Source organism: Oryctolagus cuniculus, chromosome 12 (assembly GCF_051225735.1).
Source record: "Oryctolagus cuniculus isolate XC-2025 breed Fujian yellow rabbit chromosome 12, ASM5122573v1, whole genome shotgun sequence".
In the NCBI taxonomy this organism is placed as follows: Eukaryota; Metazoa; Chordata; class Mammalia; order Lagomorpha; family Leporidae; genus Oryctolagus; species Oryctolagus cuniculus.
Genome location: NC_142878.1, coordinates 108,836,229 through 108,892,230, shown reverse-complemented (window position 1 = coordinate 108,892,230; position 56,002 = coordinate 108,836,229). Strand labels below are relative to the sequence as shown.

Genomic DNA, 56,002 nt, shown 5'->3' with positions numbered 1-56,002 from the left:
GGTGCACCTGCCGAGGGACCCCCCCCCCCCCAGGACCAGCCATGTGGCCCAGGGCCAACCACGCCTCCTCAGAATCCACACCCTTACCGCTTCCCCATCAGGGGCCCTGGGAGACCCGCCAGCACCGTGGGGGGTGCCCTCAGCCTTTGTCCTGCGGGAACCTGAACCCCAACAGTGGCTGATCCCCAGCTCTGCCTTCGCTTCACTTCCCTGTTCACACCGGCCTCTTCCTCCTTTGAAACTGGACCCTGGGTTGTTGGGAGAGGGGTCAAGCCTCCTGCTGTGAGCCCCAGGCAGGGCGGAGGGGGGAGCACCCAAGGACACGCCACCCACCGGGGCCGGCGTTTGGCGCCCTAAGCCCGTGTCCCTTCAGAACAGCATCCAGGACATCACGGGCGCCCTCTTCAAGCACAGCGAAAAGAACTCCAAGGCCAACGGCGGCCTCATCCCCCAGGAGAAGATCGTCAACCTCGTCAACGACATCTTTGGAGCTGGTAGGGGCGGGACCCTGCCCCTCCACCCCCACCCGGTGCCTGCTGGGCACCCACACCCTCGTTCAGCCCCAGGGCCCATCAGACGGCCTCCCAGCCTCACACCGGCTAGCACAGGACACAGGAACCTGGCCCGAGCTGTGCCACCAACTCCCACTGGAAACTCTGCTCCAAGTCCCTCTCCCCCTGCACACCTCAGCTTCCCCACGGAGCGATAAAGAACCCTCTGACCTCTAAGCCTAGCCCCTGTCATGCCGGCAGCTGATGACCAATGTCCCAAGTCCACGCCAAGAAGCCCAGCCCTGCCCCCAGGAAGCTCAGGGGCTGGGGTCAGAGGAAGATACGGCTTGGTCCCTCCCTGGCAGGTGCTTGTTTAACGCAGGTCTCCGTGGTCCTTCCGTCCTTCCTTCCTATCCCCCCCAGGGTTTGACACCATCACCACAGCACTCTCATGGAGCCTCATGTACCTGGTGACCAACCCCAGGAGACAGAGAAAGATCCAGGAGGAGCTGGGTAGGTGGTGCCCTTGACCCTGTGGCTGGGCTTGATCCATCTACAGATGCCTGCTACGCACCTGCTCTGTGAAAGCCCGGATGGACAGTGATGCCCACCCTTGCCCCAAAAATGCTGGGGAGCAGTGGGGCCCCGTGTAGAGTGACACAGGTGCCGAGTGCCACAGTAGCCCTGAGCTCCGTCCGTCGCCCACCCCTGGTGTTCTGCAGACGCTGTGGTTGGCAGGGCGCGGCAGCCCCGCCTCTCCGACAGACCCCAGCTGCCCTACCTGGAGGCCTTCATCCTGGAGCTCTTCCGACACACCTCTTTCGTCCCCTTCACCATCCCCCACAGGTGAGGCGGCCATCTTGCCCGCCCCAGGCCTTGCCAGGAGAAAGCCACACCCAGATCACAGCGCTCCCTCCGCTCTGCCCCCATCCCCTCCCTGCCAGCACCCTCGCCCCAGCCCAGCAGCCTCCAACGGTGCTGGTGTAGGACCCGGAGTGACCCCCACCCTCTCCTCGGCTCCTACAGCCCTACCTCTGCCCCGCAGCCAATCCCGACACAAACCTGCCCTCCGGGAGTATCTTGCACTCACCTGGCGGGTCCAGCCTCTCTGCTGTCTGCCAGGACCTAACAGCCGCCGAGCCTTGATTACGTCCTGAAATTGAACGAAATCAAGGGAGTTAGTGAACGCTGACTTCAGCAGCAAGCAAGAGGCTGTTGTGGTGCAGCAGGCTAAGCTGTGACTTGCAATGTCAGCGTCCCATATCAATGCCTGGTTCAAGTCCCGGCTGCTCCACTTTTTTCTTGAAAAAAAATTTTTTAAGATTTTATTTATTTTATTTGAGAGTTAGAGTTACAGACAGTGAGAGGGAGAGACCAAGAGAAAGGTCTTCCGTCCATTGGTTTATTTATTTATTTATTTGAGAGGTAGAGTTACAGACAGAGAGAGGGAGAGACAGACAGAGAGGTCTTCCATCTGCTGGTTCACTCTGCAAATGGCCACAACAGCCAGAGCTGAGCCAATTTGATCTGATCCGAAGCCAGGAGCTAGGAGCCTCCTCCAGATCTCCCAGGTGTGCAGGGGACCAAGCCCTTGGGCCACCCTCTACTGCTTTCCTAGGCGATAGCAGAGAGCTAGACTGGAAGAGGAACAGCCGGGACTAGAACCAGCGCCCATATGGGATGCCAGCGTTGCAGGTGGAGGCTTAGCCCACTATGAGATAGAGCCAGCCCTGGCTGCTCCACTTCTGATCCAGCTCCCTACTAATGTGCCTGGGAAGGCAGCGGATGGTGGTCCAACTCCTTGGGCCCCTACTATCTATATGATCTTCCATCTGTTAGTTCACCTCCAAACAACCACAATAGCCTGGGGCTGGGTCCTGCCAAAGCCAGGAGCCAGGAGCTTCATCCTGGTCTCCCACATGGGTGTAGGGCCCCAAGCACCTGGGCCATCACCTGCTGCCTTCCCAGGTACATTTGCAGGGAACTGGATCAGAAGTGGAGCAGCAGAATCTCAACTGGCTGCACCACAATGCCGGCTCCAGGAAGGGCCAAATGCGTGCTGAGCGCAGAGTTCAGCAAACTCGCTTTGAAGACAGGAGCTGGGGGAAGGGGAGGCAATTTCATCCCGCCTGCCAGGGTGGGGCCCGTGACTACATGGTGGGGGCGCTGGGACACAGTGGGCACGGGAGTGAGACTGCCCCAGCCCGGAGCCGGACGGAGCCCTCTTCCCTCCACAGCACCACCAGGGACACCACACTGAACGGCTTCCACATTCCCAAGGAATGCTGCATTTTCATAAACCAGTGGCAAATCAACCACGACCCGTGAGTACGCGTCCCTCGTGGAAAGACAAGCACAGCTTCGGTAGTCGGGAGGCTGTTTTGCCTGCTCAGAGCAGGTACGGGGAAGGAAGGAGGCGGCACCTGCTACGTAGCCTGTCCAGATGGCCAAGCTCGGTCCATGTTTCTCAGACGTTAGTGCACGCAAGAGTCGGCCAGTGGGCCAAGTGTCTAGCCTGGTGGTTAGGACGCCTGCGTAGCTGAGTTTGATTTCTGGATCCAGCTCCTGGCTCCAGCTTCTCACTAGTGCAGACCCTGGGAGGCAGTGGAGATGGATCAAGTGGTTGGGTTCCTGCCACCTGCGTGGGGGACCTGGAGGAGGCTCCTGGCTCCTGGCTGTGGCCCAGCCCAGCCCTGGGCATTGCAGCCTTTTGGGGAGTGAACAAACAGATGGAAGCGCTCTCTCACTCTTTCTCTCTCTTGCTCCCTACCTTTCTTTGTGCAACTCTGACTTTCAAATGAATAAGTCTTTTTTCAAAATAGAGCTGGGCGGGAAGCTTGCTCCATATTCTGGCCCCAGCCCCCAGAGCACATCTCACAGGTAAGGCGGAGCCCCTTCTGGTGTGAATGGGCCTCCTCCTCTCCTGGGGATGCCCCACTGAGTCCATGGGCAGAGGACTTGTAACTTACCAGCCAACCTGGGACACTCTTGCGATGGAAGGTGCTATCAATATTGTGCTATTAACGACTACTCTGAAATAAGGGCATGAACCCAGTCACACTGCTGAGTCCCCTCGCCAGAGGCGTGGAGTTAAACACATTTTAATTTACTTTAAATAAAGCAAAAAAAATTGATATTAAAAAGCACTATCTTCAAGGCTATTTTTTTAACGTTTATTTTTGTCTACTTGATAGAGCAACACAGAGAGAGAGAGAGAGAGAGCGCGTGCGCAAGGGAGCGAGGAAGGCGGATCTTCCATCTGCTGGCTCACTCCCTAAACGCCAGCAACAGCCTGGGCCGGGGGCGGGCCAAGTCAGGAGCCTGGAGCCCCATCCTGGTCTCCCGTTTGTGTAGCGTTGTCGCCGTCTTCCAGAGCACACTAGCAGGAAGTTGGATGCGACGTGGAGGAGTGGGAACTCGACCCACAACTAAGCCGTCTGTGCCACAACGCCCAGCCCCAGGATAATCGTGTGAAAGAAAGCTTTATAAAAGAAAGAAACGTCAGAGTTCAGTTTGGGGGCAGGATTTGGTACAATGCTTAAGACAGGAACGCCGCATCCCATATCCGTCCCATACTGGAGTGCCTGGGTTCAAGGCCTAGTTCCAGCTTCCTGCTACCGGGCACCCTGGGAGGCAGCGGGTGATGGCTCAAGTCCTTTGATCTCTGCCACCCACGTGGGAGATCTGGGTGGCGTTCTGAGCTCCTGGCTTCAGCCTGGCCCAGCCTCGGCTATTGCAGACAATTCGGGGAGTGAACCAGGGTCAGCTCTCCTGCCTTCCTCTCGCAGGCAGCTGTGGGGGGACCCGGAGGAGTTCCGGCCCGAGCGATTCCTCACGGCGGACGGCGCGGCCATCAACAAGCCCCTGAGTGAGAAGGTCACGCTCTTCGGCCTCGGCAAGCGCAGGTGCATCGGGGAGACCCTGGCCAGGTGGGAAGTCTTCCTCTTCCTGGCCATCCTGCTCCAGCGGCTGGAGTTCAGCGTGCCACCCGGCGTGCCCGTGGACCTGACCCCCATCTACGGGCTGACCATGAAGCACCCGCGCTGTGAGCATGTCCAGGCTCGCCCACGCTTCTCCGACCAGTGAGGGCGGCCGGGGGCGGGGCTGCGGCGGTCGCTCTGGGGGCTCGGCCGCCCTCTCCTGCTCTTCTTCACAGTAACTTCCTCCGCAATGCCCCGCCCCGTCCCCAGAACCCCACCCTCCCCTGCCGCCCAGCCCTGGGCAGCGGCGGCTCTACTTTCTGCCTGCAGCTTCCTTGCCCTGCGCCCACCCTGTCAATGGTCTTGTGGCTGGCTACTTTCCCAGAGCGCAAAGCTCCCCAGGCCCGGGGCTACATCCCAGGCTCAGTGGCCAGCTCCTCTCTGCTCTGGCTCAAGTCTTGAACACGTGAAGCGCCTGGGGAGGAAGGGGCCCAACCCAGATGAAGCTCCTGGCTTCTGCCCTGCCCGGCCCTGGCTGTTACGTCCATTTGGGGAGTGAACCAGCAGATGGAAGATCTCTCTCTCTCTCTCTCTCTCTGCCTCTGCTTCTCTGTAACTCTGCCTTTCAAATAAATAAATATTAAAAAAAAATCAGTATCAAGTGTGAAAGTCAACCCAGAGAGCGAGAGAAAAGGTTTACAGAGTATGCACCTGATAAGAAACCGATATCCAGACCGTGAAGAATTGCCACATCTTAGCAATGAGAAATCGACCAACCAAACTCAAAAATGGGGCGGGGGTTGAGGTAGAGCCGTTAAGTCACAGCGTGGGACACCCGCACCCCACGCTGGAGTGCTTGGTTCAGGTCCTGGCTGCTCCACTTCCCGCCCAGACCCCTGCTAACGCGGACGCTGGCAGGCAGCAGCCATGGCTCGAGTAACTGGGTCCCTGAACCACGTGGGAGGCCCGCAGGGAGTTCTAAGTTTCTGGCTTCCCCCGGCCTCAGCCCCGGCACCAACCGATGGCAGGGATTTTAGGGAGAGAATGAGTGGATGAGAACTCTCTCCTTCTGCCTCACAAGTAAATCAATAAAATCCCTTTAAAGGTTAAACACAGAACTGCCGCGGGATTCAGGTATTCCACCCCGAGGTGCGTACTCAGAAGAACTGAAAATAGGAGCTCAGACAGAAACTCGGTCCCAGACGACACCCCAACCGCCCATCGCGAGATGAGTGACCCACAAAACGGGGTCTACACATCCCACCTGTGTGACGGGACCTCAGGAAGCGTGTGGGAGATGGAATTAAAAAGAGAAGTTTGTTTTGATACAAAAGCTTTTGGGAGCCAGGCAAAGCTGGGTGTGTGTGTGTGTGTGTGTGTGTAGGTGGGAGGGCTGAGTGTGTGTGTGTGAGCTGAGTGTGTGTGTGTAGGTGGGGGCTGGGTGTGAGGGGGGCTGGGTGTGTGTGTGTGTGTGTGGGCTGAGTGGGGGGGGGGCTGGGTGTGGGGGGGCTGAGTGTGTGTGTATGTGTGTGGGGGCTGGGTGTGTGGGTGCGGGTGGGGGCTGTGTGTGTGTGTGAGCTGAGTGTGTGTGTGTATGTGTGTGTGGGCTGAGTGGGGGGGGCTGGGTGTGGGGGGGCTGAATGTGTGTGGGGGGCTGTGTGTGTGTGTGTATGTGTGGGCTGGGTGGGGGGGCTGAGTGTGTGCGTATGTGTGGGGGGGGCTGGGTGTGTGGGTGTGGGTGTGGGCTGGGTGTGTGTGCTGAGTGTGTGTGTGGGGGCTGGGTGTGTGTGGGTATGTGTGTGGGCTGAGTGTGTGTGTATGTGTGTGTGTGGGCTGGGTATGTGGGGGGCTGAGTGGGGGGGCTGGGTGTGGGGGGGCTGAGTGTGTGTGTGTGAGCTGAGTGTGTGTGTGTGGACTGAGGGTGTGTATGTGTGTGTGTGGGCTGTGGGGGGGTACTGAGTGTGTGTGTATGTGTGTGGGGGCTGGGTATGGGGGGCTGGGTGTGTGTGTATGTGGGGGGGGGTTGGGGGGCTGAGTGTGAGTGTGTGTGTGTGACCTTGCTGAAGACTCTGGGCCCTGTGCAGTCCTGTTCCTGGCACGGGCAGCCACACAGGTCACCCTGGAACCAGGCACCAGTGAAGGGAGCAGGTGCAACAGAGACGATGCAGCAGGAGCACGCGTCCAGGCAGGACGTGGGGCACGCAGAGACGCAGAGGCCGTGGGGGCCGAGAGGGGCAGGATGGGCGTGGTCTGCTGGGCACCACAGGGGCGATGGCTGCATAACACCGTGAGTGTCATTGACACCGCTGAGCTGTGCACTTCCAATACTTATAACGGTAAAATGTGTGTGTTCTCCCACAATTCGTAAACGTTTTATTTGAAAGGCAGAGAAAGTGAGAGAGAGAGAGAGAGAGAGAGAGAGAGAGAGGTCTTCCATCTGCTGGTTCACTCCCCAAATGGCAGCAACAGCCAGGGCTGGGCCAGGCAGAAGCCAGGAGCCAGGAGCTTCTTCCAGCTCTCCCACGTGGGTGCAGGGCCCAAGCACCTGAGCCGCCACCTGCTGCCTCTCAGGCACATTAGCAGGAAGCTGGATCAGCAGAGCAGCTGGGCTGTGAACAGGCACTCGGGTACGGGATGGGAGCACGGCAGGCTGCAGCGTAACTGTGCCACAACACCAGCCCTAACCACGATTCTTTTTGAAAGGCAAGTGGGGCTGGCGCTGTGGCGTAGCAGGCAGAGCCACCGCCTGCAGTGTAGGCATCCCTTATGGGCACCAGTTCTAGTCCCGGCTGCTCCACTTCAGATCCAGCTCTCTGCTATGCCCTGGGAAAGCAGTGGAGATGGCCCAAGTCCTTGGGCCCCTGCACCTGCATGGGAGACCTTGAAGAAGTCCTGGCTCCTGGCTTCAGGTCAGCCCAGCTCTGGCCATTGCAGCCGTTTGGGGAGGGAACCAGCGGATTGAAAACCTCTCTCTCTCTGCCTCTGCCTCTCTGTAACTTGGCCTCTCAAATAGATAAATAAATCTTAAAAAAAAAAAAAAAAGAAAGAAAGAAAGAAAAGAACACAATCAAACACTGGGTGCGATAAAAAGCTCTCGTAGCCATGAGAAGTCGTGAGGCTGACGAAAGAAGCCAGTGGGAGGGGGGGGGGCACTGAGGCAGTGAGATTCCTGGCCTTTGACACCCCGGAAAAGGCAAAGCGATGGAGACGGCAGAAGCACCAGTGGGCGTCAGGAGCGCAGGGTAAGGGGATGAAGAGCAGCGGAGGGCCCGCGTCCTGTGGGCCTCCAACACAGAGGACGGATGGCAGCAGGACCCCCAGCATCTGCTGCAGGCTTTCATCAGAAAACTGCAACAGTACCTCCTAAGCACCCCGCGCTACCAACTGCACAACCAGAGAAGCTGCACACTGTCTTTAAAGAAATAGGGGGTGGGGTGGCTAGACTGAGGCGCAGCGGGTGCAACCTGCAGTGCCCGCATCCCATGTGGGCAACAGTTTGGGAGCCGGCTGCTCCACTTCCGATCCAGCTCCCTGATGGTGGCCTGTGAAAAGCGGCAGAAGATGCCCAAATGTCTGGGCCTCTGCACCCATGCAGGAGACCTGGAGGAGGCTCCTAATGCTGGCTTCAGCCTGGCCAATGTGGCCATTCGTGGAGTGAACCAGTAGATGAAAGATCTCTCTCTCTCTCTCTCTCTCTCTCTCTGTGTAATTCCACCTTTCAAATAAAAATCTTTTAAAAATAAAACAACATATTTTTAAAGATTTATTTATTTATTTATTTGGAAGGCAGAGGCAGAGAGAGAGAGAGGTCTTCCATCTGCTGGTTCACTTCCCAGTTGGCTGCAACGGCTGGAGCTGAGCTGATCTGAAGCCAGGAGCCAGGAGCTTCTTCCAGGTCTCCCACGTGGGTGCAGAGGCCCAAGCACTTGGGCCATCTTCCACTGCTTTCCCAGGCCACTGCAGCACAGCACCACAGTGCTGGCCCCAAAATAAATTTTAAAAATCACTCTTGGCGGGCCAGCACCGTGGCATAGCAGGTAAAACTCTGGCGGTTGCTGCTATCCGGGGAGTGAACAGTGGATGGAAGATGTCTCTTTTTCTCTGTCCCTCCCTCTCTATTTGTAACTCTGCCTCTCAAATAAATAAATCTTTATAAAAAATTTTAAATCAGTGTTGGCTCATCAGTTACAATAAGTGGAGCTATTTTTGCAAGATGATAAATATGAGGGGAACTGAGCAGGTAACGGAAACTATTGGCTTCCCTCTCCTTTTCTTTTTCTGGCTTTTCTTTTAAAGATGTGTTTATTTATCTGAAAGGCAGAGAGAGAGAGAACAAAAGGAGAGAGATGTCTTCCAATCTCTGGTTCACTCCCCAAATGGCCACATTAGCCAGGTCTGGGGTTACACCGAAGTCAGGAGCCAGGAACTCCATCTGGGTCCTCCGTGTGGGGGGGGCAGGGTCCAAGCACTTGGGCCGTCCTCATCACCCGGGAGCTGGATTGGAAGTGGAGCAGCCGGAACTCTCGGGAGGCAGCGGCCCGGCCTCCCTGGAGGCCTCCTGTGGCCCCGTCTGCGGCTCTGCGTGCCCAGCGGTGCTCTGGGGGAACCGCGGTGACACCTGACAGCTTGCCAGCCCACCCTTCACCTGGGCAGCCCCACTCCCTGCTGGGCAGTGCTGACCGCCAAGTCCAGTCCCCAGCAGATGTGCTGAAGTGAGAGGGGACCGGCAGATCCCAGAGCCAGGTCCAACACTACTAAGCAGGGGCTGGTTACATAATCTCTCTACGTCCAGCAGTTGGGCGGATGATCCTACCCTGCAAGTCTGGTAGGAGGCTTAGTGAGCTCGTATGACGTGCCAGGTACCCATCAGTGCGTGCACACGCACACGCGCACACACACACACCAGGAATGCTGGTCTCCAGGCTGGTGCGTGTGGCGCACGTGCAGCTGTGAGCGCACCAGCCGTCCACGCGGGAGGCAGCACTCCTGGGAGCCTGCGCCCTCTCCCTGGGGCCCTGCCAGGCCCCACTTCCTTCCACCGCTCCCCCCTCCCCCAGAAGCTGGGGAGGGCTGGGGGTGCTGGCGTGCCAGGGAACAATGGGCCCCCAACCCTTTCCGGCCCATTGCGTGAGAAGGAGCTGCAGGAGGAAGCTCACCTCCCATAGGGACAGGCCCCCGCCCTTGCTGCCTGCCCCCAGGGAGGCCCAGGACACGGCCACCTGCACCGGCTCCCCGAGCCTGTCTTCTGGAGGGGCCGCCCCATCCAGGCATCCTGACCCCCATCTGTGGAGCTGCCAGGTGCCCCCAGCTCCCCGAGTGTGGTCCAGCCCACAGCAGTCTCCATGGGTGCTGACCACCGAGTGAGTGGCCGTGTCCCGTGAAGGAAGCCGGGGGCCCAGGGGCTGAGCAGCAAAGACGAGTGGATAGGATGCACCTCGGGGCAGCCGGGCACCCGCAGCCCGGGCAAAAATCCCCGCAGGGCAGCCAGCGCGCACACAGATCCCCGCCGCCGCTCAGCTCTGCACCAAACCCGCTCCCCCTCTCCCGCTCCCGCACACCCAGCCACGCCGGGTCTCCCGGGCTCTAGGTGGGTTCTGTGCCTCTACTGTCACCTTAGGGGGACTCTGGGGCAGGGCTGGGAGCTGCTTGGTCCACGCCCAGCACAGAGCCCAGCACGCCCTCGGCTGGCGGGTGGCTGGCCAGAACTTTGGAGCCGTCGACTATGTGTTGAGTGGCAAGGACTGGACAGGTTGGTCCCTTAAGCTTCCTGGCCTGGGTGCACAGAGGAAGCTCCAGCACACAGCAGGGCCATCCGTGGGGCTGGGCGCCGACATCCACCTGCCTACGTTTTGCTCCTCATTCTCCCACAACAGCCCCCTGCAGCTCTGTGCACGATCTCTACTCCCTTGTCCACAGAGACGGCGTCACCAGGTCCAGGCCTCCCTGAGCTCAGGTGTAACCATGGCCAGGGAGAAGGAGGCGCAGAAACCTGCCCGGCTACCCTGCCAGCTGCCCCCAACCCCACCCCTAGGAAGGCTGATCGTGGACTGCCTCCACCCCAAGGGCACGGGAGGGAGGGGGCGGCACACCTGCAGACACACGCCCAGGTGAGAGCACGCACGTACCTGGCTGCACAAACCTGGCGGACTCACGCACAGGGGACACCTCACCACCCAGGTCCACGCTCCCCCGGGCACGTGCGTCTGTGCCCATCGCAGCCGGTGCTCCTGGCTGGGAGACCCCTGGAGCTACTTCCTCTTGCAGCCTCCAAGGGGACGGCCGGCGGGTGGAGGGGCTTTGAGAGGGGCCCTCAGGGTGGTACACAGCTGTGGGGTGGGCGACAGCAAGACCAAAGCTCACCCGTTCAGCCGTGTCCGTTGTTACTGAAACACACGTCTGATTCCTGGTGGAAAGACTTGTGGGTGGACGAGCTCTCTGGGGCCCACAGCCCCACCCCCGCCGCCCAACACCAAAGACCTCAGCGTGGAAACCAACACCATGGGGCCCGGGAAGCACCTGGAGTTGCGGGAGCGACGGCTGGGAAAAGCCTTGAGTGTGACACGGACCCAAGAGCTGTAATGCAGAAGCCGGATTCTGCCCTCCCCCCCCCCCCTCGCCACGTGAACGCATCCTGCCTTCCAGAGAATCATGGGTAGGCAAGGGTGTGCGCTGTCAGCTCCCACCCCTGCCCCGGCTCAGGAAGCCTACCTGCCCTTGGCCCTAAGGGACCATGGGGACTCCAGTTCCCGCCCTGGGCCTCCTCCCTCTGCTCCCTGCCTGCCCCCAGCTAAGTAACCCCACCCCACCCCACCCCCATATGCCACCTGCAGATTCCGCTGACTTGAGCTGGGCCCTGGACGGATACAGATAAACGGGTAATGTCCTCAACGGGCAAAGAGTCCCTACAAAAAACAACTGAATAAAAAAGGCGCAAACAACATGAACCATTCACAGAAGAGGAGAATACAAGTGAATTTTTTAAAGATTTATTTGCAAGAGTTACGGCATGGAGGGAGGGAGAGAGAGAGAGAGAGAGAGAGAGAGAGAGAGAGAAGAGAATCTTCCATCCACTGGTTCACTCCCCATATGGCCATAATGGTCAGGGCTGGGCCAGGCCGAAGCCAGGAGCCAGGAGTTTTATCCAGGTCCCCAGTGTGGGCCCCTGCACCCACGTGGGAGACCTGGAAGAAGCTCCTGGCTCCCAGTTTCAGATCGGTGCAGCTCCGGCCGTTATGGCCAAATGGGGAGTGAACCAGTGGATGGAGGACCTCTCTCTCTTTCTGCCTCTCCTTCTCTGTGTAACCCCAACTTTCAAGTAAATAAATCTTTAAAAAAAAAAACAGAGGGGCAGGCGTAGTGGCAGTGTGGGCTCTGCTGCTGCTGGCGACATCAGCATCCAGTGCCAGAGCCGGCTTGAGTCCTGGTTTCTCCGCTTCTCACCCAACACGTTGAATGGCATTGATTCTGACCATAGGAAAAACGACTAAACAGATCACCTGAAGGGCCGTTACAGGGAGAGGAAGAGATAGCAAGAGAGGCAGAGAGAGATCTCCCATGCACTGCTTCACACCACCAACAGGTCTTCCACGCGGGTGCAGAGGCCCAAGGACTTGGGCCATCGTCTGCTGCTTTCCCAGGCCATAGCAGAGAGCTGGATCGGAAGTGGAGCAGCCGGGACTAGAACCGGCGCCCAGATGGGATGCTGGCCTTGCAGGCAGCAGCTCTACCCACTGCACCCCGGAAGTCACCGTTTTTGAACTCCCGGGCTTTGCGGCCTGGGTGCAGACGTCCTCCTCCATACACACGAGGTCTCTGACGACGCTGGGCGGAGCTGCCCGGGGGATGCGGCACTGAGAGCCGGCGGGCTTTGCTCTGCTCTCAGAAGCCCACAGTCCAGTCCAGGGGAGAGGGACACTAACAGCTCCCAAACTAACGCCTGGCGTCAAGCTGCCGGGAAGACACAGACAGAGACAGGGTGTGTGGGGGAGGGGGCGGGGCAGGCCCCCCAGAGGAGGTGGAATCCAGGGCGACCGACAGGCACAGGCTCTGAGGCAGGAACCTCTGTTAAGACAGGAGAGGCCAGAGGCTTCCCCAGGAGAAGGCAAAGCCAGAGCTCAAGCCCGCATCTTTCGGCCCCGTGAACTTGGAGCTGTTCCGTCTGTGCGCTCGGGGACCTGCTGCAGGCGGTGAGCAAGAGTCGGCCTCCCCACCCGCCCCGCCCCGCCCCACCCATCCCAGGAGCTGGGGGGGGGGCTGTGTGCACCTGTGCCTCCCACAGCGGAGTCGTCTCCTTTGCCCCAGCCCTTGCACAGTGCCTCCCTTCAAATGCAGCTTTGTGAGTGTGCAAACCCGAGTGTGTGCGAGCGAGAGCGTATGTCTTGTGTACCTGCAAGCTCTCGGGCAGGCAGGGCCCCGGGGCATCTGGCCTCCCTCAGCTGAGCCCCCTTGGCCTCTGCATCCCCGGCGTGGAGCCAAGGGGTTCCTGGCCCTCTCTGCCTGTATCTCAGGGCTGCACCTGTTACGTTTGTCAAGGGACTGGTTCTGCCCACCCCCGACTCCTCACCCAGTGAGGGCCTGGGGCAGCACCCCTCCTCAGCCAGCCCCAGGGCTCACCGGTAAGGCAGTGAGCCAGCGGCCTTCTGGGAAGACATAGCACAGCCAGCACCATCACGCTGCCAGCCAGGGCGTGACAGCGCGGCTCAGAGCAGTCCCCAGCCACCACCGGTGCTTCTCACTGGGGTCAGCACTGCCCCAGACCTCCTCTGCAGCCACACTCTCACGATCTCCCGGATGAGCCAGAAAGCTACACCTGGAAGTCTTCCAGCTCTGCCAACCTGTTCCAGGAACCGGACCCCCGCCCCCCCCCCACCTTGAAAGGAAAGCTCCCCACCTTGCCCGCCCTCCTTTTAGGAGTCAAGCTTGTGAGGTGTGGGGCGGAGCGGCCCTTCCTCCCCAGCCCAGCCCCCTCCGCCTCTTTCCTATCCCCGTGCCCCATTCTAAGGCCAGGACCTGCCCCCAACACTGCAAGCCCGGAGTTGGAGCCGTGAGAACGCAGTCTTGACTGCCCCCTCGTGGCCACTTGCAGTAATGCGCGCTTCCCCTAGTCGCTGTCCTGGGGATGCCTCCACTCCCCAAATAAGTAGACAACCTAAGGAAAAACGAGTCTGTTTTGCAAATGCAGTGTGCAGGCAAGGCTCAGCTCCTTCCTACGCAGCAATTCTGCAGAAGCCACTAGGCGCGGCCAGAAGGGTTCCCCTCACCTGCTCCCCATCACTGCTTGGCCGCCTCCCCACAGACTCACCCCAAGCAGGAAGTCCTTGTCCAGGGCGTCCGGGGGCGGGCGTTTGGTGCAACAATTAAGAAGCCACATGAGACCCCCGTGGCCCCCTCGGCCCTGGCTGTTGCAGCCGTCTGGGGAGTAAACAAGTGGATGGAAGATCTTTGTCTCTCTGCCTTTCAAGTAAAATGAAAATACATCTAAATTTTTTATAAAAAAAGTTCAGCTCCTGTTATGCTCCCAGGGACAGAGAGCTCACCGCCCCCGAGCCTGGGCACGCTGGGGAACACTGACGTGCAGGCCCAGCCCTCACCTCTGCACTCTCGCTGCTCACTTACCTGGCAACAGGTGCACCCAGCGCACGGAGATGGGAGCAGCCAGTTTCACAAGGAGCCACGACCCTGCCCCCCCCCCCCTCGGGCTGCCCTCTCGAGTCCACACCAGCATCTACTGAGGGCCCTGACACCCGCTCTGTGGCAGGCCCTCCTGGGCTTCTGCCCCCACGGGGCCAGCACAGCACTCGGGGGTGGGGGGGACAGGAGGGGACAGAGGTGCAGACATGGAGGTCGCTGCCCGGGATGACGCCTCTGGTCACTTGCAGAGCTGGCTCTGACCCCAGGCTGGCTGGTGGTGGCTCTTGCAGCTCCTACAGAATTGCCTGCCCCCCCAACTACTGGACACCCCAACTTAGCACCAGCGCCCCGTGCTGCCCCCTCAAAGAGCCTGCTGTCTGGCCCCAGCCTGCTTCCCATGTGGAACCCGGGACGGGTGCACCCAGGCCCTCCTGCCCCTCACCAGCGGCTCCGGTGGCTTAGCTGGAGGCAAACATCTGGCCCAGCTCACAGCCCCCTTTGCTGCCAGGCAAACCCGGGGACCCCAGGAGGGGGCAGGAGAGAGGGAGCCTGCAGGGCTTGGGCTGCGCCTCTGAGGGTCCCCCTTGTCCTGCAGATTAGATCTGGGATGAGGAGCAGAGGAGCAAAGATGCAGGCACGGTGGGCGGGCCACCAGGCGTGGCCCTCGTGACTCAGGACCAGTGCAGCAGCCCCAGGGGCCAGCGTGGTGGCGGCCTTGGAAGCAGGAAGCGGCCCAAGGCAGGGGACCTGGGCAGTCCTGCAGCCACGTGCCGGTCTGGCCGTCCCGTTCCAAGCCAGACAGGGGCCCGTGGCGCGCTTTCTGGAAGGGCTGGGTCCTGCAGCGCGGTCAGCAGCTGGCCGCTCGCCCGTGCTCTCGGGAAGCTGCCGTATCTCCTTCCCTTCCGGCTGCCCTGGTTTCTCTGCCTCAGCCCGTCTGGATGGCAGGGAACAGTCAGCCCTGGCCCTGGCCCTGGCCGAGCCTGGGCCTCCTAACAATCCAAACAGCTCAGGGCCTGCGGGCCAGGCCAGCGTGAGCCACCCCACAACCAGGTATTTCCCCTGCCGCTGCCCCCGGATCTGCACTCTGGCCACCAGGGGGCGCTGCTCCCCCTCAGACCAGCCCAGGCCACCTCATCTCAAAAAAAAAAAAAAAGGGCAGGAGGCCAGGCCCGCCCAGTGCGGGGGACACAGTGGCCTTTGTCTAATCAAGGCCGTGAACCTGGCCCTTCCCACTCAAGACCCTGCCTCATCCTCCTACCCGCCACTGGAGGCTGGGGGTGCCAGGCCGGGTTCTAAGTCACAAGGAACAGAAACTGACCTGGGCTGACGCTGGCACAAAATAATTGTGTGGCTCCCAGGAGCCCCCGGAACACACAGAAGGGCCTAGGGAAGGGGCTGCCCCCAGGAGGAGGGGGAGGCTGCCGGGCCTCGGTTCTTGGTTAACACTGAAAAGTCCCTCCAAGGCCCCGCCCTTGTGGGTCTGAAGGCCCCCCAGCTCCGTCCAACCCCACCCCATCCCCCCAGTCGCTCAGTGACAGTGAGAGCCCTGGGGACTCCAGCCTGCAGCTCCAGGCAAGGCTGCCCCCTCCCCTTCTGCCTGACCCCACGGTGAGCCAGCCGGTGGTGAGGGCTGGCCATGGCGGCACCAGCAGCAGCTGAGTTCCCACGAGCTCAAGGCCCCAGGCTGCAGGGGCCAATGCGCGGTGGTTAAGGGGCCCATCTGTCCAACCAGAGCCGTTCCTGGCTGCAGGGAGAGGTGGCCGGACCCCTGCAGGCGGCCCCTGTGTGAGGAGGGTGCCCCTGGAGACCGGATTAGGTTAGGATGGACGGGGCACAGGCGATGCCCGCGTCCCCTGGCGGAGTTCTCGGGTTCAAGCCCTAGCTCCCAACTCTGCAATCCTGCTGATGCGGATCCTGGGAGGCAGCCGTGGTGGCTCAGGTGCCGGGGTCCCTGCTGACCCCCGCTCTCCAGACCACTGGACCCATGGCGGAGGGAGGGCCGTTTGCCCCCAGGACATCCGCGGAGACCACAGGTACAGCTCCTGGCCAAAGGAGGATTTGGGTGTGAAAGCTGAGCCTGGCTCCTTCTTCGCACTGTCCCCTCCGCAGCCAGGCCCCAGCTGTGCACCCCTGAAGTCGCACCCCAGGGAGGAAGCTGGGGCTGCACCAGCGCCTGGGGTCCTGGGGCTGCACCAGCGCCTGGGGTCCTGGGGCTGCACCAGTGCCTGGGGTCCCGGGGCTGCACCAGCGCCTGGGGCCCCGGGGCTGTGGCAGGGCTCTGAGTGGCACGGAGGGGCAGCGTCGGGCTGCTGAAGCCTCCTTGCCCTGCAGGTCAGGGAGCGGGTGAATGAGGGCTCTCGATGCATCAGCTCGGCACAGACAAAGCCAGTGAGGCCGGCTGAGCCCTCGGAGGACAGGGGACGAGAGCCAGGGCAGCCGCAAAGGCTGCTCCGGGAGTGGGAGGTGAGCGGCCTGCCTGGCAGCTCCATCCGGGTCCTCACGTGGGCGGCAGGGGCCCAAGGCCCTGAGCCATCACCCGCTGCCTCCCAGCGTGTGCGTGCAGGCACACGGAGAGTGGGTGCAGGCGGCCCAGGCTGTGCCCAACACCCCCCTCATCCCCACTCTAGAGAAGAGGAGCCAGGCTCAGGAAGGCCAGTGAGTTAGGCTTCTGGTCTCACGGCTGGGCAGGGGTGAAGGCAGGAGCCCACCCCAGCAGCTGTGAAAACACGGGGCCTTCGCTGGGAAGGATGGTGGTGGTGGTGGTGGTGATGAGGGAGGGGGAGGGGGAGGGGGAGAAGGAGGAAGAGGAAGAAGGAGAACCAAAATTCACGGGCCCATTCACTGGGCCAACACTTAAGCTGCAGACCAGGACTCGGGCACAGAAGGGGCCGTGGTGGGCACAGCAGAGGGCAGGGGTCCTGGCAGCTTCCTGGAGTTCCGCCCGTGAGTTCCCCACCCAGACTGAGAGGGGTCTTTGTAATTTGCGATTCACAGCTGCTGAAGCTGTGGGGGTGACAGGTTCTGCCCCCCGACCCCGGGCCTTGCACACACAGCCCACCCCTTACTCGGTCCTGTTTGCCTCCCCCACCCCCAGCTCAGAACCCACCCCTTGCTGCCCGGGGCCCCTGCTCAGTGGTACCCTCAGCCGGCCTCCTCAGGTTCAACCCAAGCCCTACAGGCTACGGAGTCTGAAACAAAGGGGTTCATTGAGCTGCCGGGTGCTGCCTGCAAAAGGCCCAGGCCCTGGGGCAAGCTCCTGCGGCCACCAGGCCACCAGCAGCGGGGCTGGAGCTGGGGACCAGGGCACAGCGTCCACAGTGAGCTGGCAGAGCCGCAGGGAAGAGGGGACCCTGGGAGGCTGCAGGAGGAGGGGCCCAGACCTCACAGCTTCTGGGCTGGGTGGCGGCTTAGTTACTTACTTACTAACCTATTTCAAAGGCAGACAGTTGGGCATGTGGCACAGCAGTTAAGATGCTACTGGGGAAGCCACATCCCACACGGGGTGGAGCAGGGGAGAGGGAGGTGCCTGGCTTAAGTCCCACCTCTTCCACTTCTCCAGCCTCATGCAAATACAGACCCCGGGAGGCAGCAGATGGCGGCTCAAGCACTGGGGTCCCTGCCACACACACCCCCCGACACACACACACGTGCAAGGATGGCCTTCTGGCTCCTGGCTTCGGCCTGGCCCAGCCCTGACCATTGCAGGAATCTGCGGAGTGAACTGGCCAGTTGGAGCTCTCTTTCCCTGTCTCTCTGCCTTTTAAATAAAATTTTAAAAAATTGAAGGGGGCCGGTGTTATGGTGTAGCCGGTTTGAGTCCAGGCTGCTCCACTTCCGATCCAGCTCTCTGCTGTGGCCTGGGAAAGCAGTGGGGGATGGCCCAGGTGCTTGGGCCCCTGCACCCATGTGGGAGACCTGGAGGAAGCTCCTGGCTCCTGGCTTCAGCCTGGCTCAGGAGCCCCATCTCATAGATACAGATTTAGGAGCATAGAGATGCTTCCCACCCCACCCTCCCGCCTCCTCCTCCTCCTCCCTCGAGTTTTTCCAGTGGTATACTTTCAGTTTATTTTATAATCATAAGCTTCACCCTCCACCAAGCACAGAATTCAACAAGTAATAATAAGAAAAACACTGTTTCTCAACAGAGATCCTCCCACCTCTGGTTTACTGCCCCCAAATGCCTACAACAACCAGGGCTGGGCCCAACCAAAGTCTGGGGGCCTGGGACCCAGCTACCCAGGCCAGCACCGCTGTCCCCCAGGGTCTGCATCAGCAGGGAGCTGGACCTGGAAGCAGAAGTGGGACTCGAACCCAAGCACCCGGATATGGGAGGCAGGCATCGTAACCGCTGTGCCAGACGCCCACCCCAGGCTGGCCGGCTCGTTCGTCGGTAAGCAGAGCCCTGGGCTCCGCTGGGATGGGGTTTGAGTCGAGCCTCTGCACACGTTCAGGAACGCGGAAGCGTCTTGTAGGTTTTGCTACACTGCTCAGCCTCCCTACCTCTCCCGGCTCCCTCCTGCAGCCTTGCGATCAAAGGTAGGCCGCCTCAGAGCCTTCCTCCCCTCACCAGCACCTCCTGCAGGTTCTGTGCTGGGCGCTCACACAGCCCCGGCCTGGCCCTCCTGGGAACCGGCTGAGCACCCGTGCCGCATCCCCCACCCTGGCCCCATCCCAGGCAGAACTGTCTGGGGAGACAGGGACCCAGGAGGAGGGGGCGTGTGCCATGGCAGGGGGCGGGGTCCTCCAGGTCCCAGGTGCCCCCCAGCCCCGTGCCGGAAGCCAAGACTGCCTGCCTAGGAAGTGCCTGGTGCCAGCGCTGCAGGCTCTGGCCTACCACGTGCCATCAGTGCCGGCTCCACAGCCATCCAGGGACAGCAAGGGCGCACCGCACCGCACACTGTGGGTGCTCGGGGAGCGACAGCGGGCGGCGGTGCCGGCAGCCCCCACCAGCCCCAGCCCCAGTGTCTCCCGCAGCTCACGGGAGCAGCAGGCCTAGGAGGAAAGGCTGTGCCCACGGCGAAGCAAGACCTGTCCCCAGAGCCAGGGGCCTGCGTCATCCTCGTGACAGACCCACCCCGCCTGAGGAGGGCTGAGTGACACCCCAGACGCAGTGTGGGACCCCTGGGGCCTGCGCTGCGGCGCAGCAGGTAAAGCTGCTGCCTGCAACGTGGGCATCCTGTATGGGTGCGGGTTCGAGTCCCAGCTGCTCCACTTCTGATCCAGCTCCCTGCTAACACACCTGGGAAAGCAGCAAAGGATGGCTCAAGTGCTGGGGCCCCTGCACCCACATGGGAGACCTGGAAGGAGCTCCTGGCTCCTGGCTTGGGCCTGGCCCAGCCCTGGCTATTGTGGCCATCTGGGGAGAGAACCAGCAGATGGAAGACCTCTCCTTCTGTCTCTCTCTCCCTCTCTCTCTGTAACTCTGCCTTTCAAATAAATAAATGTTTTATTTTTAATGGAACACTCTTGCATTTGGACAGGTGCGTTGCCCCCCAAAGACAGCTTTGGGACTTGGGTGCCCAGGCCTGGGGGAAGAGTGGGGAGGGCTCCTGGGAGGCGTGCTGCCTGCCTTGGCACCGACCCCAAGAGCCCACTCACTGGTGGGTCAGGAAGGGGAAAGTCACGGGAGCCCCTGGCAGTGGGTACAGCAGTTTGGCCAGCCAGCACGTGGCCCCCGGCTCTGGGCGGCCGCTGCTCTCCCCTCCCTGGGGACCCAGTCCGCAGGCTGTCCTGGGCTCCTTGCTGCCTGTTGAGAAGGTCGCCTTTCTGCCGCTTTAGTTATTTTTTTAAGAATACCGATGTGTGCGTGCGTGTGTGTGTGTGTGTGTTTAAAGATTTATTGATTTATTTGAAAGGCAGAGAGAGAGAGATCTTCCATCCTCTGGTTCACTCCCCGGCTGCCTGCAGGGCCCACAGCAAAGCAGCAGGGACTGGACCGGGCGCCCCGCAGTGGGATGCCCGCGGTGCAGGCAGTGGCTTCGCCCGCTGGGCCCCCTTCCCCACCACTTCCACCCCACAGCTTGGGGCGGGCGCAGGATCACACCTGGCCTCAGGGACCCCCCCCCCGCTGTCTGCTCCGGCCCACAGACGCTGCTTCCTGTCTGTGCCACGGTTGGGTGTCCCAGTGCCGGCTCCTTCCACAGCGACCCCAGAGCCTGGGCAGAGGCTCGGTGCCGGCCAAGCCAAGGCCGAGGAGGCGGGGCCCAGAGGTGTGGGCAGGGGGAGCTGGCTGCCCGCTGAGCACCTGCTCTGCAGGAAGCAGAGGGGACTTTGCTGGAAATCTGCCTTTAATCTTGGCTTCCTGTTTTCTGCCCCAGGGGACTGCCCAGACCGTGCGAGTGTCGAGCAGTTTCACACCCGCTCTGCTTCTCTAAACTGTCATCTCGGGGGAGGGGAGGAGGCAGGGGAGGGAACCCTGGCTGCACCGTGCTCTGGCTTCTGGCCACCAACCCGGCTCTGCGTGGGCTGTGGCTCCTGAGTGCAGCCGGAAGCCGGGAGAGCTCCGCCCACGCCCCACGCCCCACGCCCCACGCCCCGCGGAGGCTCCAGCCGCTCAGCTCCCCTCTGCCCCCCACCCCACCACGCAGGGGACACGTGGGCCAGCCTGGGCAGGCCGACGTCTCCACCTTGCACAGGTGTCTCCAACACTGTCCTAGGACGAGGTGTTGCGTGTCACCCCAGCCTGGCCCTGTCTTCCCGGCAGCTCCAGCCCCAAGTGGCCAGCCCTGCACCTGCAGCCTCCCCGGCCAGAGAGGCACTGTGTGGACAGCAGTGTCGAGAGCCACCTCCCCCACTCTTCAGCTCAGGCCCTTCCCGGGGTGTGGCCCACCCTGCCTGCTCGCAGCATCCCCAGAGCAGTGTCCACCGAGTGAGTGACCGGGAGAGGCTGGGAGGCACTGACTGGGCTGTTGTAAACAGCACAGCACGGGGCAGGTGGGGGGCGGAGGAGACTTTGCTGACGGTACCCCTAGGGGCTGCGCGTGAGGAAGGCTACAACATGTATTTCACTCTGCAGAGAAGAGGTGGAGCCAGGATTCCAACACAGGTTTGTTTGGCTCCAAAGTTCAAACCCCGGCCCCAGCGCAGTGGAAATGTCAAGCGTGTTTGGGGTCCAAGGCACCCAGGCTGGTGACCACACTGGACGGGGAATTCGTACTCCCCACGTCCCCCCAGGGGCTGCTTTCCCATTCCACCAGTTGACCCAGCCCCCGGGGGAGGGACGTGTCAATCACTTCCTTCCAGAAGCCTCTGCAGAGCGACAGCCTCCCCCAGGCCCAGAGGCACCCCCCCTCCATCCGCCAGCCCGGTTATCGGTCCATCTCGCCTTCAGAGGAGAGAGAAAGCAGCTAAGCCAGCGCCAGCCCCTCCACCCCCGCCAGCCCCTCCACCCGCTCTTATCTTGCTGAATCTGCACCACCTCTACTCTCTCGGGAGGGAGGTGCACACCTCATCTTACAAAAGAGGAAACTGGGCCCAGAGACCTTAAGTAACTAGCCCAAGGTCGCACAGCCCCAGGAGGCTGAACTCTGAGAGCAGAACCCAAATCCACACTCTTTCAACATCACCCCGCACCCATCTCTGGGTGCCTCCTCCCAGGGGTCAGAGGGCCAACCTGCCACTCCTCTGGGGGGGGGGGCAGGGGCAAGGTGGCCTCCAACTCCCAGCATCATAGGTGCTCCCTCTCCCTCCTCTGGGCCCCCAAAGTCTCCATGGCCCCCTCGTGCCTTTGGTCCCTCGGGACTTTGCCAATGAGTCTGGTCCACCAGGGAGAACGCCCATCCTCCTGTCTCCCTACATCAGACCCTTGGCTCCAGGGCCAGTTCCCAGAAGGTGCCCGTAAACTCCAGGTCCGCCTGCCCACGACTGAGCCCACTGCCAGCTCCTGCAGCTCCGGGCTGGCCCCCTCCCCGCCCCTCCTCCACGGCGGTGAATGATAACAGCCCGTACTTAACCGAGGGCCCACCACGTGCGCCGGCGGCTGCACGCAAAACAATTTAGACATATTAACTCATTTCCTCTCCACAAACCCCAGAGACGCACAAGCTGTTATTTCCCTCGTTTTATCAAATGCAGAGACAGACAGGTTCAGACACCGGCCCAGGGTCACTCAGCTACTGACCACTTACTCCCTCACTGTCACCTACAGGCTGAGCGTGAAGTCCAAGAGGGTCCCGGGGAGGCTGTCCGGACTCTCCCAGCCCTGTGGCTGCAGGAGCCCAGCTCCCACCGCTGCACCTGGCGCACCACCTCCACCCTTCCATCACCTCCCGCTTGGCGAGCGCCTCTGGGCCCGTCAGTCTGCCGTCCACCCTCCGAGAACCCCCGGACGGCGACCGAGCGGTCCTCCTAGGAGCCCCCCTGGCAGGGCCCGAGGAGCCTGCGCGCACCAAGGAGCGCCCCCTGCGCGAGGCGAGGGCGCGCTCTCCGTACACGGACCCGGGGCCGGCGCGCGGGCCGGGGGTGCGGCTGGGACGGACCCTCGCACGGCCAGCCCCGCGAGGCCCGGCGCGGACACACCCCCCGCGGTGTCCCCGGCGCCCGACAGGGGGCGCCGCCCGCGCCCCGCCGCGCCGGGCAGGCCCTCGCGCAGGCGCGCTGCGGCGGGCGGAGATCCGGGCCGCGCTTCCTCTCGCCGGGGCCTGCGAGCTTCCTCCCGCGGAGCCCGGGCGAGCCGAGGGTGGCCGCCGCCGCCGCCGCGCCCCCCGCGCCCCCCGCCCGCCCGCCCGCCGCAGCGCGCGCGCCGCCGCCCCGGGGTCCTGCCGGGCGGGGTCCGAGCGCGCGCGCGCGCGCCGCCGTCGGGGCGTCCGCGGCCGCCGTCCCGCCCGCCCAGCCCTCGCCCGGCCGCCGAGCCCGCGGGGCGTGCAGCTCGCGGCCCCCGGCCCCGATCGAGCGTGCGGGGCGGGCCCCCGGCCGCCGGCGCGACGTCCGCCCGGCGAGCCTCGGGGCGGCGCGGGGAAGCGGAACTCCGCCGGGCCGCGCGGGCCACATTGTTTGCGCCCCCTTCCGCCGCCGCCTTTCTTCGCGCCCGGCCCGGGCCGCGCGGCCGCCCCCTGCCTCCGCCGGGCCGTGCCGCCGCTCTTTGTGCCGCTCCCCCGGGGACCCCCGCCCCGCCCCTGCCCGCCGGCCGCGCGGAGCGTCCCGCAGGCCGCTGATGCCGCCCGGACCGCAGTGCCCCGCCAGAGGTGAGTGCCCGGCTGCCTGCGGCGGGGGGCGCGCGCGGGGGTGGCCCGTCCCGCTCCCGTGGCCGCCGCCGCCGCCGCGTCCACTCCCCACCCCCCACCGCCTGGGGCGCCCCATCGTTGTCGGGTTCGAATTCTCCCGGGAGCCACTGTCAGAAGCCGGCCGGGAGGGAGGGAGGGAGGGACCGCCTGCAGCCCCACAGGGCTTGTCGGGCCCCCAGCTCCGGTTGGTGGAGCTCTGGGTGGGTAGGGGGTCGGAGGCCCCCCCGGGAGGGGAAGAGCATCGGTGTGGGCCGGAGCCTCTGCAGGTGCCCTGGCCTGCTTGCTCCTGACCCCTGCCTTGGTCCGGCCCGGAAGCCCCAGTGGACCCCTGAGTTCTGCCGGAGACCCAGGTCCAGGGCCTGAACCTGTCACTCTCAGAGATCTCTGACCCTTGGGTGGGGACATGGGCAGGGCTTGGGTCTTGGGTGGAGGTGACACCAGGCCATAGCCGTGCCTCCACCTCCTGCCACCTGGCTCGGCCCATTCTCCCAGGTTCCTCAGGGCCGGGGCCAGGTGTCAGGAAGGGGTGTGTCCAGCCACCAGAGCCTGGGAGCTTAACTGGGGCTCCCTTGTCGGCCTGCGGGGACCTGAGGCTCAGCAGGGCAGAGAGGGGGACAGCTGCCCCTGGCCTCTGGTGGAACGATGAGGCGGACAGTGCTTGCCCCCAGCTCAGAGGCCGGGGCTGCTGCTGGTGGGGGGAAGCCCTGGGTGCACCCTCGCCCACTAAGGACGCAGGCCCAGCCCCAGGGGGCCTTGTGGGGTGAGCACGTGCTCCCCTGAGGAGGGCGAGAGGGGGCTTCCGGCCCAGCCCTGAGATTTCCCCCTGGTGCTTGGGGCTGGGTGCCCCCTGCAGGGGATGAGTTCGTTCTGAGGGGTGGGGGGTCAGCCCCCACCCGGGCCTCCCCACACCTCCAGCGGCTCTGTCTGTGCAGGAGCCTGGGAGCCCCCTCCCCATTGACAGCGCCTTGGCATGGGAACTCTGGGGGAGCGGGAACACCTGAGGGGCCCGGGCCCTGGGGGTCCCAGCAGAGGAGGGAGGGTGTGGGGGGGGCCACCTTTGCTTTAGGGTTCTGCCAGTTGCTGGGACACACAGAGGAGACCTGGCCAGGTCCTGGAGCCGGAGCCTGCCCAGAGAGGCCTGGGGGGGTTTTGAGGGGCAGGCCAGGGCCCCCGCCTGTGTGGAGAGGACGGCTTCGGGATGTGGTTTCTGTTCGGTGACCTCGGGGCCGCCCTGGCTCTCAGAAGTGGCCGCTCTTCCCTCTGCGTTGCACCAGGAGCCTCCTGCCTCCGCCGAGGCCGAGCCACGCGTGGTGCCCCCGAGCCCGAGAGGGAGAGGGGCCCGGTTCAGTGCCCCCGCCCCGGAGTGGAGCCGGCAGAGCCTGGGGCGGGTGGCGGGTGCAGCTCTGTGCCATGCCTCTTGAGGACTTTCGGAACCCTGACACGTGTCCCCAAAGGGCAGAGGCGTTGAGTCTGGGGAAGAGGCCACAGAGCGGTGTCCCCACGGGTCTATGCCGTGGCAGAAGTGGCCCGGGAGCCTGGGCCCGAGTGGGGGTCAGGTGGGGTCCGCGGAGGCGGTTCTGGGGTCACTGTGCGAAAGTTACGGGTGTGCTAGTTTTCCCAACTTAGAAAGCAACAACCAGCACCAAAGCCAAGCAGAAAAACTTAGAAAACAGCAGAAATCCCCCAAGCTTTCCTGGGGGGCCGCAGGCCTCGTCCGCCGGCCACTGCTGATGCTGCGTTTGAGCGTTTTCCCAGGGGGCCTCGCGCTCCGGGAGACTTTGCCTCAGAAAGCTGCAGAGGGCCGCGGGCACCTCGGGCCAGGCCTGTGCGGTGCCGCCCCTCTGTCCCTGGGGTCATCCCTGTGTGTCCCAAGAGCAGCCAAGAGAGGAGCTGGCCGACGCGGGTGCCAGGCCCGGCCACGCCACGTCGGCCAGAGTGGATGGACGATGGACAGGTCCCTGACCCCCGGAGCCAGGGTCCTTTATGTAATGGGGATGCTGGCACAACCCGTTTGCTCTCCTCACCCCTCACGAGGAGGGGGTGCAGGGAGGGCCCCAGTCATGGGCAGAGGTGGGGGGGTCCCTACCCAGAGAGCCCCCTCCAGCCGGAGGGTCTGGGCTACTTTGGCCAGTGCCCTGCCCAGCTCGCCTGCCTTCCCCTCCCCGTCACCCTGCGATTGGCTGGCCCAGGCCCGGGGCTGGCCCTGGGGAGACGGCCGCTGGTTGGTGTCCGGCCTGACCCCACCCATCAGCCTTCCGGCCTCGCAGCATCCGAGCTGAGTGCCCAGTGGCCTCCTGCCTCCTGGCTTGGGCGAGGCCAGCGCAGCCCTCCCTTGGACACAGACGCCTCCTGAGCCTGAGGCTCAGACAAGGATCCGGGCACCTCCACGGCCCCACCCTGCCAGCCTGGTCTTCCCAGCCTGTCCCAAGGCTGAGGGGCCGACTGTGGGGGCGGCCGCCTCCTCCTCCACAGGTGTGCCTCACCTGAGTGTGCGGGTGAGGGAGGCGGCGGCCAGCCTCTGCCTGGCCTTCCCTGGGCCCGAGACCCCGTAGCCGCACGGGAGCTAACCCAGGCAGGGTCCCACGGGCAGGTGCGTGCGGGACCTGCACCCTGGCTGCCAGGCTTTGGCTTCCGGCCTTGGTGCAAGGGAAGCGGGCATCGCTGCCGCCCTCCGGCCTCACGGCTCGGGCTGCAGTGAGGTCACAGGGTGGGGTCCACCCCAAGACGCTGGCCTGGCTGCCGCGAGCCCTCTGGGTATTTCTCAGTTCCCTCTGCCCTCATCGGGGACAGGATGGGTGGAGGAGAGGGCCGCCCCCCACGCCCAGCAGGGAGCACTCCCTCCTCCCTCCTCCCTCCCCTCTCGGTCCCTTCATCCAAGGGCTGGAAATAGAATCCGCTAACTAATGATTAAAGTCAAATTCAGACCTAAAAATAAAGAGCTGGGGAAGGAGAAGCGGTGTGCTCCCTGCGTGGCTGGGGTGAGGCCGCCCGGCCTGAGGCTCAGGGGGGTGCCACCATTTGGGGGTGTGCCTCGATTGGGCACCAGGCGGCTTGCACCGCCCGCTGGGCGTAGCCTGCACCCGTCCATCAGGCGGATTGGCAGAGAGGCGCCCACTTCCCCCTCCCAGGGAAACTGAGGCCCAGGGTTTGTCCAGCACAGCACAGCCTGCCCTTGGGCCACCTCGGTTTCTCTTCCTGGTTTTGAGGTGCAGTGAGGACAGCTCTGCACCCCCTCCGACCGCAGCTTCCCGCCGCCGCCCTCCCCTTCCGGGTCTGTGAGCGAGCAGAAGAGAGGCCGCCGCGCCCCCATGCTCCTGCGCTCTGCTGGCCCTGCGGTCGGTTGCTGGGGTGGAAACCTGGGTGTGCTGTGACCCACCACGCTGCCTGCCTGGCAGCCCGGGATCTGCCCGGCCGCGGGCGCCTGTGCCTGTCCATGCTGCAGGAACACAGGAGGTTGGGACCAGCTCCCCCGCTGGCCAGTGGTGTCACTTGGCGGGGCGGGGGCTTGTGGTTCCAGCTTCCTGGCAGGGCTGGTGGGAGCTCAGAAGCTGGGGAGCCACGAGGGCCAGAGCAACCTGGAGGACTTCCTGGCAGGGGAGGGGCCCATGCAAATAAGGGAGCAGGGTGGGAACAGAGCTCCTTGTGTGGCGCTCCTCTGGTTGCTGTGTGGCCCTGGGCCAGCTCCAGGCCTCTCTGTGCAAGGCCAGGGGGTCTGCACGGAGCCCGAAGTGGGCGCCAGTGGCTCTGTGCTGCTCGGAGCAGAGGCCAGGGGCAGGCCCCCATCCGTGCCTGCCGGTCATCAGGTACCCCCTGTGCTGCCCAAGGAAACGTGGGAGGAGAGGCCTGCGGAGCCCAGCTCCCTGCACTGCGTTTCCTGGGACCCTCCGGGGCCGCGCCGGGTGGGGGCAGCTGCCCTGGTTCCTGTGCTGCTGGGGGAGGGCGTTGCTAAGCCCCCCTGTCCCGCCAGCGGCACTGCGCCACCTCCAGGCCGCCAGCTCTGCCGGTCCCAGTTCTGAAATGAGGAGGCCAGGAATCTGGGGGCCTCTGGGCCACAGTCTCCTGTGGCTGGGAGACTTCGGGGTGAGGGCCAGGGACGCTGCAGGACTTGGAAAATGTCTTGGGAGGTCAGGGCCCAGTGGCTTTTATGCAAATGTAGGCAAATGAGGATGCAAAGGCCACAGCCTGTGCTGCTGGGGTGGGGGCCGCCGAGGCCTGGGTGAGGGCCCTTGGGAGGCCCACAGTCCCCGTTGCCCGCGCCTGTAGGTAATTAGGTTCCTGAGCGGTAATTAGAAACCTTTCTGGGCCAGTTGGCTGCCGCGGTGGGGGGCGGTGGGGGGAGGAGGCGGCTCCCCATCGGCCGCCTCTGCCCAAACCGCTAGACAGGGTTCCGGTCCCACTGAGTCACTAGGGCAGGGGAAAAGACGTCGCGCTGCTGTAATCCGGTTTTTAGCGTTTTTCAGCCATTTTCCCCTGGGGCCAGGGGTGCTGAAGGCCGAGGGTCCCAGAGTGGGGTTGGCAACGGGCGCTGGAGCCAAAGCGGGTGTCTTCCCGTCCTGCCTGCGGACGCCCAGGGAGGTGATGGCGTCGCCACGGGTCCTGTGTGCGATTCCACTGCTGCCCAACCTTGAGATGCCTGGGCCTGGGCCGCTGGGGTCCGCGGGACTCCACGGCTGCTCCGCCTGCCTCGTGCGTGCGGCCCGGGGTGTCAGGTGACCTGCGCAGAAACATCTCACTGCCGCCCAACCAGCCCGGCTGCTGGGCTCCGCCACAGGTGCGCTGCCCTTCCCCAGGGCGTGCCGGGATCCCACACTTCATTCTGTTGTGGCTGTCCCGTGGGCTGGAGGACACTTGCAGCCAGGCCTAGCGCCTCTGTGGGGCGCCGGCACCCCCGCCCCTTCTTCCTGGAAGCCCCCCCGGGCTGCCCTGCTCTCTGCTCGGTCTGTCACAGCACTGAGCGGACTGGCGACAGGCGGGAGGCCGGGTCCTCGCTCTGGTTCTGTTGGGTGCCCTCCCGGCTCACCACGCGTGATGCTGGGCGCACGGGGCGGCTCCCTAGCACTGCCCAGAGTCTGGGAAGGCTGGGCCCTTCCTGTTGCTGACCCCGCCCCCTCCAGAGTCCAGCTGGGTCCGGTGGCTGCCATAGCGTCTCTAGGGGCTGCGGCTCTGCGTCCCCCGGTCCCTGTACACTTCCCCTTTTAGTGGGTATTTTTAGCTGGGTGTAAACACTTGGCAAAGGCTCCCACGCCCCTTGAAGCAGTGGCGTTTGGGTGAGGGGGGCAGGGAGAGGGCAGCCTGGGAGTTCCTGGCCCCAATTCCTCCCTCGTCCTCCCCTGCCCGGCGGTCTGGGCTCCCGAGAAAGGCCTGCCTGGGGCTGTGGCCACTGACCTCAGCGCCTGGGCACAATGCCCAGCCTGCTCCCGGGACCCCGGCACAAGGGCTGCTGGGAGCAGAGTTTGGGGCAGGAAGTCAGTGAAGAGCTCACCCCGCCACATCCCAGGGCCCTGTCCCTGAGCCGCGTGGGGGTGGGGAGGCAGCTGCTGTCCCAGTGGGGTTAAATATAGCCTGTCCCTTACGGGACCCTGGTGTGGCGCGGCCGGCCCGCCCGCCTCCCTGTTTGTTCATTCATTCGTTCAGTGTCTGCAGGCGCTGGGGCTGCAGCTGTGATGAGCTCCCTGCGCCCCAGCTGAGCCAGGGAACCAGGGAGGCCTCCCATGAGCCAGCTTTTAAAATGTGGCTGGTTTGCTACTGGAGGGAGGTAATGGATACATGTGGTTTAAAAAAAGACGAAACAGGAAATAGTGCAGTTAAGAAGCAAATGTCCCTTAAACTTCACCCCTCTCTGCTGCCACTTCCTGTAGCAAGCCCGGTGTCGGACATGGCTGGTGGGGCCCGCGGCGGGGGAGGTGGCCACCTGCCACTCCAGCACCCCACAGGGGCAGAGGTTTGAGTCCCGGCCGCCCCACTTCCCATCCAGCTCTCTGCTATGGCCTGGGAAAGCAGTAGAAGGTGGCCCAAGTGCTTGGGCTCCTGCACCCGCATGGGAGACCCGGAAGAAGCTCCTGGCTCCTGGCTTCAGATTGGTGCAGCTCTGGCCGTTGCGGCCATCTTGGAGGTGAACCAGTGGATGGAAGTCCTCTCTCTGTCTCTGCCTTTCAAATGGATAAATAAATCTTTAAAAAAAAAAAAAAAAAAAGCTGGTAGCAGCAGGGGACTTCAAAAAGTTCATAGAAAAAGGAAATAAAAGTAAGCTTATTAAAAAAACTGTGGTTTTTAGGATTTGGTTGCACCAATATAAACTTATCTTGAATGTTTTTCCACAGCTGCTTTGAAGTAGCATCGTGTGAGCTGCATCTAGCCTTTTTATTTATTTATTTGTATTTGTGTGTTTGAAAGGTAGCGCAACAAAGAGAAAGAGACAGAGATCTTCCATCCCCTAGTTCGCTCTCCAGATGCCCACAATGGCGACAACCAGGCCAGGCAGAAGCTGGGAGCCTGGAACCCCACCCAGGTCTGCCTCGTGGGTGCAGGGGCCCAGGCAGGTGGGCGGGGCCCTCGTCTGCCTCGTCAGGTGGGAAGCAGGGTTCCCGGTCTCCAGGGCGTTAGCATCGCAGGAGCCGGCCTGCCTGTGTCTGCAGTGGCCTGCTGGGATCCGTGGTGACTATCCAGGACTCCCTGCCTCCTGGAGAGGCACGGATGGTGAGGCCTTCTGGGAAGTGGCCCCCTGCTTGCACCTGGCCTCCCCGTGCCCTCCGGCTGCTTGCATGTCTCGGAGATGAGTCTGCCGGTGCCTTGTGGGTGCTCTGGGCAGCATCGCCCTGCCATGTTGTGCAGCGAAGAAAAGCCCGCCTGTGCAGGACGGGTGCGACATTTGAATATATTTGATGTACAGCTAGTGGGATCCAGCGAAGGGTGTGCGTATTTATTTATTTCCATTTTACTTGAAAGGCAAGAGGGAGGCCGGCGCCGTGGCTCACTAGGCTAATCCTCCGCCTTGCGGCGCCGGCACACCCGGTCGGGGCGACGGATTCTGTCCCGGTTGCCCCTCTTCCAGGCCAGCTCTCTGCTGTGGCCCGGGAGAGCAGTGCAGGATGGCCCAGGTGCTTGGGCCCTGCACCCCATGGGAGACCAGGAGGAGGCACCTGGCTCCTGCCTTCAGATCGGCACAGCGCGCCGCCCGTAGTGACCACTTGGAGGGTGAACCAACATTAGGAAAACCTTTTTCTCTAACTCTGCCTGTCCAAAAAAAAAAAAAAAAAAGGCAAGAGGGAGAGAGATCGTCCATCCACAGGGTCCCCGGATTCCTCCAACAACTGGGGTTCGAGCAGGCTGACACAAGAACCCCAGCTGGATCTCCCCTCGTGGTGGCAGGAGCCCGAGCACTTGGGCCGTCACCTGCTGCGTGTGCATCAGCAGGAACTGGGTCAGAAGTGAGTCAGAACTCAAACCCCAGCTCTCAGGCAGGGACGCAGGTGTCCAAGCAGGGTCGTGTCTCTCTCTCTCTCTCTTTTTTTTTTTTTTTTTTGAAAGAGTTACAGAGAGACAGGTAGAGAGAGAAAGAGATCTTCCATCTGTTGGTTCACTCCCCGCAAATGGCTGCAACAGCCAGGGCTGAGCCAGGGTGCAGTCAGGAGCCAGCAGCTTCTTTGGGGTCTCCCACGTGGGCCATCTTCCACTCCTTTCCCAGGCCATCAGCAAGGAGCTGGATCAAAAATGGAGCAGCCAGGACTTGAACCGGCACCCACACGGGATGCTGGCCCTGCAGGGCGTGGCTTTACCCGCTGTGCCACAGTGCCAGCCCCATCTCAGCTGTTGTGCCAAATGCCCGCCCCTGCGTGTGTATTTTCCTGGTGCTTTGTTTCGCTGCAGTGTGACTGTTAACCCATCCGTCGTGTGCCACCGTCACAGCTCTGGACACCGGCCGTAATTCCACACCAGTGCCCTCCCCCTGTGGTCCTGTTTTCCCTCAATCAAGGATCCACTTTAGGATCACTCATTGAGCCTCGTTTGCATATTTCTTTAGTATCCGATTTAACCTAGAACAGTCTAGAACGTTCTCCCACCTCTGGGCGGGGGGTGGTGGTGGTGGTAACGTTTAGTGATGTTGGAGTCTGGAGTCGGTTGCTTGTGGTCCCCTCGGACTGTGGCTTCCTGGCTGGGGCGGGTTGGACAGAAGGAGCAGTGCACGGCCGGTGCCACACAGCGGGGGCCCGGCTCGGCCCCTGGCTGTTACTGCTGAGCCCCGCTGCCTGGCGCAGGCGGCCGCCGGTCTCCCTGCTGTGAAGCCTGGGACTGTGTGCCACCATCGTCCTTCAGTGGCTCCTGTTGCCTTTGGCTGTCCACACCCCGGGCAGCAGCTGGAGCTGTGCAGGCCACCTGCCCTCCCGGGAGCAGTCTTGTACCCCAAGGTTGGGGGGAAGGGGTGGGCCCCGGGAGGTCACGTGACAGAACTCAGCGCCCAGGGAGGAGGCCTGGGTCTGCAGCCTCCCACCTGGCAGGGGAGGGGCTTCCCCTCTGGGCATCCTCCTAGAGCCTGCCGTCTCCGGAGTCATCACCGGCCGGCGATGGAGGGGTGGCCTGGGCCGGGGCCACGCGGGCCTCTCCTGTAAGCTGGGAGTAACGACAGCCCCCGCCACAGCCGGCAGGGTGCTGCGGATCCGCACGTGCCAAGGACCGGGCCTGGCACAGACCCCGCGCCCGGCACCCGGGCCTGCCATTATTTCTGTTATCATCATCCAGGCCGTGGGGAGGCGGCGGTGGCAGCTGTGGGCCGGAAGCAGTGTTTGCAAACTGACAGCTGGGGGTGACTGGCAGCTTGCAGCCTGCACGCTTCCCGGTGGCGGTGCACTTGGGGAAGGGTGGGGGAGGGGCGAGCTGGCAGGGCCCCCGCTCAGAAGGGCCTTCTGGCCGCACCCCACCCCCGTTCAAGTGGGAGCCCCAGTATAAGGTGGAGTGAGGAGCTCACAGCTCTCCCGTACCGTGCAGGGCCCTCCTGTGCTGGGGGCTCAGTCGTCCTCCTCGGGCCTTCTTGTCCCTGTCGAGGGGTTGGGGTGGACGGGCTGGCCTCGGGACCGAGGGGCCAGGAGTGCTCGGGGGAAGGGAGCCCTTCTGTGGCCGGGCGCTGAAGGGTTAATCCACCAGGCACTCCACAGCCTGCGGCAGGGGTCCCGGCCCCCCTTGCTGGTGCAGGACCTGGGACTCACAAAGGGGGTGTCACTGGCCCCCACACGCCCTAGGAGGAGGAGCCGGGTCGGAAGCTCCCCTCTGCCTGTCCGTGACCCTGGGGCTGAGGCTGGACGTGGCCGTGTCCCGGGCTCCCGCTGGCTCCCAAGGCCGTGTGCTGTCCTGCTCGGGCCCCAGCCCTGGCTGCTCACATCAGCACTGTCCCACGTGACGGGGGAGGCTGTCCCAGCAGCAGCAGCGGCCAGGGCTCCGGCCGAGCCTCGATCCCTGGGCGCCGCGAGGCCTCCATCTCGCCTGCCTCAGGGCCGGTTTCTCTGTGTTCGCTGCGGCATGGTCTCCCTGCTGTGCCTAGCCCGCTGCTGGCCGCGCCCCTCCGCCCATCTCGGGGACGCTGTCTCCCGGCGCAGACCCACCTCTGCCTGCGGGAGCAGAGGCTGGGCACGCGTGTCGGTGAAAGACCCGCGTGGGCTGAGGGCCTGCATGACCTGGGCTTCACGGCTCCTTCCCTGCCTCGGAGCCGCGCGGGCCGGGTGTGCTGGCCGGCGGCGGCTCCACTGCCGCTGCCCCACAGAGGCCGGCCTAAGGTCGGCAGCCCCCTTGATCCCCGGGTTCCCCGGCTGCTGGCCGGGCGGGAAGAGCCGGCCCCAGGTCCCCAGAGTGGGAGCGTCAGCCTGTGTCATCTGCACGCAGGGACGGGCCCAAGTCTCAGGGGCTGGGTGGGGGCCGTCTGCGCACGGCCCCGCTCCATCGTCCCTTCTCCCCGCAGCTCTGATGGTACCAGGCGACAGGCCGGCCTTGCTGACTCGGGGACACCAGCTCTCCTGAGACCATGTCGGCGATACAGGTAGCGGGAGGCAGGGGCCCCGCATGGGCTGTCCGTCAGGGCTTAGGGCGGCGGAAGGGGCACCTCATCCCTGCTTGCAGAGGCTGTGACCTGGATGGAGGGCGTGTGGGTGAGAGGGTCCCGGCCGCCGCCCCCCTGCAGGCCGCCTGGCCCTCGGGCACGGAGTGCATCGCCAAGTACAGCTTCCACGGCACCGCCGAGCAGGACCTACCCTTCTGCAAAGGAGACGTGCTCACCACCGTGGCCGTCACCAAGGTAGACGGGGACCCCCCGCCCCGGGCTGCCCCTGGGTCTCAGCCCCCCGTGGGGCCGGCAGAGCCTGAGAGGCTGTGGGCCGCCCTCTCCCCAGGACCCCAACTGGTACAAAGCGAAGAACAAGGTGGGCCGTGAGGGCATCATCCCCGCCAACTACGTCCAGAAGCGAGAGGGCGTGAAGGCGGGCACCAAGCTCAGCCTCATGCCGTGAGTACCCTGGGAGGGAGGAGGCGCCGGGCTCCGCCCCCTCGGGCCACCGTGACCCCCAGGCCTCCCCCCACCAGCTGGTTCCACGGCAAGATCACGCGGGAGCAGGCCGAGCGGCTCCTGTACCCGCCGGAGACGGGCCTGTTCCTGGTGCGGGAGAGCACCAACTACCCCGGGGACTACACGCTGTGCGTGAGCTGCGACGGCAAGGTGGAGCACTACCGCATCATGTACCACGCCAGCAAGCTCAGCATCGACGAGGAGGTGTACTTCGAGAACCTCATGCAGCTGGTGGAGGTGAGCCGGCCGGCGGGCGCCCACACACAGGCCGCCTTGGGGCGTGGGCGCAGGAGTCCGGGGGCCCTGCTGCTCTCACGCCTGACCCCGCGGGGCAGCCACGGTGGGGGCGGGGGAGACAGGTGCAGAGTAGTGAGCAGTCCAGGGCCCGGCGGACGGACCCAGAGACCGGGGTCTCACAGGCACTCACAGAGCGGCGGCCCCCGGGGCGGCCCAGGCTCCTGCACCTGCCCGGGCAGTGCCCACGCAGCCCCACAGCCGCAGGCAGCCGCCCTGCCCCTACTCCCTGGCATGGTGTGGCCTGACCAGGGAGGGGAGGGTCTCTGAGCGCACCTGGCTGGAGCTTAGTGTCCGGACTCAGCCAGGGTTCAGGATACCGGTGAGGCCCGGAATGGTAGCAACCGCCAGGTGTGGAGCGGTCCGGGGAACAGGCCACGTGTCAGGGGCTGGGCTTGCCAGAAATGGGGCGCCCTCCCCCGTCACAGCCAAGCCGGGCTGGGCGGGACCGGCCTCTGGCGCCCTCTGGTGGCGAGCGCTGGGCGTTGCGTGAGCGCCCTGGCCTGCCCTCCCCAGCACTACACCTCGGACGCCGATGGACTCTGCACGCGCCTCATCAAACCAAAGGTCATGGAGGGCACGGTGGCCGCCCAGGACGAGTTCTACCGCAGTAAGTGCCCCCAGCCCGTGGCCGTCCCGGAGGCTCGGGACCCACAGGCCCGCCTCCAGCCCTCACGCCCTCCCCGCAGGTGGCTGGGCGCTCAACATGAAAGAGCTGAAACTGTTGCAGACCATCGGGAAGGGGGAGTTCTGAGGTGAGGGGAGGGGCTGGGGCGGGGGGGAGGGGCTGGGGGCGGGGCCGGAGGCGGGGGGCGGGGCCGGGGACCAGGGACCAGGGCGTCAGCGCCTCTGCTCTCCGCAGACGTGATGCTGGGCGATTACCGGGGCAACAAAGTGGCCGTGAAGTGCATCAAGAGCGACGCCAGGGCCCAGGCCTTCCTGGCTGAAGCCTCGGTCATGACGTGAGTCCGGCGGCCGGGCGGGCGGGCGGGCGGGCGGGGGCGGGGCGGGGCAGACTCTGACGCCCCCGCCCCCTCCGCCGCAGGCAACTGCGGCACAGTAACCTGGTGCAGCTTCTGGGCGTGATCGTGGAGGAGAAGGGCGGGCTCTACATCGTCACCGAGTACATGGCCAAGGTGGGCCCCCCACACACACCCTGACCTGGGACCAGTGGCCGCCCCATCCCAGCCTCCCTGTGCCCCTCCGCGGAGTGGGGACCATGAGCGAGCAGTGGGAGGTGCAGGGCGTGGTCCTGGGGGCGGGGCTGACCCCGGGTCCTGAGTGTCCGCTGCCCGCAGGGGAGCCTGGTGGACTACCTGCGGTCGCGCGGCCGCTCGGTGCTGGGCGGCGACTGCCTCCTCAAGTTCTGCGGCCGCCCCCGGGGGCGGGGGGCTCAGGGGAGCAGGACCCCAGCCCGCCCCGGTGCCCCTGAGCCCCGCCCGTGCTGCCCGCAGAGACGTGTGCGAGGCCATGGAGTACCTGGAAGGCAACAACTTTGTGCACCGAGACCTGGCCGCCCGCAACGTGCTGGTGTCCGAGGACAACATGGCCAAGGTCAGCGACTTCGGCCTCACCAAGGAGGCCTCCAGCACCCAGGACACGGGCAAGCTGCCGGTCAAGTGGACGGCCCCCGAGGCCCTGCGGGAGAAGGTGGGGCGGCAGGGCGGCGCGCAGGCACGCGGGCCCCACCCACACCCACACCTATACCTTCGAGCTTGGCATCAGTGCCCATTCTCCTTCCTGTGCCAAAGGGATGGGACGTTAGGAAATATTAACTTACTTCTAAAAAAAAAATTATTTGAAAGGCAGCATTAGAGGGGAGAAGGGGGGAGGGGGAGGGGGAGGGGGAGGGGGGAGGGAGAACAATCTTCCATCTGCTGGTTCACTCCCCAGATAGCTGCAACATCTGGGGCTGGGCCAGGCTGAAGCCAGGAGTCCAGAGCTTCTTCTGGGTGTCCCACATGGGTGCAGGGGCCCAAGCACTTAGGTGACCTTTCGCTGCTTTCCCAAGCACATTAGCAGGGAGATGGTGGGAAGTGGAACAGCCAGGTCTCGAACTGGGATGCCCGAACTGCAGGTGGAGGCTTAACCTGCTATGCCACAACGCTGGTCACCCTCCCCCTCCCCTTTTTAATATTTATTTATTTATTTACTTGAAAGGCAGAGTTGTATGAAGACAGGAGAGGCAGAGAGAGTGAGAGAGAGGTTTCCCATCTGCTGGGTCATCCCCCAATTGATCACAACGGCCGGAGCTGCGTCAATCCGAAGCCAGGAGCCAGGAGCTTCTTCCGGGTCTCCCTCGCAGGTGCAGGGGCCCAAGGACTTGGGCCGTCTTTTACTACTTTCCCAGGCCACAGCAGAGAGCTGGATGAGAAGTGGAGCAGCCGGGACATGAACAGGCGCCCATATGGGATGCTGGCCCTGCAGACGTTGGCTTTACCCACTATGCCACAGCGCCAGCCCCACTGGTCTCTTTTTAAAAAAAATATTTATTTATTTATTTAAAAGGCAGAGAGAGAAAGATAAACAGATCACCCATTTACTGGTTCATTCCCCAAATGTTCACAATAACCTGGGCTGGGCCAGGCTAAAAGTGAGAGACAGGAACTCAACTCAGGTCTCTGGGGGTGGCACTGTTGCTATGTTCCTGCTTGTAATGCCACCATCCCCTATCAGAGAGCTGGTACAAATACCAGTTGTTCTGCTTCTGCTCCAGCTCCCTGCTAATGTACTTGGGAAGGCAGAAGCAGATGGCTCACATGCTTGGGCCCCTTCCAGGTATGTGTTAAGACCTGGATGGAATTCTTGGCTTCTGGGATTATCCTGGCCCAGACCTGGCTGTTGTGGCCATTTGGGGAGTGACCCAGCAAATAAAAGACTGGTCTCTCCCTCTCTCTCTCTGGCTTTCATTTTTTTAAGATTTATTTTATTGGCCAGCGCTGTGGCTCACTTGGTTAATCCTCCGCTTGTGGCGCCAACATCCAATATGGGCGCCGGTTCTAGTCCCAGCTGCTCCTCTTCCAGTCCAGCTCTCTGCTGTGGCCCGGGAGTACAGTGGAGGATGGCCCAAGTGCTTGGGCCCTGCATGCGCATGGAAGACCGGGAAGAAGCACCTGGCTCCTGGCTTCGGATCAGTGCAGTTCTGGCTGTAGCAGCCATTTGGCAGATGAACCAACGGAAGGAAGACCTTTCTCTCTGTCTCTCTCTCTCTCACTGTCTGTAACTCTACCTGTCAAAAAAAAAAAAAAAAAGGATTTATTTTATTTACTTGAAAGGCATAGTTACAGAAGAGAAGCAGCAGAGACAGAAACCTTCCATCCACTGGTTCACTCCCCGAATGGCCACAACCACTGGGGCTGAACCAGGCTGAAACGAGTAACCAGGTGCATCATCTGGGTCTTCACATGGTGGAGGGGCCAAAGCACTCGGGCCGTCCTCCACTCCCTCCCAGCACATTCGCAGGGAGCTGGGTCAGAAGTGGAGCAGCCAGGACTCCAACTCCACCCTTATGGGATGCTGGAGTTTCAAGTAGCAGTTTAACCCGTTATGCCACAATGCCGGCCCCCTCTGCCTTTCAAACAATTTTTTTTTAATCCAAGTCTCCCACATAAATGTAAAGACACAAGTAGTTGAGACATCACCTGCTGCCTCCCAAGGTGCAATCAGTGGGAAGCTGAATCAGGAACAGAGCTGGGGGTCACACCCAAGCACTGGGACATGGGATGCAGATGTCCCAAGCAGCGTCTTCAGTGATGGGCCAAATGCCTGGCCCAGGACATTTTAAACTGTCAGTGTGTCAGACAAGGGATCACAGAGATGTGGGGCCAGGCGCCTCCTCTCCTCTGAGGACCCAGCCAATCCACTCCAGAATCTCAACAGCCCGCGTGCACTTCAGCTCAGACCTGGCCCACCATGGCCGAGTCTCGGTGGACTCTGGGCACATCTGACAGCTCCCGAGGAGGGAGGTGACGCGGGGGCAGGGCCGGGAAGCTCGCGCTTGTCTTGAACAGCTTATTTCCTTCCCCGTAACATCTGCAGTGAGAGAACCACGCTGTGTTCTGTGAGGCTCTGCCAGCTCCCTTTCCATCAGAACAATAAAGGCCCTGTCAGCAAGCAGCAGGGAGAGCAGAGCCCTAGAGCGTCTGATTAAGGAGAAAGAGCAACTCGGCCCTACTTACAGGAGTTGTGCCGGCGCCGGAAACTCTTGGACTGGCTCAGGGATTCCACGTGCCTGTCCACGTAGCTCCTGGAGCAGTGCTGCTGGGGCGAGACAGTGGCGTCCTGGCTCCTCATGTCTGTCCTTCTGGGGATGGTCTGGGGGGCACTGCTGGAAGAGGTCGGCTTCTTGACCAGCTTGCCTGTGCCGTTCTGGTTGATGCCCACTTGGTACCCCACACCAGAGGGACCTAATTCTGGCTGATGAAGGTCTCCAGAATTCTGGCTCTCTCCAAGACCTGGTATCTCCAGAATTTTTAATTCTGTAATGTCACCTGCCCTGAAATAAACAAGAGGATCCAAGTCTCAGAATTCTACTCGTGGTAAGAAACAAAAGAAAAGGCCCCACTGGTCAGGACTGCTGTGCAGCGGGTTCTGACGCACTAGGAGAGGAGACAGGGCTCAGCTAGGAACACTCAGCCGGCACGGCACTGGTCTCTCAAGAGACACTGGCAGAGCCGGCACTGTGGCACAGCGGGTAAAGCTGCCACCTGCAGTGCCAGCATCCCATATGGGCGCCGTTTCGAGTCCTGGCTGCTCCTCTTCTGATCCAGCTCTCTGCTGTGGCCTGGGAAAGCAATAGAAGATAGCCCAAGTGCTTGGGCCCCTGCTCCTGCGTGGGAGACCTGAAGAAGCTCCTGGCTTCGGATCAGCCCAGCTCCAGCCATTTGTTGTAGCCATTTGGGGAGTGAACCAGTGGATGGAAGATTTCTGTCTCTGCCTTGGCCTCTCTGTAAATCTGCCTTTAAATAAATAAATCTTAAAAAAAAAAAAAGAGAGAGAGAGAGAGAGGGAGGGGCACTGGCTTGTCCCAGTAACATTCATTCCCTTGCTCACCAACAGGCATACAGAGAGCACTCACGGCTACGTGGTGAGCCCTGGGCTAGGAACAGGCTACTGAGATGAAAACCACTGTGCACCCACAAGGCGCTTGCTCACAGTCGGGTCAGGGGAGAAGACTCAACACATCAATCAAAAGCAGAACGGGCTATGGCAGAGTGTGCTCAGGGACCACAGAACCAGAAGTAAAACACTGAAGTCAGCTGGGGAGGTGGAGGCAACACGTGAGCTCAGTCTGGGCGGGGGTGAGGGGATGGAGCTGGCCAAGCAGACAACGGGGGAGAAAGGTTTCTCAGGCAGAGACTGCAAACATGGCCATGGGAGGAACTGTGACCGTGACCGTGTCACTCAAAGGGAGGACGCATGGCTCTCAGGAATGAGGCTGCAGGGACAACCAGGGACCAGACAGGATCTCGCTGGGTTTCTCCTCCCACTGGCTATAGTGAGACAGAGAAACTAGAGGCAGAGGCACTAAGGAGACCAAGCAAGAAAGAGGAGATGAACCAGGTGAGCGACAAGGAGACGGGAGAACGGGCAACGCGGCATTTTCACAGGATTCAGCAACCACCTAAACGTGAGGATTAAAGAGGACGAGTCTACTATGACTCCGAAATTCTAACTTGGGTGAAAGGCAGACCTTTGGAAGGAGAAATCTACAGTTAAGCATGATGAGTTCAGCTCAGAAAACTGAAGTCCAGCTACCCTGCGTATTTCCAGGTGGAAGTGACCAGGGACAGAGCGTCTCGAGCTCCGACAGGGGTTGTGCTGAGCCCTTGCTGACGCACAAGGAGGCACCCACAAGACTGTCCAGGAACACAGACAGAGGAAGGAACCCACGACGGAACAGGAAGTCACCAATCTTAACAGGTGGTCTGGGGCTGGTGTTATGGCATAGTGGGTAAAGCCACCGCCCACAGCGCTAGCCTCCCATGTGGGTGCTAGTTCACGTCCCAGCTCCAATCCAGCTCTCTGCTAGTGCACCTGGGAAAGCAGCAGAGGATGGCCCAAGCGCCTGAGCCCCTGCTACCCACATGGAGACTCGTATGGAGCGCCTGGCTCCAGCCTGGCCCAGCACTGATCATTGTGGCCACCTGGGAAGTGACCAACAGATGAGTGCTCTGAGTTTCAAATGAGTAAATAAATCTTTAAAAAAAAAAAAAAAAGAAGAAGAAAAAGAACCTTTAAATAAAAAGCCTCTGAGTAAAGGAACAGAGGAACACAAAGAATACAGGGAAAGAAAACCCAACGTGATGGCACAGACTGCAGAGAGGGTGCTTCAGAGTTAAGGAGGCAGGCGCTTGGCACAGTGCTTAAGACACTGCCTGCTGGAGCTGGCACTGTGGCGCAGCAGGTTAACGCCCTGGCCTGAAGAACCAGCATCCCATATGGGCGCCAGTTCAAGACCCAGCTGCTCCACTTCCAATCCAGCTCTCTCCTATGGCCTGGGAAAGTAGTGGAACTTGGCCCAAGTCTTTGGGCCCCTGCACCCACGTGGGAGACCCTGAAGAAGCTCCTGGCTCCTGGCTTCGGATCGGCGCACCTCCAGCCATTGTGGCCAATTGGATAGTGAACCAATGGATGGAAGACCTCTCTTTCTCTGCCTCTCCTCTCTCCGTGTAACTCTTTCAAATAAAACAAATCTTTTTTTAAAAAAAAAGACACTGTTTGTGATGCAGCGGTGCCATACTGGAGCGCCGTCTCCATTCTCCATTCCAGCTTCCTGCTTACGTGCACCTTAGGGGACAGCAGGTGATGGCTCATGTACGCAGGTCCTTGCCGCTCATGTGGGAGACCCAGACTGAGTTCCTGGTCTTGGCTTCCACCCAACACAGCCCCAGCTATTGAGAGCATTTAGATTAATGAGCCAGCAGGTGGGAGATCCATCTAAATGTCTGCCTTTCATACTTGAATCTATCTCTCCTTTTTAAAAAGGAAAAGTACGTTCAGACAGGATTAGAACCGAGACTAAAGCGGGCGGTTAGGGCGCTGCAACCCTGACAGCAGCTACTCCCTAAGATGATAAAGTCAGCTAGCAGCTGCCAAGGGCAGGAGGCGCTGGAGAGCGAAGGCAGACTGCTCTGCTCTGCAAAGGACTGTGGGTAAAAAGGGAAGGGGATAGACAGGCAAAACCTGACAGCCAAAGCCAGGTCAGGGCAAAGAGAGTGTTACCATGGGAGCAGCCCGGGAATGAGAATGCAGGAGAAAGGAGCCAGGAGAAAGGCCAGAGCTGAAGACGCAGAGCCATGTAAGGTCAGCCCTGCACACAGTGGGAGTGGGTGTACCCACAGGAGAGGTTATGTGTGGCAGGTGTGGGGAAGGGGAGTGCTCAGCAAATCAAGAAAGCTCCTACCCCACAGCCTCCCTCTCCTTTTCAGGTACGTAAGAACAGGATCTGGGGCAGACCCCATGTGCAGTAGGCTAATCCTCCGCCTGCGGCACCGGCATCCTATATGGGTGCCGGTTCTAGTCCCGGTTGCTCCTCTTCTAGTCCAGCTCTCGGCTGTGGCCTGGGAAGGCAGTGGAGGGTGGCCTAAGTGCTTGGGACCCTGCACCTGCATGGGAGACCAGGGAGGAGCACCTGGCTCCTGGCTTTGGATCAGTGCAGCTCCGGCTGTTGCAGCCATCTGGGGAGTGAACCAACGGAAGAAGACCTCTCTGTTTCTCCTTCTGTCTGTAACTCTACCTCTCAAATAAATAAATAAAATCTTTAAAAAAAAAACAAAAAAACAAAAAAAAACAGGACCTGCCTGCACCAAACCGGTGAACACAGGCGAGTGAAGGCACAAGTCCAGTCGAGATTCACCAGCAAATACTGAGAAAAGGCCCTGCTCATCCCTGGGGGCTTCAGCCAAGGTTACAATACGCACTGGGGATGCACCATGACACAAACCTACACACAGAGGCACATGTACACGGGGAGAAAGCTAAAAAAGATCCCAAATACAAAATTGAGAATCCATAAACGAAAAAAAAAAGTTGCTCTGAATTTGACCCATTTAAATACTACTGCACACTGACAGTTAAGTAAAGTTCCGCAAACCCCTAATCGTTAGCTGAAAGCCAGAGTCGCAGCTGAACCAGATGGCAGCTGAGGTCAAGACCCAAGACCGCAGGCGCTCCCGCCTGACAAGGCCCTGGGAAGGGGGTTCTGGCAGCCAGACCCCCTCCCACTCAACAGAGCACCAGGCCAGGCGGGGGAGACCTGTCGGGACACTCACCTGAAGGTGACTTCGGGCACAAGACACTTCACCCCGTTGTGGAAAGGCCGCGTGAGAGAAATCGTCTGGCTGACCTGATCCACGGCGGACACTCTGCCCTGGTAGACACCCAGGCTCTCGCCACAGCTGATGGACACGATGCTGCCCAGCCAGTCAGTAGCCATGCTGCCGATGCCAGGGCACTGTGAAGAGAGGCAACGATTCAGTGCACCGAGGGACGGATTTTCCATTAAATTCAGACAGTAGATACGACGGCAGGCTCTGTGTCAAACACTGCTTAACTATACACACTCTGTCACATCCTTAACTGAGGTGATAGAGCACAAAAACAACCGGTACAACTGCTTCCAGCAGGAGCATGCGGGCTTTTTTTAAAGACAGACTTTATTTATTTATTTATTTATTTGAAAGGCAGAGTTACAGAGAGGCAGAGGCAGAGGCAGAGAGAGATCTTCCACCTGCTGGTTCACTCTCCAAATGGCCGCAACAGATCCGAAGCCAGGAGCCAAGAGCTTCTTCTGGGTCTCCCATACGGGTGCAGGGGCCCAAGCACTTGGGCCATCTTCTATTGCTTTCCCAGGCCACAGCAGAGAGCTGGATTGGAAGTGGAACAGCCGGGACTTGAACCGGTGCCCGTATGGGATGCCAGCACTGCAAACAGCGGCTTTACCCACTACAACACAGCACAAGCCCCAAGAGCACACATATCAATAAGCAAGGTTATGGGGCCAGCACCGTGGCGCACTAGGTTAATCCTCTTCCTGCAGCGCAGGCATTCCATGTGGGTGCCGGTTCTAGTCCTGGCCGCTCCTCTTCCGAATCAGCTCTCTGCTATGGCCTGGGAAAGCAATGGAAGATGGCCCAAGTCCTTGGGCCCCTGCACCTGCGTGGGAGACCTCAAAGAAGCTTCTGGCTCCTGGCTTCAGAATGGTGCAGATGTGGCCACTGCGGCCATCTAGGGAGTGAAACAGTGGATGGAAGACCTCTCTCTCTCTCTCTCTAACTCTTTCAAATAAATAAAATCTTAAAAAAAAAAAAAAATATATATATATATATATATATATATATATATTGGTCTGGTGCCATGGCGCAGGTTAATCTTCCGCCTGTTGTGCCAGCATCCCATATGGGCGCCGGTTCTAGTTCCAGCTGCTCCTCTTCTAATCCAGCTCTCTGCTGTGGCCTGAGAAGGCAGTGGAAGACGGCCCAAGTGCTTGGGCCCCTGCACCCTCGTGGGGGACCAGGCAGAAGCACCTTGCTCCAGGCTTCAGATCAGCGCAGCTCCGGCCGTTGCAGCCATTTGGAGAATAAACCAATGGATGGAAGACTTTTCTCTCTGTCTCTCGCTCTCACTGTCTGTAACTCTACCTCTCAAATAAATAAAATCTTAAAAAAATAATAACACTGTTTGTCTACCCACATCCCATATTAGAGCGCCTGGGTTCACGTTCTGACTCTGCGTCTGATTCCAGCTTCCTGCTGATGCAAACCCTGCTGGTGCCCTAGGTACACGGGTCCCTACTGCTCATGCTGAAGGCTGAATGAGTTCCCAGTGCCTGGCCCCAGCCTGGCCCCGCCTCGGCTGTCGACTGCACTTGGAAAGTGAACCAGCAGATGGAAGCTGTCTCTCTCCCAGCCCTTCAAAATAAATCAATAACAGTGGTAACACCAAGTGCTAGCCAAGGACACAGAAAAACTGTCAGGCCTAAGTTCCTAATGGGAACGGTAAATGGTGCAGCCATTCTGGAAGACAATTTGGTGACTCACAAAAAATCCAAACCCACAGCTCTTGTGTGACCCAGTGTGGGGAGCAACTTGGAGCAACTCGGACTAGACTGTTACTGGAATTAAGACTTATTCTATGCATCTGCTCTCCCACAATATGGCGATGAGAAGGGAGAAACAGCTTCTACACAGCTGCCTCCAGTTCAACCAATAAACTGTAGGACCTGCTCCTGATTGGAGGAGAGCAGCGTACTCGGCGTGTGGGTAGCAGAGTTGGGATTGGTGGAAGAGGACTATAAAGGAGGAGAGAGACAACATGCACCAGGAACATCTAAGGGGAACACCTGTGCAGCCCCCGAGAGAGCCGGCCGGCGGTGTGCCGCTCCCCCGTGGAAGTGGGGAAAAGCGGCAGGGGGAACCGCCCTTCCACGGAGGTGGAAGGGTCGGTAGCCAACCCGGGAAGAACCAGCAGCAAACCCGGGGAGGGCCGAGCAGACGAAAGAACAGCGCAGGGTCCTGTGTCGTTCCTCCACGAAGAGGGGGAGCGACAACCCAGCAACTACACTCATGGGTCATGCACCCAGAGAAAGGAAGACAGATGCTCACACAAAAACCCGTACCATACACAAGTGCTAGTATCAGGTTTACTTGCACCAGCAGCAAACTGCAAACAACCCAGACAATCTTTGACTGGTCAATCAATAATCTGCTGTATATCCATGTAGTGGGGGCAGGTGGAAAGCGCCGACCCCTCCAGAAGTTACATGCTACAAGATTCCATTCATGCAACACTTTAGAAAAGACAAAGCTGTGAGATGGAGAGCAGGGGGCCAGTCTTGTGGCGTGCAGGTTAGGCCGGTGCCTGAGACATCAACATCCTGTATCACAGTGCCGGCTCTGAGTCCCCACCGCTCTGCTTCCAATCCAGCTTCCTGCTACTGTGCCTGGGAAGACAGCAGGGTGACGGCCCACGTAGTCAGGCCCCTGCTGCCCACGTGAGAGACCTGGATGGAGCTATAATCTGACTTCAGCCTGGCCCAGTGGTGACAGCCATGAGGAGTGAACCAGGGGATGGGAGAGCTCTTTCTCGGTCTCACTCTCTTTAGGTTGCTCTGCCTTTCAAATAAATACGTCTTTGAGAAAAAAATAATGGAGAACACATGCGTGGTTCCAGGATCAAGGAGGGGTAAGCTGATGCTGCTGAGGAGGGCAAGGGGAGGGGCCCTGTGGTAAGGAAGTGTCCTGCAGCTGGACCACACCAATGTCAACACACCAGCAGTGACCCTGTGACAGCCTTGCAGGAAGTGCCCAGTGGGGGAAACGGCAGAATATATGGGACCTCTGTGTATTACTTTTATTATTATTTATTAGACAGAGTTATTGACAGAGAGAGAGACAGAGAGAAAGGTCTTCCTTCCGCTGGTTCATCCCCCAATTGGCTACTAGGCTGGCACTGCACCGATCCGAAGCCAGGAGCCAGGCACTTCCTCCTGGTCTCCCGTGGGGTGCAGGGCCCAAGCACTTGGGCCATCCTCCACTGCCTTCCCGGGCCACAGCAGAGAGCTGGACTGGAAGAGGAGCAGCTGGTACTAGAATCGGCGCCCATATGGGATGCCGGCACCGCAGGCGGAGGATTAACCAAATGAGCCATGGCGCCGGACCCTGTGTATTACTTCTTATAACTGCATATGGTTCTATCAGTATCTCAAAATAAAGCTTAATTTAAAAGAATCGGGGCTGGCGCTGTGGCGTAATGGGCTAAGTCTCTGCCTGCAGTGTCAGCATCCCATATGGGTGCCAGTTCATGTCCCAGCTGCTCCACTTCCGATCCAGCTCTCTGCTGCGGCCTGGGAAAGCAGTAGAAGATGGCCCAAGTAGTTGGGCCCCAGCACCCATGTGGGAGACCTGGAGGAACTTTTGGCTTCAGATCAGCACAGCTCCAGCCATTGTGGCCACCTGGGGAGTGAAACAGTAGACAGAAGGCCTCTCTCTGTAACTACCTCTCAAATAAATCTTTAAAAGTGAACAAATAATCAATGTTTTCCATCATTACATTAACAAAATACATGAGGAAATCATATGTGGTCACCAAATGCAGGCAGTGTAAAATCCAACACCCATCTATGATATGTGGAGGGCATGGAGGCTAGTGTCTACAAAGCAATGACAGCTAACATCATACTTTATGGTGAAATACTGAACGCGTTCCCTCCAAGCAAGCATCTGCTCTCTGACCACGTGTGCTTCCATTTAACATCACTGCAGATCCCAACCAGTGCAATACAACACGACACAAAAAGCCTCAGCACTGGAAAGGAGAAGGCGAACGGTCCACATCTGCAATGACATGATTATGGAATACCCAAGAACGCTGAGAAACAAGTCTCACTCCAAGAATGAGCTCGCAAGACCACAACACAAGCTCGATGCAGAAAAACCAGCTGGACTCCATATAACAGCAACAGACAACACCGGGAACTGAGAACACAACAGGGTTTTAGAAACACAGAATGCCTGGGAATAAGTCTGATGAGCTGCGGGAACTCTACGAGGAAAGCGAGCAAGGACTGCTGGGAAGCAGGAGGCGTCTACCTAGGCGGAGAGACGCATTCCACCTTCAGACGAAAGGATTCAGTGAGGTGCTGCCAACTCTCCCAGAATGACGTATGCATCAATACAAACTGTGAACCAAAATAAACTGGAAAGCTGATTCTAAAATATACAGAAAGGCAAAGTCTGCCGAATAGTCGAATCAAGAAAATGGAAAACAAAGATGTCTGACCTATCACATTTCACGTTACAGAAATCATGACACTTCCCCCACCCTAACTATTCTCCAGGCATGACGGCCCCTGCCTTGCTCTCAAACCCACTGGAGCTGCTCTTCGAGAACTACGAACCAGGTATCTCCAGAACGTTCTCCTCTCCTCCGCTCGGGGACTGGAAGCTCCTTACCGCCTCAAAGACACCTTCCCTGGCTGCTCAGCACCGCCCTCCAACACCTCTCCTCAACTTGTCGGTTCACAGTGTGCGGCACACTACCAGAAGAGGGCAAAGGACCTTATCTGTCTTGTTCAGCCAGTAAGAGCACCCAGAATATAAGAGGAACTCAATTCAGGGATTTAATCAATGAGTGAAGCTAGACACAGCAAATGTGACAGAAGTTAGCCACTCAAAGTCTGTAGTATCTATTTATACCTAAATGCCTTGGCTCTTCTTGAAAATGGTTCTAAAAATACAGCACTTTTAAAGCATCCTCCGCGTGAAATCCTATACAAGAAATGAAATCAACACCTCTGGAATCACGGAAGTCAGGAAATAGAAGTTGAAATAAACCTAACATACACGCTGAGCACAAAGGAAACACCGCTGCTTTCCGTGACTCCTGCAAAAAAGAAATAAAATACTTTTCAAGCGTTTTTTTTTCTTTTTTTCTTTTTTTTTTTGACAGGTAGAGTTGTAGACAGTGAGAGAGACACAGAGAGAAAGGTCTTCCTTCCATTGGTTCACCCCCCAAATGGCCACTACGGTCGGTGCTGTGCTGATCGGAAGCCAGGAGCCAGGTGCCTCTCCTGGTCTCCCATGGGGTGCAGGGCCCAAGCACTTGGGCCATCCTCCACTGCACTCCCTGGCCACAGCAGAGAGCTGGCCTGGAAGAGGGGCAACCAGGACAGAATCCGGTGTCCATATGGGATGCCAGCGCTGCAGGCGGAGGATTAACCTAGTGAGCCGCGGAGCCGGCCCTCAAGCTGTTTTCAAATACAAATTTCAGACATATGCCTACATAAAATGTTAAGTCTAAAAGAAGCAAAAAGAGCAAAAAAAAAAAAAAAAAAAAAAAAAAAGCGCATGAAGATTCGATAAAAAGAACGTTCATATAGTAAAGCGTCTGTCCCGTAAGAAGCAAAGCACGAGCAAGCCCAGCCCAGGGTGAGTCGGCGCCAAGCCCTCCTCTAGTGCTCTCCCGCGCCGGTGCCACGAGCCGGGTCGAGAAACAGGAAACAAAGGCAGCAGTGCCGCAGCAGGCTCAGCCACAGGATCCTTACAGTAGAGAAGACTTCACACACACACACACACACACACACACACACACGGAACCCCCACATGCCCACCGCCCGGGGCAACAATTATCCACGGACGTGTAAATATTGAAGAGAGCAAGCTGGGGCCAGTGCTGTGGCATAGTAGGCTAAGCCCTCCCATATGGGCGCCAGTTCAAGTCCTGGCTGCTCCTCTTGACATCCCGCTCTCTGCTATGGCCTGGGAAAGCAGCAGAAGACGGCCCAAGTCCTTGGGCCCCTGCACCCACGTGGGAGACCTGGAGGAAGCTCCTGGCTCCTGGCTTCCGATCAGCACAGTCCTAGCGGTTGCGACCATTTGGGGAGTGAACCAGCGGATGGGAGACCTTTCTCTTTGTCTCTCCCTCTCACCCTCCCTAACTCTGCCTCTCAAATAAATAAATAAAAGCTTAAAAAAAAAAAGACAGCAAAAAAGTCTCCAATACAACGCAGCTTTCACAATGCTGCCGAAGAGCACAGAGCACACACACTTCAGGCTCATGTCCCTTTCCTGTCAGCCTTTGTCTATTTCATGTCACAGAAGCACAAGTTTCCTTTGCTGTCATTAATACCCCATCATAAGCCTTCTCTGATACTTAATTTAGATAGCTGTAGAATAAAAACCTGTAGTAACAAGCATTTTAAAACACCAGAAATTCACCAGTCATACAAAAAAAGGGGGGGGGGGACTTATACTTCTCCATTCAACATCTTGTTTTCATTTTATTTCAGAGATCAGAGACAAGAAAGGGAGCGAGAGAGACAGGCAGAGCTCCCATTTGCTGGTACAATGCCCACAACAGCCAGGGCTGGGCCGGCCAGGAGCTGGGAACCAACTCCAGTTCTGCTATGTGGGTGGCACAAACATTTGAGCCCTCACCTGCCGGCTCCCAGGTGCCCCTTAGCAGAAGCTGGAATTGGAAGCAGAGCCAGGCACTGAACCTAGCACTCTAATACGGGATGTGAGTGTCCCAGATGGAAGCTTAGCCTATAGGCAAAACAACCACCTCCAACGTGTATCATTTAGGAACTGAATGAACAAAAAAATAGTTTCTGCTTCTTTGTAAACTGTTTCCAGTTTTTTATTTCTATAATGAGCTGAGGAAAAAACGCACCAAATCCGCCTCCAGGACCAGTAACACTGATGTTATGCAGTCAAGTTTATATTAGGCTAATAAAAACTGAGTAGAAATTTTAACACTTTGAAAATGTGAGTGCTAGTTGACAAGTATATATTTTCCCATTTATTTCAATAATAGAAAAAAATGCTTTAAAAGAACTACCAGAGACAGGCATTTGGCGTAGTGGTTAAGACACTGCGTTGGGGCCAGCGCCATGGCTCAATAAGCTAATCCTCCGCCTAGCGGTGCCAGCACACCGGGTTCTAGTCCCGGACGGGGCGCCGGATTCTGTTCCGGTTGCCCCTCTTCCAGGCCAGCTCTCTGCTGTGGCCAGGGAGTGCAGTGGAGGATGGCCCAAGTGCTTGGGCCCTGCGCCCCATGGGAGACCAGGAGAAGCACCTGGCTCCTGCCTTCCCATCAACGTGGTGCGCCGGCCGCGGTGCACTGCCCGTGGCGGCCATTGGAGGGTGAACCAATGGCATAGGAAGATCTTTCTCTCTGTCTCTCTCTCTCTCACTGTCCACTCTGCCTGTAAAAAAAAAAAAAAAGACACTGCGTTGGGACATCCGCATACCATGTGGGAATTCATGGGTTCAGTGCCTGGCTTTGCTCCAAATTCCAACTTGCACCAATGCAGACCCTGTGATCAGTGGTGATGGCTCAGCCATTGGGTTCCTGCCCTATTACCCACATGGGAGACCTGAACTTGGTTCCCAGTTGCAGGCAACCAGGAGGTGAATCAGAGGATGGGAGCTCGCTCTCTCAAATAAATAAAAATTTTCAAAGTAACCACTGAATGTTTAACTGCCTTTCCTTTTCTCAGACACTCCCCTCTATAAAGTGTGACCATGAATGCGTGACTCGGTGGGGCTAGCACTGTGGGTGTTTGTTAAGCTGCACCCTGTATCAGAGCACCAGTCTGAACCCCGGCTGCTCCGCTCCCAATCCAGCTCCTATTAATGCACCCTAGGAGCCAGCAGATGCCGGCTCTGCTGGCTCAAGTACTTGGGTCTCTGCCACCTCTGCGGGGTCCCAGGTGGGAGCTGCAGGTGCCCGTGCTCCAGCCTCACCCAGGACTGGCTGCTGCAGGCATCTGGGGAGTGGGTCAGTGGATGGAAGATCAAGCTCTTGCTCTTCCTTTCAAGTAGGTGAAAAAAGAACTTTTCAAGGAGGTTTATTTTATAAAGAAGTCTTTCATTAGCCAGCGCCACGGCTCAACAGGCTAAACCTCCGCCTTGCGGCGCTGGCACCCCGGGTTCTAGTCCCAGTCAGGGCGCCGGATTCTGTCCCGGTTGCCCCTCTTCCAGGCCAGCTCTCTGCTGTGGCCCGGGAGTGCAGCGGAGGATGGCCCAGGTGCTGGCTTCAGATCAGTGTGATGCACCGGCCGAGGCGGCCATTGGAGGGTGAACCAATGGCAAAAAGGAAGGCCTTTCTCTCTGTCTCTCTCTCTCTCTCACTGTCCACTCTGCCTGTCCAAAAAAAAAAAAAAAAAAAAAGGCAACAGAAGGTGGCCCAAGTACTGCCACCCACATGGAGACAGGCTCAGCCCTTGTCACTGTGGCCAGCCATTTAGGAGTGAACCAGTCGATAGAAGATTTGTCTCTCCCTCTCCGTCACTCTGCCTTTCAAATAAATAAATCTTTAAAAAAAAAAAAAAAAAAAAAAAAAGATGGGGTCAGCGCTGTGGCATTGCGGGTAAAGCCGCTGTCTGCAGTGCTGGCATCCCACATGGGCATCAGTTCGAGACCCGGCTGCTCCACTTCCAACCCAGCTCTCTATGGCCTGGGAAGGCAGTGGAAGATGGCCCAAGTCCTTGGGCCCCTGCACCCGTGTGGGAGACCCAGAAGAAGTTCCTGGCTCCTGGCTTTGGATCAGCCCCAGATCCAGCCGTTGCAGCCAATCGGGGACTGAACCAGTGGATGGAAGACCTCTCTCTCCCGCTCTCTGCCTCTCCTCTCTCTAACTGACTTTCAAATAAATAAATAAATAAATCTTTGAAAAAAAAGAAAAAGAAAAGAAAGCATCTAGCACAATTCTAGTACTAAATCCCCACCTTCCATGTTCCATAGGCAACAGTAGAAAAAAAGCAGAGTTGCGAGGTCAAACATCCCAGCACTGGTTCACTTTTGGACGTCCTTAAGCAGTGTGACCTGGTGAATGATCTGAGTCCCAACGACCTCAACCACAGGACAGGACTCACCTCTAAGACTACAGGAGGGGAGCCGGCGCTGTGGCGCAGCAGGTTAAAGCCCTGGCCTAAAGCGTCGGCATCCCATATGGGCACCGATTCAAGCCCCGGCTGCTCCTCTTCCAATCCTGCTCTCTGCTATGGCCTGGGAAAGCAGTAGAAGATGGCCCAAGTCCTTGGGCCCCTGCACCCACGTGGGAGACCTGGAAGAAGCTCCTGGCTCCTGGCTTCAGATCAGCCCAGCTCCAGCCGTTGCAGCCATCTGGGAAGTGAACCAGTGGATGGAAGACTTCTCTGTCTCTAACTCTCTCTGTAACTCTGTCTTTCAAATAAAATAAAATAAATCTTTAAAAAAAATTGCTTAAAAAAAAAAAAAAGGCCTCAGGAGGAAGTCCACATCGCGTATCACACACCGCATTTCCGTTCACATATCTCCTTTCAGCAACGAGACTACTACTGCTCACACATGGGACCAAGCCTGTAAACAATCAAACACAGCGGCCGGTGCTGCGGCTCACTAGGCTAAGGGCCTTGCGGCGCCGGCACACCAGGTTCTAGTCCCGGTCGGGGCGCTGGATTCTGTTCCGGTTGCCCCTCTTCCAGGCCAGCTCTCTGCTGTGGCCAGGGAGTGCAGTGGAGGATGGCCCAAGTGCTTGGGCCCTGCACCCCATGGGAGACCAGGATAAGTACCTGGCTCCTGCCATCAGACCAGCGCGGTGTGCCGGCCATGGCGGCCACTGGAGGGTGAACCAACGGCAAAGGAAGACCTTTCTCTCTCTCTCTCTCACTGTCCACTCTGCCTGTCAAAAAAATTAATAATAATAATCAAACACAGCGGCACCAGCCCTGCAGCGCAGTGGGTTAATCCTCTGCCTGCAACACTGGCATTCCACATGGGTGTCAGTTCCAGTCCCGGCTGCTCCTCTTCTGATCCAGCTCCCTGCTAAGGCCTGGGAAAGCAGTGGAAGACAGACCAAGTGCTTGGGCCCCTGCACCCACGTGGGAGACCCAAAAGAAGCTCCTGGCTTCGGATCGGCCCAACTCCGGCTGTTGCAGCCATCTGAGGAGTGAACCAGCGGATGGAAGACCTTTCTGTCTCTACCTCTCAGCCTGAACTACCTCGCAAATAAATTAAAAACATTTCAAAAAATCAAACACAGCAACAAAAATGCATGAATCCCCTCTAGAACACCTCGGAAGTGAAGTCCCAGTCTTCAGACTGGAACAGAGTGGTAGTCAAGCCAGGGCATCAACTTCCACACCTCCCCACCTCCTCCCCACCTCCTCCCCCTCCACCCCTCCCCCCTCCCCTCCCCTCCCCTCCCCCCCCTCCCTCCCTCCCTCCGTCCTTCCTTCCTTTCTTCCTTCGATTTTGTTTAAGATTTGAGAGGTAGAGTTACAGACAGTGAGAGGAAGAGACAGGTCTTCCTTCCGCTGCTTCACTCCCCAGACAGCCACAATGGCCGGAGCTAAGCTGATCCGAAGCCAGGAGCTTCTCCTGGGTCTCCCACGTGGGTGCAGGGGCCCAAGCACTTGGGCCATCTTCTGCTTTCCCAGGCCACAGCAGAGAGCTGGATAGGAAGAGGAGCAGCCGGGACTAGATCCGGCGCCCATATACATAGGATGCCGATGCCACAGGCAGAGGATTACCTACTGCGCTGTCACAGCGCAGCCCCCACACTGCTTTTTCATAAACCTGACTATGTGATAATTAGGTACCAAAAAGCTTGACTCTACAATTTGTTATTTTATGAATGGCTAAGAATCAGTTAATCTGGCCCGCTACCAATAAAGCTTTTCTGGAATACAACCACACTCAATTGCCCATCATCTATGGGGGTTTCTGCACTACAAGGAGAGCTTAGCCGTAAAGACAGAAAGCACACACCCACAAGGCCTACCTCCAGCTCTTCACAGAAAACCTTCATGGGGGCTCATGTCTGGCACAGCGGCACCCCTACCAGGGAGCACCGCCTCCCGTCCCGCTGCTCCGCTTCTGATCGCGCTCCCTACCAATGCGCCTGGGAAACAGCAGACGGCCAAGCCCCTGGCCCTGCACCCACATGGGAGACGCCGCCCGAGTTCCAGGCTCCTGGCTCACCTGGCCGTGCAGCCTTCTGCGAAGTGAGCCAGCTCATGGAAATCTGTCTCTCCCTCTCTCTGTCACTCTGCCTTTCAGATAAATAAATCTCTTAAAAAATAAAAAACTAGAAGTCTGATGACCGGTGCTTCAGGATACAATTCTGTATGAAAACTGGAATGGACAGAAGTTCAAAAAGAAAAAGGAAAAACAGGGAACGGGCAAATTCCCAGAATGATAAAAATGACCCGAACTAACTCAAGAAGCAACAGAAAACCTAGACAGAAGTACATGAACCACAGAGGCTGCATCAGGAATCACGTCTTCCCCGAAGGGAACGCGTGGCCGCGCCCCACCCCATCACCGAGGGGCCGTGCACTGCGCGGGGCCCACGCGAGGACTCGCGTCGGCAGAGGCCCCCCCTTACCAGCGCTGGGCAGTCGGGCCTCCACCAAATGCCGGCTCCCTCTGCACTTCGCAGAGGCACGGCCTGAAAAGCAGCGCTTCCAGGCAGAGCTCAGGCCGCACTCGGCGTCCCAGCTCCGACCCCGGACCCCACTCCGCGCGGGGCCCACCCAGCAGGCCTCTGCAGGCGGAGGTGCGCCCAGGTCCGCCACGGTCTGGCCAATCGCCCCCGGCTGCCCACCGGGTCATCAGAAAGCGCTCAACAAACCCCTCGAGAAACCGACACGCCGTCCCCAGGGTTGCGGCACCCGCTCTGAGACACAGAACCTCGGCAACACAAGAAACCTCGGGCATGTTAGCGCAACGCTTTTGAAACCACAGGTGCTGGCACACTGGCGCCGAGTCCGACCGGAGAGCTGCAACCAGCTTTTTTTTTTTTTTTTTTTAATGAAACGAAAAATGTCCGGAGTGAAGACGTAAAACGCATCCGGCCACAGTGTCGGACACTTCTCGTTCCTCGCCCCCAGCCCCCCCACCCCTCCAGCAAGGGTAACCCAAAGGAAATGTCCACTCCATCCAGAGAAACCAGCCAACGAGAATCCTGTGTCCCTCAATTGAAAAAAAAAAACACACACGAAGTTCCCAGGCGAAAGGCGCCGCTGTCCCGGGGGGATGAACACCGGCTTTGGCAAACAGCAGACTCCCTGCGGCCGGGGCGTTCCTCACCTGCGGCCGCGCGAGGGCTCGGCGCCGCGGAACCCGGGGCGGACACACAGGCCAGGCCGGCGAGCGCCACGCCTCCCACGCACCCACACACTTCCACCCGCGAGGTCACCGCGGGTCGACGGTCACGAGCACGCTCGCGCTGCTCCCCGCCTCCCCCCGAGCCAGAGGACACACCGAGGCGCGGAGCGAGCCCAGGCCGCTCACGCCTCACGCCTCCCAGCCCACCCAAACCCGGGGCCGCCCCCGGCTCGCGCCACCGCACGCAAGGTCTCCACGGCGCGCAGCCCCGGAAGCGCCGTCCCACGAGCACCCACACGGCAGCCGCCGCCCCTCGCTCCCACCTCCGCGCCGTCCGGGCTCGGCCTCCTCCGCGCAGCACGCCAAGCGGGCAACTCAGCTCGGAAAGGACCCGCCGCGGGGGCTTCTCCACACCCACCCCCACGGCCGCCGCCGCCGCCGGAAGCGCCCTCGCGTCTCCACGCCGCCGTCGTGAGGTCACTTCCGGCGCGACGGCTCGGAGCGGGCGCGCCGGGAGCCGAGGGGGCGTGGCGCCCGGGAAATTTGAGAGATTGGGAGGGCGTGGCTCTCCGAAAACTCGGCGTGGGCAGCCAGCCATCTACACCCCTCCCGCCCACGTACGCGGGAAAGAGTCTTGGCTGGAATCGTGCGCCTGAACTCCGACTCCACGGCCCAGGCCCACGGGGGCCCAGCGCCAGCGAGGACTTTGCTGGGGTCCTGTTGGGTCCTTGCTAGGTCGTAGCCAACTGCCCTGACCTGGCAGGAAACGGTGTAGTCCCGCCGCGGTGGATCCGCTGCGGCGCCTGTGCGGGGTTAGAATCCGCCAGTCTGGGGGCCGGGGCTGTGGCGTGGCGGGTGAAGCCGCCGCCGCCGCCTCCAGTGCCGGCATCCCCTATGGGCGCTGGTTCGGGTCCCGGATGCTCCACTTCCGATCCAGCTTCCTGCTAATGCGCCTGGGAAAGCAGTGGAAGATGGCCCAAGTGCTTGGGCCCCTGCACCCACGTGGGAGAAGCTCCTGGCTCCTGGCTTCAGATCAGCACAGCTCTGGCCGTTGCGGCCACTGGGAGAGTGAACCAGCGGATGGAAGACTCTCTCTCTCTCTCTCTCTCTCTCTACCTCTCCTTCTTTGTGTAACTCTTGACTTTCAAATAAATCTTAAAAAAAAAAAAAAAAAAAAAAAAAGCGAATCCGCCAGCCTGCGCTGGGCTGCTCCGGGGACATGGACAAGCGCCACGCTCCTCCCTTGGGCGTTTTACAGTCCTGGTAGTTCTGTTAGCCCGAGGTGTCCGCGCCTGTCCTCTAGGAT

At 60.0% G+C, this 56,002-nt stretch overlaps 2 protein-coding genes and 1 pseudogene across 8 annotated transcripts in view; 2 read left to right on the top strand and 1 right to left on the bottom strand.

Moving 5' to 3' along the window:
- LOC100328937 (cytochrome P450 LM4) overlaps positions 1-4,820 on the top strand; it is a 6,334-nt gene extending 1,514 nt beyond the window's left edge. Inside the window, 5 exon segments of the mRNA NM_001171121.1 lie at positions 374-494; positions 915-1,004; positions 1,214-1,337; positions 2,729-2,815; positions 4,280-4,820. Coding sequence (NP_001164592.1) covers positions 374-494; positions 915-1,004; positions 1,214-1,337; positions 2,729-2,815; positions 4,280-4,577 — 720 coding nt within the window. The 3' untranslated portion in view covers positions 4,578-4,820.
- A 21,163-nt stretch (positions 4,821-25,983) lies between these two features.
- Positions 25,984-36,191, top strand: LOC149123226 (tyrosine-protein kinase CSK-like; annotated as a pseudogene).
- On the bottom strand, positions 27,392-55,766 carry LOC149123225 (enhancer of mRNA-decapping protein 3-like). 7 transcript variants are annotated; one of them, XM_089310881.1, is made up of 4 exons: positions 54,993-55,208; positions 42,376-42,557; positions 38,281-38,597; positions 27,392-27,976 (listed from the first exon to the last, which is right to left on the bottom strand). In XM_089310881.1, the coding sequence occupies exons 2-4, from the start codon at positions 42,537-42,539 to the stop codon at positions 27,549-27,551; spliced, it is 909 nt and encodes a 302-aa protein (XP_089167007.1). In that variant the 5' UTR covers positions 42,540-42,557; positions 54,993-55,208; the 3' UTR covers positions 27,392-27,548. The 7 variants fall into 7 exon arrangements, with proteins under 7 accessions (XP_089167007.1, XP_089167006.1, XP_089167008.1 ...); XM_089310880.1 differs by having other exon boundaries at positions 55,020-55,192; XM_089310882.1 differs by lacking the exon at positions 54,993-55,208 and adding an exon at positions 54,679-54,834.
- Between the last annotated feature and the right edge of the window lie 236 nt (positions 55,767-56,002).

Coding starts and splice junctions, on each gene's coding strand:
- LOC149123225 (XM_089310878.1), bottom strand. CDS start 55,294: ATGGCTGGCTGCCCACGCCGAGTTTTCGGAGAGCCACGCCCTCCCAAT. Junction 38,598..55,019: donor CGAGCCCGGACGGCGCGGAG/GTGGGAGCGAGG, acceptor TGTTTATTTCAG/GGCAGGTGACATTACAGAAT. Junction 27,977..38,280: donor CCGGCGCCGGCACAACTCCT/GTAAGTAGGGCC, acceptor GTTTCTGCGCAG/GTCACCTGACACCCCGGGCC.